At 40.8% G+C, this 72089-nt stretch overlaps 1 long non-coding RNA gene across 2 annotated transcripts; it reads left to right on the forward strand.

Moving 5' to 3' along the window:
- Positions 1-4612: 4612 nt before the first annotated feature.
- On the forward strand, positions 4613-46993 carry LOC123377736. Of its 2 annotated transcripts, XR_006582297.1 has the most exons (4): positions 4663-4721; positions 16149-16784; positions 36901-37078; positions 45446-46993. It is a non-coding gene; the product is annotated as an uncharacterized LOC123377736 (long non-coding RNA). The 2 variants fall into 2 exon arrangements; XR_006582298.1 differs by lacking the exon at positions 16149-16784 and having other exon boundaries at positions 4613-4721.
- The last annotated feature ends 25096 nt before the right edge of the window (positions 46994-72089 follow it).

Here is a 72089-nt window from a genome sequence, read left to right on the forward strand (position 1 = left end):
ATACTTAAACCGTTACTCATTGGTAGAGTGTAAGTCTTACTCACTGAGGGGCCAAAAAGTTAAAGCAAGCCATTTAGTAGTCTCTGTTCTATTTATTTCCTAGATGTATCAAAAATGATCAGATTATCCATTAATCCCTGGTATTTTAGTCAGCCACAATAATGGACATCATATCATGTTTCAGGATTTTGATGCCTCCTTGATATGCAGGGAGAGCAGCTGGGTTTGAGATATTGTGGGCAGAGAGGGATGGGAGGAAATTATTTCTCCCATCGACATCGTGTAGTGTGGACCCTGCAAACAGACCTAAGCTATGTCGATTTGAGTTACGCTATTCACATAACTCAAATTGCATAGCTTAGATCGACTTTTCCCATTAGTATAGACAAAGCCTCAGGGTCTGAATCTCAGCTGGTGTAAATCAGAGTTACTCCTATTTCAAAAATCTACAAAATATATGTTTCTGCTTTTAGCATAAATTATATATTCCCACCATGCTACTGATGACTCTTCCTTTCCAATCTCACTTCCAAAAAACTTCCAGCCTCTGAGGTTCATGTTTCTGTAGTGAACTGTCTGATTATTAATTATTAGTGGTAGTACCACCATAGAGCCTAGGAGTCCTAGTCATGGACCAGGACCCCAAATGCAGAACAAAAAGACAGTCCCTAACCCAAAGATCTTATAATTTACGTATAAAACAAAAGACAACAGATGGACACTGACAGATGGGGGAGTACAAGGAAACAGAGAGAGACAATACTAGCTAGCACCACAGGCCATGTCTGCACTAGTGAGCTTACAGCAGCATAGCTGTACCGATGCAGCTGCGTCACTGTAAGATTGCTTGTGTAGCTGCCCCATGCCAATGGGAGAGAACTCTCCCATCAACATAATAAAGCCACATCCCCAAGCAGCGGTAGCTATGTCGGCAGGAGAAGTTCTCCCACCAACATAGCGCTGTGCACACTACCACTTATGCCAGTGAAACTTAGGCTCAGGGGAGTGTTTTTTATCAGACCTTGAGCAACATCTGTTTGGCTGACATAAGTGGATGTTTATAGGATGTATCTGCCTGGCATGAAGGGCACCATGGGAGAAAGAACAAAGGTGCTTGCTTGAAAATTTAACATGCGGGCAATGGAGGCTGGCATCATTGACCAAATGGAGGTGGGAGTCAACATTTCGGCTAGGTCTACACTAGGGCAGGGAGTTGACCTAAGATACGCAACTTCAGCTACACGAATAGTGCAGCTGAAGTCGGCATATCTTAGGTCGATTTACCTGGCCGTGAGGATGGCGGTGAGTCGACTGCTGCTGCTCCCCCATTGACTCCGCTTCCACCTCTCAGCGCGGTGGAGTTCCAGAGTCGACGGAAGAAGAATGCCCAGTCCTTTCCTCAGTAGGAAACTCCTGCTCAGGGAACGTGAACATGCCATAGTAGAGAAGGAATGCCTGGCAGCAAGTGGTCCATTGAAAGCCTTCGCTACTACTACTCGGACAGAGGTTTACCCTCATCAGGGACCATGCCCCTCAGAAGTGGATGCACCAAAACAAAGAAAGAAACGCAAGAGTAACAAGGTGGTTCCTGTCCTCCTTCCACTTCAGAGTACAACATAGGTCCGGAATCAAGCATGGCAATGTGGATGGCCTGTCAAGGGTGCACTGTTTGCCAACCCAAGTAGCCCAACCCTGTAGTGTTGAGCTGGAGGGTGAGGGGGTATGTGATAAACTCAGGACAGACAGCTGCAGGGGAGGGGGAGGAAAACAGTCCCAGAATGTTAAAAGGCCCTCCTCCCTATCAACTGAGGGGGTAACTACAGGTCAATTAGGATCAGCTGAGAGGGAGTTACCTGAGGTCAGTTAGGGTCAGCTGATTCCAACTAAGGGCTGCCTGAGACCTTTTTAAACCCTCCCCTGCTGGGAGAAGAGGGGGAAGACAGAGAAGGAGTCATACCGCCAGTAGGTTAGGAGCAGTGAGACAGCGAGCCTCACCAGGAGGGGAGGCTGCATTCCCTCCTATAAGGGAGAAAACCAAGACCAAAAGACTGGTGGAGAGAAGGAACAGATTTCCTCTGTGCAACCAAGAGGGACTGTTTTACCCAGCCCTATCTCACCAAGGCTAAAAGCAGTGAAGGCTGGTGAGACTGAGAAGGTGCCTTGCCACAAGAGTTAATACAAAGCTTTAAAATAAACTACGGAGGGGTATATTCTGACTTTGCTTACACCGATATAATCCCCATGACATCAGTGAGAATTACATAGCTGTAACTGAGGGAAGAATTTTACCCTAAATTATTTAATATATTGTAGGTGGGATTTTCAAAACCAATTAGTGTTGATCCAATACTGTTTCCGTTGAAGCCAAAGAGAGTTTTACCATTGCCTCAATGAAAGCAAAGTTAGGCTATCATTGAGTGCTTTGAAAAGACCACCCTACATATATTCAGGGAGAAAAAGCCTTAAGTACTGATTTAACACTAGCAATAGCATCTACTAGACAAATCTCTTTGAGGAGTCATTCCTATCAATCAATCAATAAAAATAAAAAGAGGTAGGTGAGAAGAAGCCTGATAGTTTAAGTGAATGAATAGCTGATAGAGAGGGACAAACAGCAATTCTGGAGTCAAATGTAAAGACTATACTTCACAATGTACATAAATCGGCCCCAAAGATTTTAAGTCTCATTCTTACTTACAGTGGATGCCTTGGAAAGTAAGTGGAGAATACTGAGGACGATGGAAAATTAACTAAGCAGAATAATTAGAACACCTAGGATCATTTTATCACCAACTCCTTGGCTTTAACAACTCGGCCACATGGTGCATATCCCTAATTAACATTAATGGAGAAATTCAATGTGATAAAAAAATTCCAGCCTCTTTTTTTAACCCGCAATGGAGATTTCCACTGTCTACCAATTAGAAGCATCTTAATCCACTTACATGCCTCCTAGAAGGCTTAGCATGTGGCAAGTGCGTATTGCCGCCCTTGCTCTTCTACTTCATTGCTTTGACTTTTATTTATTTATTAACTTTTTCTGTTTTATAATCTTTTGGGCCTAGATATTAACTTGCTTTGCCCAATGAGCAGTAGGGTAGGAGGGGAGGGGTTAGTGGTTTCCTACAACCCTACAGTTAGAGTGACCGTATTTCCTAAAAGGGAAAATGGGACACCGCATAGGGCTGGTCTGAGCCACTCACCTAAGTCCTGCCCTGCCCTGCACCTGGGGCTGGCTCTTTCCCTACCCCTCTACCCCCCGCAAATGGGGCTGGCCCATACCCTGCCCCGTTCTCCCCCACCCCTCCATGCATGGGGCTGAACTGAGTTGCCTTCCCTATATGCAGAGCTCTCAGCCAAGCCCAACCTGCTCCCCACGTGGGGTTGGTGTCACTCCTCACCCGAGCCATGCTGCCCCTGCCCCCCCCCCCACACACAGATGGAGCTGGCATTACTGCTCACCCAAGCCATGCCTGCCCTCCACCTCCACCCTGGCATCACCGCTCGCTGGAGTCCTGTTCTGCCTCCCTGCACCTCTCATCGCCACTTCCCCCCCCATTCCTCTGTGCCCCACTAGGGGTGCACGCCCCACCTTTTTGGCAAAAGTTGGCAGTTGTCCCATTTGCTCTTGCCAACTGACCATCAGTGGACAAATGCACACTTTTGCCAAAAAAAAAGTCAGGACGGCCAGAACAGGGCTTAAAAAAGGGACGGTCCCAGTTGAAACAGAACATTTGGTCACCCTACCCTCCATGTAGCCTTTGCCCAATGTACAGTAGAACTATATTTCTTCCAGTTTGAGGTTAGCCAGGCATGTCATTTTTAAGATATGGAATTTTTAAAAAGCAAAAACAAATCCATTTTCTAAATTGCGCAATATTTGTCAATTCAACACAAAACAGCTTATTAGAGAGACTGCAGATTTCTCATAGGGAGAGTTTCTCAGTAAGAACTAATGCAAAGGACCATTTTTAATTATTTAGGGTCAAATAATAAAGTTTTCAAATATATTGTAAGTTCCATGAGAAGTTTTACAGATGTTATAAATAGTGTGAAGTGTGGCTGTAGAACTTGTAATTTCCTTGACTTCTGTAAGAACAATTCATGGACTTTACAAGTCTTGTGGCATGGTGAGTGGAGCTTGTAGCATGTTCTTTGAAGTAAATGTGATTCATGTGATCAACAATTTTAACTGTTGGAACCACCGTGAAGCCCCCTGTAAAGGTTACAAATGTCTCCACTGCTTAGCAAACCTGGATTCTAGCCCCAGTTCTGTCACAAGCTCATTATGCGACTAAGAAAGTCACTTATTGTCTCTGGGTGGGAATTTCAAAAGCACTTCAGGGAGTTGGGAGCATAAGTCTCACTGAAAATAAAATGCACTTGTGTTCCTAACTCCCTGAGGCCCTTTTTTTGGAAACTTTGCCCTCTGTGCCTCAGTTTTCCCCAGTGTAAAATACTGATGACATTCAATGATGGTTAATTACAATGGAGAGCAAAGTTTGACCAATACTGAGCACTTTTGGAAATCCAATCCTCAATGTTCACTGCAGATCTTCCACAAATTACAATAGTGTAATCTGAGCTGGCTCTTGCTGAGGACAAGAAACTTCTGCTAACAGCTGTTCCTACTCACAGAGTTATTCCCAAAACTGAATCCAAGTGAAAGGAAAACCTGGTCTTTGCTCTGCGGATATCTTATCCTAGATCCCTATTAAAAGGTAAGAAATCTTCTTATTGAAAATGCCATAATGTGATAAGATGTGAATTTTTTTTAATTACTTCCAGCCGCATCACTCCTTTGGTGACATGGGAGATAAATTGCTGTATTTCCTGAAAACATGGGCTTCCAAATAGCTTGGCCGCTTGCTGTGGCCACTTGCAACCTATTTTGGGATATAAGTGTGAAATGTGTTCTGTAACTCTACATACAGTCCACACAATCAGAAAGTCTATTCATGTACTCTGCCTCACTCACATACAGATGAGAAATGAAGGAGCACTTCAGAAATAAAGCACAGCTGGCATCAGCTTCTTGCTGACCTTCCCTTCTCTGTAAAGTGAGGGCCACGGTGAATATATGACCAATCTTGGTCTTTTTTATTAAACTAATATTAGTCATTTTAGGGCTGAAGACCTGCCTTTTTGCTTGAGGAGGCCCATCCCTGCTGAGAGTGACTCTCTGTGTCAGCAGCAGGAGGCAGGGCTAGAAGCAGCCTCCTGAAAAGAGAATACAACAAGCTATTATTGCTTCATACAGGTACATCCACAGCCTCAGGTTGTGCAAAGGCAGAAGGAACACTTGTTTCTCCCTTCCCAATTTTCCTCCTCCAACCTATCTATTTAAGATACTTACATGGTCCCCATCACTGTAGTATCTGAGCACCTCATAATCTTTAATGTATTTATCCTCACAACATGAAGTGGGGAAATGCTATTATTCCATTTTACAGATGTGAAACTACTAAGAGACTTGCTCAAGAGCACACAGTGAGATGGTGGCAGAGCAGAAAAGCAAATCCAGGTCTTTCAAGTTCTAGGCGACCCCCCTTAAACACTGAACCGTTCTTCCTTTCCCATCCAATCTCCAAATAATTTGGTGGTCACAACAGGGTAGAAGGACTCAGGGAGAAACACTCTCTCTTTCCCATGCAGGCAGGCTAGCTGCAGAGAGGCATTTGTGCCCCTACCCTGAGATAGTTGGAAAGCTAGGCTGGAGAGCAGAAGTACCAGAGCCAGTGTCCTGGCATTCAGGCAAGCAGAGAAATTTGCCTTGAATGGTGAGCTCCTTCCCACACCCCCTTTAAAGTTCTTGTCTAGATTCAGTTGAACTGCCACAAGGCGGAAGAAGACCTACTTTGAGGGTCACTTCCTACACACATACTGTCAATGGTGGGAATTCAGCAGCCTTGCCCAGAGAGTGAGACGGGGCTGGGGGGAAGAGATTGACAAGTGATCCCTGCCTCCTAGAGACAAATGAGAATACAGCTCAACCTGGAATACAGCTCAAGTCCCCAAAGCTGTATGTTCATGTGCATCCGGCGAAGTGGGTATTCACCCACGAAAGCTCATGCTCCAATACGTTTGTTAGTCTATAAAGTGCCACAGAACTCTTTGCATGTTCATCTATTTGCCAAGATGATCATCATTTTTCAGAAAAGTCAGGTCAACAGGTCCAGCCACCAGCCATTTAAGAAGAGAAAAATGTCAGTCATGTTTTGCAAACTCTCCAATTAGCAGGGCCCACTAAAGCATGGCACTTACTGTGCAATGAAGGATAGAGTCTCATAAGTTTCTTCTGATGCACCAAGTTCTGCCCTTATTTAAAATCCTGTGCAGCCCCTATTGACCTCAGTGGAGCTACATCATCCTCAATTCAAGAGAGATGTTGATAAATTGGAGAGGGTTCAGAGAAGAGCCAAGCAAATAATTAAAGGATTAGAAAACATGGCTCTGTGATAAAGTCAAGAAACTCAATCTATTTAGATTAACAAGGAGAAGGTTAAAGGGTGACTTGCTTACAGTCTATAAGTACCTACACATGGGTTACAAATATTTGATAATGGGCTCTTCGGTCTAGAAGACAAAAGCATAACAATAGCTAGAAGTTGAAGTTAGACAAATTCAGACTGGAAATAAGGTACACTTTTAACAGTGAGGGTAATTACTCATTGGAACAATTTACCAAGGGTTGTGGTGGATTCTTCATCAACATGGATGGATGTTTTTTCTAAAAGATCTGCTCTGAGAATTATTGGGGGGGGCGTGGTCCTATGGCCTGTGTTAAACAGGAAGTCAGACTAGATTACCACAATGGTCTCTTTTGGCCATGGAATCTATACTTCTGAATTCTACTTCATTCTGAAGGGGGCATCACTCATTTTAGTTTGAAAGTTACCTTCATGAATTTGGTCTACTCCCTTTTATTGTTGATTAGAAACAAAGAATCATGACTGTGTGATTATAGGAAGAGTTATTTACACTGACAGGACATATCTCACAGCATTTTTGGTTTCCTGCATGAATATTTTATTTTTGTGTCTCCTTGGCTTAGGTCTTTATCGCATCTTGTGTCCCACATCTGGCCCTTGACAGGTTTATATGAACTGCATGGGGAGTGATTTTTTTAAAAGAGCTCCAGAGGCAATCTTGGCAATTATAGTAAGCCTAATTTTAATACCAGGCAAATTGGTTGAAAATATTGCAAAGAATGGAATGATCAGACACATAGATAAACACAATATGTTGGGGAAGAGTCAATATGACTTTTGTAAAGGAAAATGTTGCCTCACAATTCTATTTGAATTCATTGACGGGGTCAACAAACTTGTGGACAAGAGTGATCCAGCACCCAAACTTGGACTTTCAGGGTAGGTATACACAGCAAAGAAAAACCCGCATCTGGTCCAGACCAGCTGACTCAGGCTCAGGCTGTCGGGTGTTTCACTGCTGTGTAGACTTCCAGGCTCAGGCTGGAGCCCGGGCTCTATGACCCTAATTTTATGCCTTTGGTTATGTAGTTACTGTATATAGATGTAATTACATGTGACCTGTAATTATTAAAATGTAAAATGCAATTAAATAATTAGTTAATGTACATAAATAGGGCCATATTGTGTCATTGGTTTTAAATAGGAACCCCCATTAACTCAAATGGGGAGTTCTGTTTAATAACTTATGGCAAAATATAGCTCATAATACAGAACCACATAAGTTTGTGACATAAAATCTGCTTTTTTGAATATTAGCCTGAATTACTAGCAATGAGCCTATCACTGTCTAGTATTTAAACTTGGTAAAGAGCAACAACAGTATTTTCAGATTATGACAGTACTTATTTGATTGGTGCCATGTACTTAAACAGAACAGAAGGGTTAGACCAAAAATAGACTAAATAGACCATTTTCCACACCAATACTGAAACAGCAAAAATAATGCCCAGAAATATCCTTCCACTTCCTGATGACCTACGTCAAATGATCAAACCAAAATACCAGACAATCTCTAAGTTTCAACAACAAAATATGGGTTTCCAGAGTTTAATTTAGCAAGCCAGTAAAATAAAGACCAGAGCCTTTATAATCAGAAGAAAATACCGGTAAGTAGGGAACATAGATTGTAGAGGAATTTGTAAAAAGTTTTCTTTTTTAAAGAGATCACAAGAACTTTAAGGCAAAAAGTATACAAATTATGATTTTGTAATGAAAATAGCTGTGCATCCTTTTTGTTAATTTTTGAGATTTTTTTGATCACTCCTTCCTAGTACAGATATTTATGTTTGTTGGCTGTACTGAAAAAAAATTGTTTTAGATTGATCCCAAAAGAAATGTTTCAAAAAACCAAAAAGTTGAAGAAAAAATTCATTTTGGGTTGACTAAATGTTTCATTAAATCAAAATGAATGTTAGTTTTGAGTTTTAATCTTTCTTAAAAAATGGAGTTAAAGTAAATTTCAAAACAAAATTGAAATGGTTTATTTAAAAAATGTCAGTTTCTATTTTTTCAGAATTTATTTTAATTTTTTTTTACTAAAACAATTAAAACAACTTCAATACAAATTTGCAAACTGGAAGTGGCAGCCATTACATCATTCTAGCTGCTCCCACTGCTTTAGACTTGTAGCTAGATTGTAAGCTCTTTGAGAAGGGGCCAACTTTTTGTTCTGTTTGTACAAATCCTAGAAAAATGGAGTTCTTGTTCAGGGTTCCTATGTACTATGGTAATACAAATAGCAAACAACAACTAGTAAATAAATAATAATAGTTGGGCACTGTAGCAAGGTGCTGCAGAGCCCTCTTGGCTCCTGACCCTGCTGTGCTGACAGTGTCTCTCAGGCTACGTCTATACTACCCGCCCGGGTCGGCAGGTAGCGTTCGACTTCTCGGACTTTGATATATCGCGTCTCATCTAGATGCGATATATCGAACTCCGAACACGCTCCCGTCGACTCCGGAACTCCACCACCGCGAACGGCAGTGGCGGAGTCGACGGGGGAGCCACGGACTTCGATCCCGTGGCGTCTGGACGGGTGAGTAGTTTGAACTAAGGTAGTTCCGGAGCTAGTTTGAACTAAGGTAGTTCCTGTTCGCGTAGCTGAACTTGCGTACCTTAGTTCGAACCCGCCCCCACAGTGTAGACCAGGCCTCAGAGACCCTGGAGTTCAGTAACCATTGGTGCTGTTTATTTACAGGTTGTGCTCCCACCAACTTCTAAGCATACACAACTTGGATTCTAGTGTCTGCACCTACGAGGAAGGCAATATCCCTCTCCCTGCCCCTGCTCCTGCCCCTGCCCCTTCCGGTTTCTTTCCTCCCAGCTCTTATGTAGCCTTAGGTTAATTGGCCGGGCAGCTGTCTCCCATTCACCAATTAGGCGCAGGTTTTCACTAGCCAGCTACAATTTACTTCCCTTAACAGGAGCTGGCATGACAGAAGGCTGAGTCAGCAGTTCTTGCCCAACACCCTATCACAGGCACTAAATGTTGTAGTTTCATAAAGTAAAAAACTCGGTAGTTTAGAGCAATTATGCATCAGTCAAGAAACAAAGAAAAAATTGTGCCCAGATAATTGTCACTTGAGATCTTTAAAGAGTAATAAAAACAAAATGTCCAATGCCTGATTCTTCTCTCATTTACACAAGTGTAAATTGGGAGTAACCCATTTAAATCAATGGGGTTACGTCAATATAAGTGAGAGTAGAATCAGCTATTCATTTATTATACATCAGAATTATTCTCAGATATCAGAATAGCATTAAAGATCTGAGTCAAAAATGAGTGGGTTCAGTCTGATGCTAATGGGCATCTTTAACTTGAAAGATTAATATCCAGTAATTCTGGTTCTATTATTCACCTGAAAGATATTTGGATTCATTCCAAATTCAGAATCTTAAATGTGATTTAGTGACAAAAAACTGTCTCACTGCCCAGTTTTGGTTTAACAAATAAATATTCTGTAACCAGGGCTGGCTCTAGACCCCAGCGCGCCAAGTGCGCGCTTGGGGCGGCATGCTGCCGGGAGGGCGGCATGCGGCTCCGGTGGACCTCCCGCAGGCATGCCTGCGGAGGGTCCGGTCATCCAGCGCCTCCGGTGGACCTGCCGCAGGCATGCCTGCGGAGGGTCCGCTGGTCCCGCGGCTCGGGTGGACCTCCCACAGGCATGCCTGCGGATGCTCCACCGGAGCCGCGGGACCAGCGGACCCTCCGCAGGCACGTCTGCAGGAGGTCCACCGGAGCCGTGGGACTGCGCGCCCCCCGCAGCGTGCCGCCCTACTTGGGGCGGCGCAATTACTAGAGCCGCCCCTGTCTGTAACCAAAATTCAGTTACAGAAACTGGTATTTTGCAGTTGTGTACAATGTTCTCAAGTAATGTTATTTACATTGCTAAGTTTTTAAGAACAGGAATGAAAACCTATTGTTATACTCAAGACAATTCCCATTGGACTGGAATCAAATCTTTAATTAATTGAACTTGATGAGTATGTTAAACATTTGGAATGAACTAATGCCAGTTCACCATAACCACCCAGCCACTCAAAAAAACAATCCTGAAGTATACCAAGTGTTCAGTAACACAGCTCTGAGCAGTAGTAATATGGGTAGCAGTAGAAAATTGATGTGTATAATTAGTATTTTATGAAATCCAAAGCTATTCTCCACTGGCTGGTATCGTGTATAGTCAGTTACACCTGTGTAATTTTAATGCAACCTGAGATTAAAAGGCTGATTCAGAATTCCAGCATCATCCTTCAAAAGCAAACATGCTCAGGAGATCAGAGTTTAATTCCTGGTTCTACCACAGCTTTCCTGTGCAATCTTGGAAAAAATAATCTAATCTCTCTTTGCCCCAGTTCCTAGTCTGGGAAATCGTGACAGTAATAGTTTCCATCTCCCACCCTTTGTCTGTCTTGTCTTCAGAATGATAATTCACAGATTTTAAGGCCAGAAGGGAAAATTATGATCAGCTTGTCTGAGCTTCTACATAACATGTGCCAGAGATTTCACTCTATGACTGCAGCATCAGGCCATAACTTGTAACTGAGCTAAAGCAAACCTTTTAGAAAGACATGCATGCAATCTTGATTTAAAAACATCACGTGGCAGAGAATCCATCACATCCAATGTTCCAAAACTGTTCCAATGGTGAATCACCCATGCTGTTAATAATTTGTGCCTAATTTTTCATCTGCATTTGTCTATCTTCAGTTTCCAGCCATTGGATCTTGGTAAGCATTTACAGCCATCTACTATCAGAAATCTTATCCCTATGTAGGTACTTCTAGATTGTAATGAAATCTTCCCTCAACCTTCTCCTGGTAAACTAAATAGATTGAGCTTCTTCAGCCTTGTATTGTAAAGGCAGGCTTTCTGAAACATGGAATCATTTTTGTAGCTCTTTTCAGAACCCTTTCCAATTGGTCAGCCTCCTTTCTAAACACTGACACCAGAACAGGAATCAGCATTCCAGTGAGCTTTCTTACTATGATGTTGTACAGTGCTTAGCCCAATGGAACCCTGATCTTGGTTGGCACTCTAGGCATAACTGCAGTACAAATAGAATCATAGAATCATAGAATCATAGAACTTAAGATCAGAAGGGACCATTATGATCATCTAGTCTGACCTCCCGCAAAATGCAGGCCACAAAAGCTGACCCACCCACTCCTGGAATAATTCTCTCCCTAGACTCAGCTGTTGCAGTCCCCAAATCCTGGTTCAAAGACTTCAAGTAGCAGGTAATCCTCCAGCAAGCGACCCCTGCCCCATGCTGCGGAGGAAGGCGAAAAACCTCCAGGGCCACTGCCAATCTACCCTGGAGGAAAATTCCTTCCCGAACCCAAATATGGCGATCAGCTGAACCCCGAGCATGCGGGCAAGACTCTCCAGCCAGACACTCGGGAAAAAGACTTTCAATATCCCAACATTGACCCTCAGTACTAATTACCAGTGGCGGCACGTTATTGACCTATTGACTAAATAGTGTTATCCTATCAAACCATTCCCTCCATAAACTTATCAAGCTTAAACTTAAAGCCAGAGAGGTCCTTCGCCCCCACTGTTTCCCTTGGTAGGCTGTTCCAGAATTTCACTCCCCTGATGGTTAGAAACCTTCGTCTAATTTCAAGCCTAAACTTCCCGACTGCCAATTTATATCCATTTGTTCTCGTGTCCACATTAGTACTGAGCTGAAATAATTCCTCTCCCTCCCTGGTATTTATCCCTCTGATATATTTAAAGAGAGCAATCATATCTCCTCTCAACCTTCTTTTGGTTAAGGAAAAGAAACCGAGCTCCTCAAGTCTCTTTTCATACGACAGGCTTTCCATTCCTCGGATCATTCTAGTGGCCCTTCTTTGTACCCGTTCCAGTTTGAATTCATCCTTCTTAAACATGGGAGACCAAAACTGCACACAGTACTCCAAATGAGGTCTCACCAACGCCTTGTATAACGGGACTAGCACCTCCTTATCTCTACTAGAAATACCTCGCCTAATGCATCCCAAGACCGCATTAGCTTTTTTAACGGCCACATCACATTGCCGACTCATAGTCATCCTGCGATCAACCAGGACTCCGAGGTCCTTCTCTTCTTCCGTTACTTCCAACTGGTGCGTCCCCAGCTTATAACTAAAATTCCTGTTAGTCATCCCTAAATGCATAACCTTACACTTCTCACTATTGAATTTCATCCTATTACTAATACTCCAGTTTACAAGGTCATCCAAATCTCCCTGGAGGATATCCCGATCCTTCTCCGAATTGGCAATACCTCCCAACTTCGTGTCATCCGCAAACTTTATCAGCCCACTCCTACTTTTGGTTCCGAGGTCAGTGATAAATAGATTGAATAAGATCGGACCCAAAACCGAACCTTGAGGAACTCCACTGGTAACCTCCCTCCAACCCGACCGATCACCTTTCAATATGACCCGCTGCAGTCTCCCCTTTAACCAGTTCCTTATCCACCTCTGGATTTTCATTTCAATCCCCATCTTTTCCAATTTAACCAGTAATTCTTCATGCGGTACCATATCAAATGCCTTACTGAAATCAAGATATATTAGATCCACCGCATTTCCCTTGTCTAAAAAGTCTGTTACTTTCTCAAAGAAGGAGATCAGGTTGGTTTGGCACGATCTACCTTTCGTAAAACCATGTTGTAATTTGTCCCAATTGCCATTGACCTCTAGGTCCGTAACTACTCTCTCCTTTAATATTTTTTCCATGACTTTGCATACTGCAGATGTTAAACTAACAGGCCTGTAGTTACCCGGGTCACTTTTTTTCCCCTTCTTGAAAATAGGAACTATATTAGCTAATCTCCAGTCAAACGGTACAACCCCCGAGTTCAGAGATTCATTAAAAATTATCGCTAACGGGCTTGCAATTTCACTCGCCAATTCCTTTAATATTCTAGGATGAAGATTATCCGGGCCGCCTGATTTACTACCGTTAAGCTGTTCAAGTTTGGCTTCTACCTCGGATACTGTAATTTCCAACCCCGTACCTTCATTCCCATCAGTCACTCTGCCACTATTCCTAAGCCCTTCATTATCCTTATTAAAGACCGAGGCAAAATATTCGTTTAGATATTGTGCCATGCCTAGTTTATCCTTGATCTCCACTCCGTTTACAGTTTTAAGCGGTCCCACTTCTTCTTTCTTAGTTTTCTTCCTATTTATATGGCTAAAAAACCTTTTACTGTTGGTATTAATTCCCTTCGCAAGGTCCATCTCTACCCGGCTTTTGGCTTTTCTCACTGCATCCCTACACCCCCTGACCTCAATAAGGTAGGTTTCTTTGCTGATCCCTCCTATCTTCCACTCCCTGTATGCTTTCTGTTTTTTCTTAATCACCCCTCTGAGATGCTTGCTCATCCAGCTCGGTCTAAAACTGCTACCTACGAACCGTTTTCCCTTTCTCGGGATACAGGCCTCTCCCACCACTTGACTATTGAAGACTCGGTAATTGATCTCCGCTACCTTAGAAACATTGTCCTGTAGCACTGCTGAGCAAAATAGCTAGGCTGGAAGGGGAAAATGGGCATCTCCCTTTGAAGTGCCACCACTAGCACTCCTCTATTGGCAAGATTTCAAAGAGAAACAACTGCTTCCTTCTGCAGCCCAGTCACAGTGTCCAGCAGCAATTTAGAGGACTCAGGCCTACTCTGAAGTCATATCAAGCTGAACTGTGAGGTGTTTTAAAGAAGGAGAGTGTGGGTATTATCCCTGTATTCATTGTATTAAGTAGGCTTTAATACTCCTGGGGGAATTCTGCACCACTGAACCTGTGCAGAATTTATGTCTCCCCGCAGAAAAATGACTTTCTGATGGGGAAGCAAAGGGAAACCACAAGAGCAGTCACGCGATCCTCCCCAGCAGTATGTTTCAGATGCCCAGGGCAGCCAGCAGAGAGGTAAATCACTGCAGGGCAGCAGGTGGGACTGCGGAAGACCTGGCTGGTGGCTTCTACCCTGCCTGGGCTCAGCTTCTAGTTCCGGCTGGGCTGAAGAAGATGGGACTTCCTCTTCCCCAGCATGGCATCCAGGCCATGTCAGACCCACCCCCTGATTTGTTCCCCAGCTGCAGAAAGCTCTGCAAACTCTGTCCCGCCCCCGTGCTTCCTGCACCCATCGCTCCTCAGCTACAGGGGGAGGGATCACTGTACAGAAAGCTGATCCCGCATCCGCCCAACCTCTGTGCATTCAGACCCCCTCATATCCAGACCCTCTCACTGAGCCTCACCCCCCCACACCCAGAACCCCCCCAATGAGCCCCACTCCCTCTGGCCCTGGACCACCCCAAGGAGCCACCCACACCTGGATCCCCACCCTACCGAGCCCAAACCAGCTGCACTTGGAACCCTACCCCCCTGAGTCCCACTCTCCCAGCATCTGAAAACCCCCACCACTAAACTGCCCACACCTAGACCCCCTCCTGTTGAGCCCCAACCACCTTCACCTGGACCCCCCTGCAGAGTCCCATTACTGTTGCACCCAGAACCCCCCAGCAAGCCCCTGTGCATCCAGATCCCCCCCCCGCACCCAGATTCCCCACTAAGCCGCCCACACCCAGATTGCCCCACTCAAAAGCCTCTCAACCCACACCTGGACCCCCACACTAAGCCCCTCCACATTTGGAACCTGCCTTGCTGAGCCTGCCTGCCCACACCTGGTGCACCTGGCATAAGGGAGGCAGGGCCCAGGGGTGTTTCTGTGGCAGGCCCAGTCCTTCCACCATGTCAGGGTTGGGTGCAGCCTCACCACTGAATCTGTGTCCCGGGAGCAGCAGGAGCTGCACAGTGATCTCCCACCTCTGTGCAGCCAGTGGCCTGTGCACCCCAATGCCATGCTGGAGATTCCACATTTATTTGACAAATAAAATTTGCAGAATTTTAAAATATTGTGTGCAGAATTTTTAATTTTTTTGGCACAGAATGCTGTCAGGAGTAAAGGCTTTAAGAAGGAAAATGGAATAGGGAAGAAGATACTAAAGTTTTTTCCCTCTTTCCAATTTTGTGTGCATGTGTGTTAACCCATCTAGTGGCTGTAGATACTTTCCTCTGGGAAATGGTCCTCAGCTGTGACATCAAAGGAGGTCCAACTGGCCAGTGTCCAGAGTCAGACCCTAATATTCTGTCATCCTGCCTAATGCTGCTGTGATACCAATTAACCACTGGACATATGACAAGCCTGAAACTTATTAACTGTTATAATGATTGAGACATATGATTTCTGTGCTGTGGGAAAGTCCAGCGCTGGACTGAAATAACGTATGGTATGCTTGGCTAACTGCCTGAAGTGAAGAAATCGTAACACATTGTGGGATACTGATTAAAAAGTTTATATGTTTTCTAACAAGGAGTGGTTTGACCAAGAACTAGATGTCAATGGTTCTGTATGGTTGGTTGGTTTTTTAAAAGTCAGAACAGTCCAACCAGGATAAGATGGTGGAATAATTGCTCCGTGTACTACAGACAATATACAGAATTTGTGATGATCTGACTAGTGCAAAAAAACCCAGAACAGATGTTTGCAGTCTGGATTTAAAAAATAATTGCTGATGTATATTTCCTAAGCTATATTCATTTTAACAGCATCTTCTTCATTTCATCTGGACTGAATTTCAGACCCTTGCTATTGTTTTTGCCAGGCAGGGTGACAGCACAATCTGTACAGCTTTGTATTGTCCACAACACTAAAGACACTGCAGGCCAAACCGTCTCATTATCTCCCCTTCTCCCCTGCTGCCTCACAACCATGATGAGCAAGAGGAGTGACAAAAGAATGTAGGACTCCACATGACACAACCTTCAGGGAAGATAAGCAATTGCCCAACACCACCCTCCAGGATCCATCTAAGAGGAAAGAACAGAACCTCTGTAGTGTGATTCCATCTACGCCTGCCAGGATTCATGGGCAACTCATTAAAACCTCATGGTCAGTGATATCAAAGGCTGCTGACAGCTCTAAAAGACCCAGCATGTATGGATGATAGTCTGTCGTGAGGATGATATCAACTATCAGTCAGATTAGCCAGTCTCTGTCTGTTTCCCAAATAGTCTTTCTTCATTGTTACAAGGTAAAATTACCTATGCACTGAACAACACAGATACAGCAGGTTTCTCAGCCACTGGTAAAATGATCTCAGCTACTTTTAGAACTGTTCACCAGAACTTGGTGGAGCGGAGGGGAGAGAGACACACTTTTGTATATTTTAAAATTTGACATCAGCATCAAGATATATTCAATTAAGGTGTCATGTCTCATCTCAAGTGGAAAAACAAAGGTAAAAAGCCAAGTGGTACAATAGCATTTAACAGCTGATAATAGTGTTTCTGCTTGATTTGGTGTAATTACACAGATTGAACATGCTCTGTGTTACAGGCAACCATTAATTATCTGTTCTCTAATCTAAGTATATATTTTCTTCAGATTTTTTTTATGGTTAAGGTCCAAATAAAAGTATTGCACATAGAAGTTAAAAAACTACTCCTCCCCACACCCAGCAACTTTTTATTGTTGCTTCCTTTACTGCATTCAGTTTCAATACTGATATATTTGACAGTTCCTATGTGACATCTAACGCAAGACCTAAGTGAAAATACCAAATACTTATCACAATATTTCATAAGAAAATATTTAAAATTACATACTGAGCCATTTCATGCCCCCTCCTAAATGCTCCTTTTTTGCATTGAAACACACAAAATTTTGATATATCAAGCTTTTCAAGGAGAGAATTGATGATCATAAAAAATAAATTCCTAACCTTGAAAGGTTCACTAGAGACAAGAATAATTTTTCAAAAAATAGTGTGGTTTTGAGGTCTTTGGATTTCACTGAGAATATTTCATACAGTACTCTCACACCTTTATACAGGTCAACAAACAAACAAACAAACAACATTCACCTTTAATCACATTTGTTATATATTTTGACCCTTCAGACGACTTTGATTCCGTGCCTTTGAAATGTATGTTTATGTTTATACATAATGGGGACATATAAATGATTATCACAGTTATGTGTAATAGTTATCTACTGAAGTAGACCTTTGCAAGGGATGCACTCAAGGGTGCTGATTGGACTTATACAAATACTAATCCTTATAATATATGTGAAAATATACTGGGGAATTCTAAGAATAAAAGATGTTTAGATATGAATGTACAATCCTTTGAAGTGAAGGAACATTTTGGACCTCATTTACTTGACTGAGTAGCCGTGATGAAGTAAACAGTTATTGTTAGGCAGCAGAGATAATACAGTGTAAAATAATCCTGAAAATCTATTAACAAAAGTTTACACACTCAGTTACTCAGAATAAAGAGTATAAAGTCAAACTATAAAGTCAAACAAAGGAGAACCATGGGGATTTTTGCTTTAAAACCCTTATCTGGTGTAGCCCCGAGGCTTTACTTGTTTAGAAACACACTTTAGAGACTATGTCCTTGATACCACAATACAGAGGCAGGCTATCTACCGCATCTGTACAGAGGTCCTTTAAAGTAAATTGGGCTTTGCATAGGCACATCTGTCCATTTGATACAGAATCACAGCCTATGTCGTTCCTGGGAATGAGGTTGCCTGCTCTTTTTAAAGTTGAGACATGCCAGAATTAAAATATTTGCTGTTGATACTTAATGGTAATCCAAAAATAACCACATATTTGTGAACACTGTTGTGTGATCATATCATGACAGTAAGTACGGTAACACCTCTAGAGTGGCACCTAAATCTGAGGTGCTGAGGGTGTTAGAAATGCCAAAGATATAAATAGAGTGGTACTACCTTCACTATAATCTCAGCCTATCAGTAATTCCAGTGCCGACCTCCTTTGAAGAACACTGCTTAAGGAAACGGTCCTCATGGAAATAAATGTTTTGGCAATCATAAATACAGTCATGATCTGGCCACAACAATTTTTGTAAGCGTCCTGGAACACAACTATGTTAATTTATTTTGAAAAGCCAGTGCATGAGTCTGACACCGTCCCCACTGCTTCTAACCGTGCATGTGTGTGCAATGTGGTATCTGTTGTTCAAATCATTACACAGAGAAGCCAGTTCCTCTTGTTGTTTCTTTTTACATATCAACTGCTCTCTTCATTCTAATTGTTATTTTGTGTGTGCATATGCCTGTTACAAACACATGTATTCAAAGTGAACACTTTGAGGAGAAACAGCTCCAGTCCCCAGCCTATGAAATCTATGTGCCTGCCTATGGATACAATTCCTACTGTGCTGTTATTTATACTCAGTAAAACACAATAACAAATTCCCATCAACATTCTTGGGCAATGTAGCCTCTAGAGGCTTTCTGTGTCATTGTGCTCCGCTTAGCTCTAAATCTGTATTCCCATATAGATTTAACATGAGAGCCAGGAAGATTTCAAAGTCTCAGTCACAGTGATATTTAAGTACTCCACTGGGTACAAAAGTATTGCTGATCCGTTTATTGCTTTGTAATGACCTACCACAAAAAGATGTTCCTTGGGGAAACAACTCCCTCCCCCCACTTCCATTTCAAAATGTGAAAAATCCTACTTCTTTTCCCACTAGACAGATAGTAACTGCCACAGTAGTAAATATTGCACTAAACTCTTATACTAGTCAGAATATACACTTCCGTTTATTTTAATTTTTCTTTTAAAAATTACACAAACTCAAATAATGGTTTCTTTACTCTTATATTGTAAATCATGCGCCAGAGCCTCATCTAATTTAGGCTGGTCTATCTCCATAGTAGCTACACCGTAGTCAGTGGGTCTGATTCCACACTACTTAGCACTTTCATAGATTCAGAGAGTTTAAGGCCGGAAGGGACCATTAGATTATATATCACAGGCCATTGCATTTCACCCAGTTACCTCTATACTGAAGCCAATAACTTATGTTTGGCTGAAGCACACTTTCCAGAAAGGCATCCAGTCTTGATCTGAAGACCTCAAGAGTTGGAGATTCCCCCACTTCCCTTGGTAGTTTTGTTCAAATGGTTAATCACCCTCACTTTTAAAAATTTGTGTCTGTTTCTAATTTGAATTTGTCTGGCTTCAGCTTCCAGCAACTGGTTCTTGTTTTGCCTTTTCCTACCAGATTAAAGAGCCTTTTAGTTCCTGGAGTTTTCTCCCAGTGAAGGTCCTTATACATGGTCACCTCTCAACCTCCTTTTTTAACAGTTAAACAAATTGAGCTCTTTAAGTCTCTCACCATACGGCATTTTCTCCAGCCCTTGAATCATTTTGTAGCTCTTTTCTGCACCCTCTCCAGTTTTTCAATATCCATTTTAAAATGTGGATTCCAGAACTCGACACAGTATTCCAGTATTGGTCTCACCAGTGTCCTATACAGAGGTAAAATCACCTCCTTACTCCTGCTCCCCTGTTTATACATCTTTGTATATTAACTTACATGTGTGCAAAACAGAGTGCAACAGAAGTGTAAAGTTTTTAATCAGTGTCAGATTCATGGCTGCATTTGTCCTAAGGCCACTGCAAGGACAGAGGAAAGGCAGCACATATGTCCCCCATTCCAGGGCTGTTTACCTATCCTCCCCCCACTGCAGACTTAGGCTTTGTCTACATTAGCACTTTTGTTGGTAAAACGTTTGTCAGTCAGGGGTGTGAAAAAACACATTCCTGGCCAACATAAATTTCACCGACAAAAGCTCCAGTGCAGACAGTGCTACGTCGGTGGGAGACACTCTCCTGCCAACATAGCTACCACAGCTCATTGGGGGTGCTTTAAATATGCTAGGAGGAGAGCTGTTGTGATTAATTTGAACAAGAATGTTGTCAAGCTTAAAAAGAACAATAGTATTGTCAGTATTAGGCCTAAAACTTCCGGAAGCTTCACAAAGCGAGCCTTGTAGAATTAGCTTTAAGAAGCAAGCTTTGCAAGAAGAAACAGACTTGTGGTCAAAACACTCTGCTACCAGTTACCACATTATGCTAACTCCTATATAGTGAGATAAGTTGTACCCTCCCCACCCCCCGGCACAGCTTGTCTAGCCCACATTGACCACATTTACAACATTTGGCTATTAGACAAACCACAGTCAAGACAATGGGCTATACGGGCATAAGTTATCTCCTTGTGTGTAACTTATAAAACTAAAACGACAATTGGCTACAAGAAAATAAGTAAGCATGAATTATACAGCCAAAGCGACAACTCTAATCACATTAAAGATTTGGCCTAACCTGATTGGTTGACCTGCTTCAAAACATGGCGGGCAGATGAGATTCAATGTGTAGAGCCTCAGGTGGGCGCGTGTGTGCGTCTTGGTCTAGGATGTTGTTCTCTTTGACCATCTGACCCACACTCCCTGATCCAAGGAAACCTGAATCACACCGAATATCTGTACCTGGCCAGTGCAAAGAGCGGTCGACTAAAGGGTAACATATTCTTGGCAGGGTAAGGTTTTAAAGTAAAATAGTCTGGCTGCATGCAAAATAAAGTAACAGAGTAAAGAAGTCTTAGTTGCCCTAGCTGTTTTGATCTCAAGTTGTACTGACACTATAGTATTAAGAATGGTAGTGTTGGAATAATTTGATCTCAAATTATATTAATGCTGCAGTATTAAAAATAGTAGTAAAAGTTTACTTGTACTTGTGCTTGTCTTCCGTGTTGCATTTATAGCTGCAAGTCATTAAAAGCCTTTCTTGAAGAATAATCAGTAGTTTTAATTTCTTTATATGGACACCACTTAACCTGATTACATCTGTGTTGGGTGGTGGGAAGTAGTGATCAACCAGAGCCCCATTTGGGCCCTGATGTGTGTCCCCTTCTTCCTATATCTCCGCAACTGTAAGGCAGGGATCGGCAACCTTTGGCACGCGGCCCATCACAGAAATCTGCTGGCTGGCCGGGACGGTTTGTTTACCTGCAGTGTCTGCAGGTTCGGCCGATTGCGGCTCCCACTGGCTGCAGTTCACTGTTCCAGGCCAATGGGGGCTGTAGGAAGCAGTGGCCAGCACATCCCTCAGCCCGCGCCACTTCCTGCAGAGGTGTCCCTAGCCTCTGTTTGTCAGAGGGTGGTGATGGACAGCAGGAGAGAGATCACTTGATCATTACCTATTAGGTTCACTCCCTCTGGGGCACCTGGCATTGGCCACTGTCAGTAGACAGGATACTAGGCTGGATGAACCTTTGGTCCGACCCAGTACGTCCGTTCTTATGTTCTTCTGTGTCTCTAATAATTTATTATGTCAGTATGACTGCACAGTATAATTAACCCATTCATTTTTCTTACATATCAAAGTCCACCATTCCCCAATCATGTCTGGACATGCCCTAGGCTATTATTTTGTATTATTGTTTTTAGTGCTTTTATTTTACTAAAGAGCTCACTATCACTCCACTTTTCATGTGGCCTGCTCACAGAATTGGTGTCATACATCTGGAGCTCTCCAATGCAGGAAATATTGTGCCTCAGTCTGAAACATCTTCCTAATTTCCAACACATAAAGCTTCAAGCTCAACACTAGACACTAAGACTATGACAAAAGGGACACTTCTTTATATCCAAATTTGAAGTATATCAGCTGGGCTTCCCATACAGATTAAAGTAGATCACAGTGTATCCATTTTAACATATGATGTAACAGAGTTGTAGAGTCTGGATATGGATCCAATCTTCTTCAAATTTCAGGGTGTTCACATGCAGAGTTTTGGTTCCAGGACTATTTTTAATATTAATACCTGTTATACATGTACATGCATACAGATACTAAGCATGTGCAATAAAAGCAATCCAAATATCTACCTGTTTTTTCTAATAATGCATGTAATGAATAACTAGTATAGTTTGTTTATTAATTTTTAAGCATGATTCCACACAGGAACTATGAATGTGAGATTGTATTAGTAGGTTTGTTCTAAGCTTAGGTGATAGTAGACTGTGCAGTTCTGGTTGTGGTTGCAAGCGGTTTCATCAGCCCATCTCAGCTGTGCACTACAAGTGAACAGTAACCTATATTTTATTGCTCAGTTTGCTTCCTAATGCATCATTCTGTCCTGGGAGAGGGCAGGGATTCTTTCTTGATTCTAGAAGGCAATTATCTCTATACCCTGAAGCCAAAAGAAAGTTACAAAAATAAAAATCATGACAGATACTTGCTCTGAATTTAAGTAGTGACATAGAACAGATCCCAAATTAATTTTATCCAAAATGTTAGTTCTCCAAAAGTTTTTTTTAAAAAACAACCCTTTATTTTGGGTTGTCCAGCAAACATCACTAGAGAGAGAGAGAAAATATCTACGAAGTGCACAAATGCACTCTCCAAAGAGTCATCCGAGCCAGAACTGGACACACACACACACACACGAGTCCCATAAATTTAATACCGCTAGATTAATATCCCCAGATGCACAGCAAAGTACATAACTCAAAACAGAGAAGCAGATAAACAAAAAAAATTGCAGTAAATATTCAGGTTTAGTAATGGCCAGTGACCAAGAATGATGAAGGTCACTGCATCTCTCTCAACAGCAACAAAAGTCTGTCCTGCATCCCAGTGTCAGGCCCTAAGAATTCTGTAAATCAGAGGGGCCCCACCCTAGAATCATTGACTTCAGTGAGAGTTTTGACTTCAACAAGAGAAGCAGTGGGCCTTTGGAGTCCTTGATTCACATGCCCATTGAAAACAAGAAGGGGATGATATTGCAATATATGATCTTACTCAACATTTTATTAGAACAAACTGCTTGTCAGATAATTTTTATCCATCCTAAACTAATTATCAGGAAACTTTAAAATAAAAATCCATTTTGGCCTTAAAATATCATGGAAGTGCCAAATTAGGTTAAGCTGGAAGCAGTAGGACTGGACACTCAGTCCCCAAACTTCACTTTAACTCTGTTCTCTGTACAAATATGTTTACTACACTTCTTTTTTGGCTTTTTCCACTTGTCTCAGGGTGAAAACACTTGCAATACTAAAATATGCCAAAGGGCTAAGCAGTTTGTACAGATATGAAACATTTGTTACATACACACAGGGCCGTTCCTAGACATTTTGGTGCCCTACGCCGCCCCCCAGCCCATGGGGAAGGAGGCTGGCCCCAGGCCTCCGTGGGGTGGAGAGGCATCCCCAGGCCTCTGCAGGAGAGGGGGGCTGCACCCAAGGTCTGTGGGGGGGCAGGAGGGAAACCACCTCCTCAGCACAAGCTGGCAGAGCAGAGCGGGTTGGGGCCGGGTCGCTCCACTTCCTGCCACCCGGTGATTGCAGGGCGGGCCTGACCCCTCACTCACAGGGTGGCGGGAAGTGGAGTGACCCAGCCCCAGCCTGCTCTGCTCCCCTGGCTCCCAGCCTTTGGACTTGGGGGGCAGGGGGAAACCTGGGAGTGGCGTGCCTGGGAGCCAGTGGAGTGGAGCAGGCTGGGGCTGGGTCGCTCAACTTCCCACCGCCCGGTGACTGCAGGGCGTGCCTGACCCTTGCTGCAGTCCCCCAGGACATAGCTAAGGGGAAGGGGTGGAGTGGGGGCGGAGCTGGGGCGGAGCAGGGGTGGGGGCTTTGGGGAAGGGGTAGAGTGGGGGCGGGGCTGGGGCAGAGCAGGGGTGGGAAGAGGCGGGGTGGGGGCAGCTTTCCTGGCCAGCTCAGTTGGCTGAGGGATCGGGCTGGCTGCTGGAGTAGCATGCAGCTGCGTAGGGCAGCAGGAAATTTGGGGCAATTTGGTGCCCCAAAATTTCCTGGTGCCCTACGCAGCTGCGTACTTTGCATATGAGTAAGGACAGCCCTGCATACACATTTGGGCCTGATGTTTGAATTTTGCTTGCTATATACCTCCCATCTCAGTCAGTGTAAACCCTTTCACAGTTCTCCTAACACTTTCCTTCCTTGTTATGTGCAATCCTTCCCTGAGTATGAGAGGCAGCGAAGGGTCGTGTGCAGCTAGAGCTATCTCCATGGAAATGGTGGGGTGGGGTAGGTTGTGTGTTCTGGTTTTGACGAGCCCTAGGTGTCTGATGTGCTCAGTCATTTAGCTTTCATACTGGCGAATCAAATAGAGAAGCTATTTTGCTCCATTTCAGAACTGATTGGCATTTTAATTATTCTACAGCTGCAAGTGTTAATCACGCTACAGAACAAGGTGATAATTCATAGCTAGTAAAAACTTCCCACGGTGGCTTTACAAGCACCAATGTGCACACCGTTTACTTCATTTGTAAAAAAAAATCCTTAATGTTTTAAAATTCTTTTGCAAACAAAATTGGCAGCCAGGAATCCATTCATAACACTGCAAAGAGTCCTGTGGCACCTTATAGACTAACAGACATATTGGAGCATGAGCTTTCGTGGGTGAATATGACGAAGTGGATATTCACCCATTGACTTTCCAAAGTTCCCTTAAGTATTTGTGAGATTTTACCCATAATCTCTTTGGCCCAGATTCCCAAATGTATTTAGGCACCTAACTCCCATTGAAATCTGTGCAAGTTAGGCACCGACCTCACAGGGATGTTTGTGAGTATTAAAGATTGTGAAAAGAACAGGAGTACTTGTGGCACCTTAAAGACTAACAAATTTATTTTAGCATGAGCTTTCGTGAGCTACAGCTGTAAAGCTTATAAGAGCTTAGATAGATATCACTCCACTATACTTAAATTTAAGACAAGCTTTCACTTATGCAGCTCATTCTTCTAACAGATAGCTAGAATGGAGAATCAAGTCCCTTATCTCAGTAGCAGCACATTAAAAAAAAAATAACCAGCCATTGTTTTTAACTATTTCAAAAAACCTAAATCCTTCACAAAAACATTTTAAAGCATGGGTTGGTTTGTTTGTTTCTGGAGTGCACGTGTGCAAAATGATTTATCCTCTACACACCCAGCCAACTGACTGCCTAGGGAGCCTGCAGGGAGGAAAACACATTAAAATTGAGTGGCAAACTAGATTCCTGTATTTTCTGAGAATTGCTGTCTAAACCCTTAAGAGATCTGTGGGTGTGGTGGCTGTCTGGCAGTTCTATGTGGGCCCAGATTTGGTTGGCTATACCATTGCACCATCTGTATTGTATGGACAGATTTTTTTCCATTTAAATACTAGATGCAGTTATTCTAAAAATAAAAATCACATATCCTAATTAGGGCTGTCAATTAATCGCAGTTCACTCACGCCATTAACTCAAAAAAATTAATCATGATTCGTCACAGTTTTAATCGCACTGTTAAACAATAGAATACCAATTGAAATTTATTAAATATTTTGAACGTTTTTCTACATTTTCATATATATTGTATTCTGTGTTGTAATTGAAATCAAAGTGTATATTATTTTTATTACAAATATTTGCACTGTAAAAATGATAAACAAAAGAAATAGTATTTTTCACCTCATACAAGTACAGTAGTGCAATCTCTTTGTCCTGAAAGTGCAACTTACAAATGTAGATTTTTTTTGTTACATAACTGCACTCAAAAACAAAACAATGTAAAACTTCAGAGCCTACAAGTTCACTCAGTCCTACTTCTTGTTCAGCCAATTGCTAAAACAAACAAGTTTGTTTACATTGACAGGAGATAATGCTGCCCTCTTCTTATTTACAATGTCACCAGAAACTAAGAACAGGCATTTTCCTGGCACTTTTGTAGCCAGCATTGCAAGGTATTTACGTGTCAGATATGCTAAACATTCGTATGCCCCTTCATGCTTCAGCCACCATTCCAAAGGACATGCTTCCATGCTGATGACTCATTAAAAAAAATGTGTTAATTAAATTTGTGACCGAACTCCTTGGGGGAGAATTGTATGTCGCCTGCTCTGTTTCTGTCATATATTTCATGTTATAGCAGTCTTGGATGATGACCCAGCACAAGTTGTTCATTTTAAGAACACTTTCACTGCAGATTTAACAAAATGCAAAGAAGGGACCAATGTGAGGTTTCTAAAGATAGCTTCAGCACTCGACCCAAGGTTTAAGAATCTGAAGTGCCTTCCAAAATCTGAGAGGGACAAGGTGTGGAGCATGCTTTAAGAAGTCTTAAAAGAGCAACACTCTGATGTGGAAACTACAGAACCACTAAAACCACCAAAAAAGAAAATCAACCTTCTGCTGGTGGCATCTCACTCATATAATGAAAAGGAACATGTGTCAGTCCGCACTGCTTTGGATTGTTATCGAGCAGAATCCGTCATCAGCATGGATTCATGTCCCCTGGAATGGTGGTGGAAACATGAAGGGACATATGAATCTTTAGCGCATCTGGCACGTAAATATCTTGCACCGCGGCTACAACAGTGCCATCCATGAGAACACCTGTTCTCACTTTCAGGTGACATTGTAAACAAGAAGCAGGCAGCATTATCTCCTGTAAATGTAAACAAACTTGTTTGTCTAAGTGACTGGCTGAACAAGAAGTAGGACTGAGGTGGACTTGCAGACTCTAAAATTTTACATTGTTTTATTTTTTAATACAGTTTTTTGTACAAAATTCTACATTTGTAAATTCAACTCTCATGATAAAGAGATTGCACTACAGTACTTCTATCAGGAGAATTGAAAAATACTATTTCTTTTGTTTTTTTACAGTACAAATACCTGGAAGCAAAAATAAATATGAAGTGAGCACTGTACACTGTGTATTCTGTGTTGTAATTAAAGTTAATATATTTGAAAATGTAGAAAACATTCAAAAATATTTAAATAAATGGTATTCTATCATTTTTAACAGTGCAATTAATTGAGCAATTAATCTTTTTTTTTTAAATCGCTTGACAGCCCTAATCCTAACCCTTAATCCATGTCTGTATTATCATACAGAAACATTATGGCTGGGTGCATTTCTACAACTTAGACAGACACCTTTAAGTGCCTATATCTAACTTCATTTGATCACTAGACAAGAGTCCCATCTCCTCACTCTTGCATTAAACATATTCACGGGATGCAAATATCATTGAGCATTTCTTTATAAAATCTTTTTGTTTGTAAGTGTGGGTAAAGCCAGGCTTTAGTCGACTTTTATGGCATTTCTTATTAGAAGCTCAACAGGGAAGGTGATAGCCTAGCTCAGTCAGTCAGTCATTCTTGTATATGAGTTGAGCACATGGGAAGTACAGTATCTTTTGGAATCCATGCAGAATTTTCCCATACATTGTGCTTAATTCCAAAAATATATGGATATCATTAACAAAAACCCCAAGAAAGCTCTGCACCAGGGTGTGAATTTCTGAGGGAAACTGGGGGCACAATTTTAAGGGTTGTATCTTTCCCCAGATGTCTAGAATCTTTTATCCTTGGTTTCTATTGCATATTGATCCTGAACATAGCTGACCCATTAACCTTTGAATCATTTAAACAATGGTCAATAATATCTCATGATCTCATGATCTCAAGGAATCACTGTAATTGTAATATCATTTGAATGCGTGTTTTATGTCTCATTGGACATCCTGCTCCACATATCTTAACCAGAGCCTCCTTAAATTTTCTAATCTAATGAAATTCAAAATCACAAATAAGCTGATGGTCAAATCATGTACTGATCAGAACATCAATTTCTTAGTGCACCTGACTTCTGTTGTCACACAGAAGTGGATATATGATAATGAAGAGGTCACTTTCAAAAGCACTTCCAGGTATTGCTTGAAAACGTTCAGCTTAAATATGAAAACAGGGAAAGAATAGCTGTGGATTGGGTCCATATGGCGCTTCATATTCCATGTACAATGTGGAGCTTGGTGCCAGGAACATTCCTTGAATGGGGAGTTGGGCACAGGCCTTATGGAAGTGATAGTGTGTGGCCACAACTAGATCTGCAGTTATGTAGATCCAGTGGTCACAAACATTTAGGCAAGGAGTGCATAGGGACTGCAGCCAGTATTCTTGCCAAAAGGCTGGAACAATTACATTGAAAGGGCTATATAAAACTGCTGCATTGCTCCATTCAGGCAAGGGCATGGCTTCCATGCACAAACCCCTTTTGTTAGTGTTGGTACAAGTGGGTGAAGCTAGATATGAATTTCACTTATGCCATTTCACTCCCGGTGAAACCAGGAATGACTGAACACCTCACAAGAAATCTCATTCAGAGAGCTTCCCGCCTAATTTATCCATCCAGTAAGGCTCTTAATGAGCTTCTGGAAATTCAGCTTCCATTTATTTTACAACATTGGGGATTTTCTTAGTGTTTTTTCAGAATATTAGTTAGTCTATCAGAGATCAGAGGAAAATTCATTTAAATACTTAGTTGATGGAGTCGGGAGGGCCATCTCCTCAGTATAGCTCTAGTTCAATGGAGCCAGCTGTTTAACACCAGCTGATGATTTGGCCCTAAATTCTTGAGAATAAAAGATGAAGGAGCAAACCCCAGGCCACCTCTTCCATCCTCACTGAAGAAACAGGCAGGGACCAGGGAAAAGTAAAAGATATAATGCTTGCACCCTACTTCCAGCTCCACCGAAACTCATGCAGGTCACGCTCCACAGGTTTTCTGGATCCAGAGCTGTTCCAGGATGATCAAGGGTTAGGAAGGTATGGTAAGCATGTAAGCATCCTGACTCAGCAATGCCGTGTTTTGTTCAGATAATTGAGTGTCCAGAGCAGTGGCATGGATTGGGTCCAACATTCATTGTGCTTTCAAGTCACCATTCACCGTTGATTGGTTTATGGATAAGCTTGAAGAGGCAGCAGTTGGTGGCATTAAGCTGAACACCATTCTGTCTCAAAATCTTGAGTACACTGACAGCAATGTCTTGTTGGCTCAGTTTGGTGAATTGCTGCAGCTAATGGCCCACCTAGTTGGGCAAGAAGCAACACACACTGGTCTGGATATTGATCCAGATAAAACTAAATACCTGGCCATTACCATCAAACAGCCTCCAGCTCCAGATTATAACCAGCTCAATATTAACCTGTCCAGACAAGATATCAAGCAGGTGGCAGCTGTCAAATATTTGGGCAGAGTCATAGACAGTGCTGGAGGATGCTCAAAAAATGTGGTTGCTCGTATAGCAGCAGCTGTTGCCATGTTTTGGTTCCTTCAGCACACTTTTTCAGTGCATCATGACATCAGACTTGGTACAAAGCTCTGGATCTATACAGCCACAACTATAACCACTCTGTTGTATGGAAGCGAAACACGTGCACTGAGGAAGGCTGAAGAACACCTGATTGATGGTTTCAGTTCTCATTGTCTCCAACAACAGCTTCACAACAAGTGGCAGAACAAAATCAGAAACAAAGATATTTGAAGCCAAACCCAGCAACTGCCTCCATCAGCACCAGTTCAGTTTTGGTAGCTTTCTCAGTATGGACATATCAGAATGGAAGAGCAACAAATTCTGAAGACTGTAACCATGGAATGCTGCTATGCAGCTGACGAGCACATGGGTGCCAAAAGTTTTGGTGATCTGACATGTTTGCCAATGATGGACATAAAGTGAACATACAATTAATATTACCTTAGGAATCTTGCCAGATATTAATCTCAGTGGCACTTAGTTTGTAATGAGGTCATATCTCTATGGTATTTTCCATGGTGGTGATGAGGATGAATTCTGTTCAATCAGCACTGCTGTCTGCCCATTTCCAACCTGGAATTGTAGGAATTCATCCACAAAATACAACATGCTATTTTTAAAAGAAATGTCTCTGTTTTGGAAGAGACAGAAATTATCCTAATTTCATGCATAGAAATGCTTAATTTAATCAAAAGAATCAATGAATAAAACCAGAACCTAACCAACAAATGTATTGGAATGAGCATAGAAAGAGAGAGAGAATGAGGAGCCTAAGAGAGGCTGAGGAGGACAAAAATAATAGATAATTCAACACATGAGGAAGTCTCCAAAGAAGTACCAGTTGTATCTTCCATCAAATAGGGAATTTTATCTGGTCTTACCTTGAAAATTAGGTGAAGGTTTTGTAGCCTACAGGGATAGGTATTTGCTCGGTGTGGCCGGTAAGACAATTGCTTAGCTAAACCATTCAAAGCATAAGGCCTAAAAAGCCTTAGCACAAGCAGCTAAGCAGGAGTAACCCTAGATCATAAGGTAGCATGTATAACGAGTGTAAGTAAACTGCTGACAGGTAACCACAAGATGCCAGCTGATATCAGCTTTTGATATTTTAAGTTAGGACATCCACAGATGTCTGACCACAAGAATGCTATGGTAACTAATTGACCTACATGCTAATGAGCTTGAGGTAAAAGGCTTAGTAACCTGTGGGAGAATGGCACCCCAACATTAGTAGAGTGGGGAACTACAGATAAGGAAAGATAAGGCACTGATATGCATTAGACAGAGTGGTCATCAGCATAACACATTATAAAAGCTTTATCCGGGCCTGCTGCCGTAGGAGATGCCAGGATGAGGACCTCTAGTAATGATGATGAGGTGAGGATGAAGATGACTAACACTTTGTTTTTTTTCCACAAGGGATGGTGTGAGTATACAAATGATCTGGATGCCTAATATCTTGACCATTCTGTATTGTTTCTATCTACTTTGCTGGATTGGAGTGTTTGTGATTTTGCTAATTGTACTAATAAAACTATTGCAAATTCAAAAGAACTTTCCTAAGTGTGAGTCTCTCCTGTGCACAGGGTTTTCAACTGATGATAACTCTAACAACTCTGTGTCTGATCTTGAGACAGCAGCCTGCCAAACCACAAAGTTAAATTGGGGAATTCTAATCAATCGATCAGGCAACGCTTCTCATCAGAAACATGGCTTATGTGTCCAGCATTTGTTTTTGCAATTCCCAGTTCAGTGTGGAAAGTGATGTTGCCAGCAGTATTTGCAATACAGCAAAGAAAGAACTATGTAACAGGCTTTTTTTTTATTAAAAATAAATTACTCAACTGATTTCTCAACATATGTTTTCAAACAACTAAGATAAATTCACCATTTGGAAACACTAGCAGATGTTAATCATCCAGTCATTGTAGGCCTATTCTCCACTATCCTGCATGCTGAGCAAGATCCTCCATCCCAATAATGCCCTTTACATGATTGCAAAGGGTCCAAATAGTTGTCCTAACCTGTGGCAGCATCTACATGAATGCGAGATCAAAAAGAATCTGTCTTTACTTAAAGAAAAGGCAGATTTAAAAGGAAAAAGAAAACCACTACTTACATATCATTACACACAATTATATATAAAATTTGGGAAAATTAATGTCTAGGGTTCCAGCCAAACAAAGACTTAGCCCACCAGCTTAGACAAATGCATAACTCACCAGTCCAGGAAACAACAAGTGCCCCATGCCTGTTTCCAGCTCTTTCTTCAGTGCACATCTATTATTCCAACACAAAAACAATTCAGTTCCCTGACCAATGCAGACTGCAGCTCAGAGATGTTTTCTTAAATCACCTGCTGGGTCATGTGACAGGTAGGGAGCCCTTAACCCTTTCCTGAATATTTTATCTAGTCACAACATGCTGACTTTTATGTACTATGAGTAGCTCCATTGACTTAATAGGATTATGTATTAATGTGTTTAACTTTACACACTACAAGTTTTTGAAAGACTAGGGCCTAATTGGATAAGAGAACCATCTTTTAAACCTTTGTCATTTTTCTTATTCTGCTATACAAGTTATAGAAGTTATAGGAAAACATTTCAAATTGTGAAAGATGGATACTATACTGTAGCAAAGTGTGTAATTTTAGTGTTTCTGGATTATTGGATATCTGTGTTCATAGTTGTCAAAAACATATGGCTGGCACAATAGAAATATGGAATTAGCTGCCTAAATTTAGGCACCCATGTCTGAAAATGCTAGCCTAAATTTTTCTCTTTTCTTTAACAATTGCATCCAGTCTTCTCCTAAAGCTCAAAAAGACTAAAATTATACACCTGTTTCCTAAGTAAACAAAATATTTCCAGCTATAAAAGACAAACTTTTTCAAACCAATGTTAAGAATTTAAGGATAAAAATGTTTGCTTATGCCTCTTAGTCTTATCAATATTTTGCCATTATATTTTATTTTAAATTTTTACTGGATCTTTGTCTATCTTTCTGAAAAAAGGTACATTAAATATTTGGATAAGAGCCCTTCATTTTGGGCACTGTCAGAATTACCTAAGCCACTAACCTATTGTACCCAGCAATGACTTATCTTTTGCATTATTTTAGCAAAGACAATATGCCTAGTCTCACATTTTTGATTTAGTGCATTCAATAGGTCTTGATCTGAACTGAGGAAAGATAAGCTGTTTATACATTTGTGACAGAATTAGAAATCCTAAATCTCAACTCTCCCTTGATAATACTAATTTCCACTGAAGTGAATTGGGCTTAGTGTAACCAGATAGCAAATGTGAAAAATCAGGGTGTGTGGGGGGGGAGGGTAGGATGGGGGGTAAATAGGAGCCTATATAAGAAAAAGACCCAAAAATCAGGACTGTTCCTATAAAATCAGGACATCTGGACATCCTAATTGGGCTTTTGTCCCTCTAATTTCATTTTTGTTTAAATAAGAATGTCATATCCACTACTGCAAGACTACTTGCCTTACTCACTCAAGTCAATGGAACTGCTCACATGAGTAAGATAATGAGAATTTGCAAGTCTCTCCAATGACCACAAGGGGGGTTATATCATGCACTTTTTTTCAATGTCATTGTTTGCAGAGTTTCTGAACTTTTCCAAATGTCTACCTTTATTTATTGGTAATAAAACTTTAAAGATAAAGAATAGATTTGAAATTGCAGCAAAGCTCAAACAAACAGCACACTGCATATAAACAAACTATTTTTCTTAATGGTGAAAAACTTAATCCACTCTGAAGACTGTCACTGAACTACCAATTTGAAAACATTATAATAAGCCATTTCTTCTCCTCCAGAACATCACAACATATGTAAATAATTTTAAAAGTGACCATGTCCAGTTACAGATCATATCATTTACTTATTTTGCATACATTACTAAATTTTACTCAGCCTATTAAAATGTAATGGGCCTAATCATGATATGCTGCTTGTGTGAATAAGTAAACAAATAGAAGGCAGCCATGTACGTGGAACTAAAACAACACATCATACAAATAGTTTCTGTAGTTAAAGAATGACAGGGGAAGCCAGTTTAGAAGACAAAGTTACAGCGAAAATAAATAAATAATGGAAAATTAGGAGACTTAATGAGTTGGATATTATTGTTTTCTTAGAGAGAGCGAGAGAGACAATGTTTGGAGTAGCGTGCCATGGAGAAAAAGTTAACTCCAAGATGAGATCTGAGTGAGCAAAGGAGAAGACTGTAGACAGCATAGGAGAACAAAAAACAAGAACACAGAGAGATCATGGGGCCATACAACAAGATGACATAAGATGACTGAGGGACGGCCCGGGGAAAGTTTAAAGGTTAGGATACAGATTTAAACTACAGTGTGTGATACAAGCATAATAAAGGGCAGACCAAAAGGGTTACGGTGATTGTTCTGGAGGTCTTGCATGGGCAAAGGGGAAAATTACCTTGTGCCCAAGGCTTTTTTTTGGTGATGAAAGCCAGAGTGGAGGTTGGACAGGAATTGGTCAAGGAAAAATTAAGAAAAGGTTTGTGAGAAAGTCCTATGGGAATCGGCAAAGATGCCTATAAAGAGGGAATGCTTGGTTGCTTATATATATTTAACCCATCTTAGCCATCTAGGGGAAGGGGGAAAAAGTCACTACTGATAAAAGTCACAAAAGTATGGCGGGGGTCTACACAAGAAGAGATGCACTGCTTTGCTTTAGCCCTTTGCAGTGGGGGCGCATAGGCAGAGCAGCAGCAGAGTGGGGCTTTTGTATCCCGCAGGAGTTCCCAAATAGACTGGGATGAAGGGAGCCACGGGAGCAGCCTAGGAGGTCTGGTGTCTTATGCTTATAGAGAACCAAGGCTCCAAAAACCCATGTCAAGACACTTAAGGACAGTATCATAGGCTGTAACAGTGGTAACAGGGACCTGCACTGCAGCCCCAAAGCCTGCCTATGAAACAGAGGGTTGGATCCCTGGAGCACACCCACATAAATCCCAAATTACTGTGATTTTTGTGTGAGGAATGGATTTCCCTCTTCAAGCATCGGGACTTGCATAACAAGTTTTAGCAATATTTTCACCCAAATGATATTAAGACTCCAAACTGCAAGTTTATTATAGCAAAGCATGAGCCAAATTCACCATTTACCTTCATCTTGTGTTGGCATTTACACCAGTGCAAAATGAGCACAAAGTGAGTATAAAATGGTACAGTTCTGATTTGGAGGCATTGTACCCCAGCTCTGCACTGGCATAAATAACAACACAAATTACAGGGCAATGGTGGATCAAGTCCATTATCAGCACTACTGCTGTGGGTATAGAGGCTTAAACAAAAATGGAAACATTCTGGGGAAGTAGTTTTTACATTTTTTTTAAATGGATTTAAGCCAGCACTGACCGCATGGCAACAGTTAGATGCAATCTCAGCAACAGCTCTCTCAAATAAATCAGCAGTGCTTCAGAGGCACAGGGGAAACTCTCTGAAATTCTGTAGTGCTGTGCTTACTAGACAATATGCCACCTGTGGAACAGTTACTTTAATGCTAACCAGATTTATACACTGGGGGTGAATGCCAGGGACCATCCTCTCCACATTCCAGAAGAGCACATTGATTGTTCCAAAGTACAGACAGCTTCAGAAGGAGCCTTTCCATATTTTCTCAAGACAGTGGCTGCTGGGAAGACTTTGAGGCCGTAATACTGCTCTCACTTATACCAGACACCCAAACATCTCAGAGTCTACTCTTGAGTATCACGTGATTCATTCCTGGAAACTTAAAACAGCTCTCCTGGCTTCCTAGGCTAAAAAAATCCAATAAAAAAGGATGAGATTATGTGTAATTGAAAAGGAGGGGAGCGTAGCAAGATAAAAAGGTGTTCAGGTGCTTCAAGGAAGATCAGAGCTGCAATTAAAATCAAACAGAATGAGAAGTGTAGAAAATAGTTAAAGATTTGTCAGTGTTTGTCTAGGATGCTTGGACCCTCTGTTTTCTCAGCATTAGAGGTTTGACTTGATTTGTCAGTTTGGAACTGGCTACTGGATTTCATATGTTATGTGCGGGGAGAGATAAGGGAGAGAAGATTAGTGCTGTAGGGGCTGACTTGACCTTTAGTGAAGTACAAAACATGAATAGCACTCCAGCATTGAAATTGGCACACTCAAGAATATCATTCATCCCTTCATCCCAAAAGACAACAGTTGAGGGAAGTTAGTCATTATTCCTTCTCCAGTGTTGGTCCAGCAAATATTGGAGACGGAGACAAAATTTCACACCAGTAATAAATAACTAGTCACTAATCACAAAAGGAAAAACAATAGAACAACAAGTGGCTGTAGAGCTAGTAGGGTTTTTTCAAGTAACAAAAATCAAAGATGGCACAATGTACAAAAGATGAACAAGAAAAGCAAAATAATAAAGAAAACATACAGTTCTCTATGAAGGGGAGCAGTGAAATGGAACCTTTAAAATAATAAATAGTGAAAAGGACACCAGTGAAAGCATTAGGAACTTCAGGGACTCTGAAGCAAAAGAATTAAAACAAAAAGAGAACTTCCAAAATTTTAGAGTGTAAAAGTAAACATAAAAAGGTGCTGAATTTTTCTAGTAGCCATCTATTAGCCCTGGTCTTTTTGCCACGACTTTGAAACCTCCAGAGTTAGTTATCATAGGCAACAGATTACAGAGGCAGAGTTTCAAAATCTACAGGCTGTTAGACATTATAATAAATAGTCTTAAATATACATTAGAACGTTTTTGCCTTTAAAGGGTCAATAATATAAAAATGATGTACATCAATTAAATTCATATACAGTATGTGAGATTCTGTACTCAGTGTTTGTGTGTATTTGAATGAGGGAAAGAAAAGTATACACTATGCTCAATAATTCTTAAAATGATAACTAACGCTGAATTACTTCACAACTACAGTTTATTGCCTGTTTGTTTGTTTGTTTTTTGTTCACTCTAGCCCAAACAGAGAGTGAAACAGAGAGTGAAATTCTGCAAGTTGTAATTCAGGAAATTAAAATAGTAATTCAAACAATTCATGTAATTCTTCAGACAAATAATTCTTGCCCTGCAGACTGATGGTGAATTATTCATTTTGAATATATGCGAATTGAAATTTTGTGTTGTCTTAGATGGTTAAATAAGTCATGTGGTATTATTTCTGTTCCCTGGTTGGATAGCTTTGTAAATAATATAATGTGAATTCTGAATTTAGAGTTTTTACAGTAGATTATGCAAAGTAAAGTTTGCTTTTGGCAAAAATTCAAGCTACTAATTGACTTTCCACAAATATTTGTGATAATAAAATTTGAGCACTGTAATTAATAAAAAAAATGAAAGGGTAATAACCATGATCAAACTAAAATTCACCATTGTGATCTCAGAAATGTACTTTTCTGTTTGTTTCTGATGCTTAATGTACAGAAAGAAAAATGGTTCAAATTATCTTAAAGGAATAAAAAGTGATATCATGCGACATAAATGGAGAATCCAGAAATCCAGCATTGCAGCACAGACCTGACAAATGTTCCAGCATTTCATCTGAGTTCTTCTCCGAGTTCAATTCAGTGTCTTGGCCGGATACTAAGCAGCAGAGCTTCAGGTACAGATAATTCTTAATAATTTAATTTTGATCCCTCTGCCATTAGAACAAATACAGGTCAGCCTCATACCATGTTGGGAACACAGCAGAACTCAAAACTGAGGAAGGGAAATGAGACCTTTGGTGTAGCTATTAAGCCAATTACTTAACTTTATAGAAGAGGAGAGAAAGGAAGAGCGGTTCCCTTTAGTAAATGTTTACCATGTGTGTCCTAGGACCCAACAAGTTAAGTGAGATGTTCACATACAATCAACCCAAGGCAATAAAAGAAAGTTGTGTGCTGACAACACTTGAGGAAGTATCCAATAAGAAAATAATCCGCCTATCTCATCACTAGTGATCAATCTCTGCTCTTCCTCATCTTATTTTATGGCTCCAGCTGCTTGAAATTTATCTGCTAAGCATCTCAAATCCAGAGCACCTGAGTACTATCTCCAGAAACTGCTGAACAAGAGTTTCTGGGTTGAATTTAATTTCCTTCATTTAATAAATCCCAGGAAGAGCAAGATACAAGAGTATGTCACAGTGTTCCTACAAAATTAGGGTTGCCTGGCGTCTGGTTTTCGACCAGACCACCCGGTCGAAAAGGGACCCTGGAGGTTCCAGTCAGCACTGTTGAACGGGCTGCTAAAAGTCTGGCCGGCAGCACAGCGAGGCAAAGGCAGACTCCCTGCCTATCCTGGTTCTGAGCAGCTCCCAGAAGCAGCTGGCATATCCAACTCCTAGCCATAGGGGCGGCCACAGAGACTCCGTGCACTGCCCCTGCACAGAGTGCTGGCTCCTCAGCTCCTATTTGCCAAGAACCACCTTAACTCCCGCCCAGAGCCTGAATCCCTCACCCCCTCCCACACTCCAACCCCCTGCTCCAGCCCTGAGACTCTTCCTGTATCCCAAACCCTTCATCCCTGGCCCCACCCCAGAGCCCACATCCCAGCTGGAGCCTGCACCCCCTCCCACACCCCAACTCCCTGCCCCAGCCCAATGAAAGTGAGTGAGGGCGGGGGAGAGTGAGCAACGGAGGTGGGGGGATGGAGTGAGTGGGGGATGGTGCCTCAGAGAAGGGGCAGGGCAGGGACAGAGTCAGAGTCTCAGGGAAGGGGCTGGGTGGCGGGAGCAAGGGTCTTCAGTTTTGTGAAGTTAGAAAGTTGGCAACCCTATACAAAATGTAATTTATTGTGGTGATAAGCATTAAAGTGAGTCAGTTTACCAATTTCGAATTCACATTAATTTCCAAAACAAACTCCAATGGAAATGGAAAAAATTAACAACTGTGGAAGGACTTGCCTTTTCAAAACAGAGCTAATGAGAAACGGAGTATAAAAACAAAATCAATACAATAAAAATAGCTTTCATAAACCCTACATCACAAACTAAAGGGCTAAATGACATTCACATAAGTGCAATTAGGCATTTTCTTGGGTGACGTTCTGTTCTCAGTTATTGTGGTATGAATCCAGAAATAACTGTGTTGTGTACAATGGATTTATTCCAGATTTCTCTCTGTGTAACTGACAGCAGGATTTGATCCCTTAACTGTAATGCACCAGGTCAGAATTTAGTGCTGTAGAAAGGTCTGAACAGCCTGTGCTCAGCGCAGGAGCAGACACAGTCAGGGACAGAGGCAGCCTTTCCTATACCCACCACTGCAAATGGGCAGATGGATGTATGCCGAGAATAGAGACTATGGGGCAGATCCTCAGTTGAGAATCTGGCCTTATACTTAAAAATAAAATTCCAGAACCATGTAGTCTGATCAGTCATTTCCCATCAATCACAAAATATTAACTATGTGGCCAGATGTAGCTATGCTGATTTACACCGCTGAGGATCTGGCTATAGTGGACATCTGTTTAGGAACAGAGTCTCCATTAAAGACGAGAAAAGTAAATACACAGGCTCATGACCTGAAGTTCATTGACTATCCTATTAGCTATCTCGTTATTTATAAAACTCTTAACATTCCAAGAGATAACTCTGGCCAACTGTGTATAGAATAATTTAACACTGACATTGTTTTAGATGTTTCAAGGCAGCAGTTATGAATCTATAATGAAATATACCTTTAAGTAAATACAAACATTTTAATGATGACAAAAGACAATTACCATCATTATAGTCTGACCCCAATACAATTTAGTCTATTACTATACTACAGCAACCAGAGCTTCTTGAAAGTTGAAAAAATGTGGGGAAAAAATGAAAGTTCCAAGTTGTTCTCATTTTCAAAAGGGGTTTGGGGTTTTTTTGGGCAGAAATATTCATTTTTTTAAATCATCTTCCCCGCTCCCTCTCCCCCCCCCCCGCCCCCACACACACACTTGTAATAAAATGTAGTCCAGGTTTTCTTTTCAGAATTTCTCCAAGAAAAAGTGAAAAACTTACAAAGTAGCAAAATGAAAATTGAAGAAAGGACAACAAAAACCCTACACATCATTTGTCTATTGCATTCAGTGGCAAAAAAAATAGTAAGGGGGGGAGGAAAAAAGAGGGAGAAAGGGAAGAAAGAAAACCCCCAAATTTGGATATTTTAAAATTTCAAGTGAAAACTGGATGCCATTTGTAAAAATGAAAGCTTCTCGCAGAAGTGATCAGGTTTTCTTAAAGGCCATTTTTATATTAAAAAAAAGTTTCAAATGAACAGTTTCTCCCAGTTCCAATAGCACCTGACCCTCTTGTAAACACTCAAGTTTAAGGAGCTGGAGACAAAGACTCCATTTCTCTTTTTGTTTGATTGTTGGTTTGTTTTGATTTTAGAAAAGAATGATGTTCTCTAATGGCACAGAGAAAGTGTGGTCTTGTGCTCACAAGGAATTAAATCTTTACATCTGCCCCTATACCGTATGTAATAAAAATGTCCTAACCAAATTGAACCGTTGCTAAACACCACAACCTGGATTACAAACATGACTCCTCTTCCAAAGACACTTATGGCAAACATCTGTGGGCTCTAGTCTCTGATTCTTCAACCATTGTAAATAAATAACTAAACAAGATCTTGCATAGATAACTATTTATATTTTAATTATGAAAAATATTTCTGCAGGTGAAAAAATAATTAACAAATCCGAATCTAATTTGCTATATGTCTGATCTTATTCATAAACACTTGCATTGAAAAACAATGTTTCAGCAGGAGAAAAAAAAATTATCTACTTAAAAAGAGCAAGTACAGCCCTGGGTGTAAATATAATAATCAGAACCATTTGCCCTTCTTGAAGGAATTGCTGTTCCTGCTTTGCTTATTAAAATGTGAATAACTAGCTCTTGTAATTTTCTGTCATGTGCTGAGTTTCAGCCTCTGATGATAGCTGGATCATCCCACTGCATTACATGACTAGCTTGAAATTTATCACAGAACTGGAATATTATACTTCTGTAATATGTCAGGAAACTCTAAGTGTCCAACAGCCCTATCATTTCTCTGACAGGCTGTATAATAGACCTACTGTTAAAAATATATCAAATTAACATGGGGTCACTGGACAGAGCAGAAGGATATTTACATTGGCTCCTTAGCATCATTTTTCTAATTTTAATTAGAGAAAGGAGGAAAACAAAATAGCAGTGCTCCATCCTACCTTACACTGTGGTATTATAACTTCCTATATGGCATGTTTACAAAAGACATAGTCAAAGTAATTCAGATCCTATGTTTTCTCTAAAATTCGAGTCTCCTAAGATTAAATAAAGGAGAGCAAAGCGCAGACACGTCATTTACAGAACATTTAACACAAGGTTGAAGATTCTTAAATCAATGGAACTACTACAATTTACAACAGCTCAGCATTTTTGCCCTCAGGAGAACAAATCTATTATAACTCAAAGTGGTAACTGTGGTTGTCAATAGTGTTTATATATGTTATATACACACACAAATAGTGAGACAAATATGTCTAAACTTGTATTTAAAAATAAGAAGAATAACACTCTTACTTCAATGCTCACCTTTGTTTGAAATATTTTCAGACTTTTCAGACACCAGTTTTACCCTCTGGATGGTTTATATTAGTGTAGCAGGGTGAACACTCGCTCCTGCTCAGAGGGGCTTAAAACAGCCCTAGGAAAGGGCTGTGGCAGGAGAAAACAGCCACTGGGCTGATTGGGGGAAAGCAGGCAGAGCTGCGGCCATGCCCCAAACAGACCCCTGCTGGCCCCTATATAAGAGGCTGGGAGCCAGGAGCTTAGCAGTCTCTCTCTAGCTGTAGAGGGAGATGGGCCTGGCTGTAGGGAGCTAGAGACTGGGTACCTGAGTGGAGCAGGGCTGGGGAAAGGCGGAGGAGCCGGGGAGCTCCAGCCTGGAAAGCCCCAGGCTGCGGCCTAGCATAAGGCTAATAGGTACTGGGGGTTGCAGAGGGCAGCCCAAGGGTAGGCAGAGGCAGCGGCAGCAGGTCCAAACACCCCTTGCCAGTGATGAGTGGCATATGCTGCAGTCTGCCCCAGGGAATGGGGGCTAGTACACTGAGGCAAGGTGGGGATAGGGGGTGGGGGTTCTTCTGGGTGGGGAGACCCAAAAACTGTGGGGTACTGTTGGGGGCAGCACCCCAGAGAAAAGGGCACTGGGGTCCTGGGAGGGACACGGGGGGCCAGCGGTAAGGCAGATCACTGGTCTGCAGAGGGTGCTCTGGAAGCTGGATAAACTAATTCCTTGGGAGACCAGCAGGAGGTGCTGCAGGGGTGAGTCCACACACACTTACAATTGGCAATAAAAAGGTTAATCTAGTCATCAGAAATCTCATCTCTTTAGACCTTAGTACATTAGACAAGAACAGAGCTCTATGGAACATTATCCATATGGAGACACAAGCTTTTCATACAATTCTATTTTTGTCTTCACACAATAATACACAAAAAGGTTCACTCTACACTTACATTGCAATCATAGTAGTACATGTTAATTTGTCAAACTCTTAGCTTGTTGGAGCTGATATAGAAGCATCACCAATATTTTCTAAAACAGAACCTAAAACCAAAACGTTTCAATATAAATATATTTAGGCTTAATTCTATGATAACCCATTTGCTCCCCCTTTGTAATAGATTTTTAAGACCAAAATTTGGAGCATTGATATTGCAGGTAACACTGGAAGCTATATTATATAAAGGAGCATGTGTACTATAATGTTGGGGGGTGCATTAACAACATGGTCTGCACGGTCTAAAATTATGAGTTTCTGACATGGCATTAATGATAGTGAAACATGCTTTGTAGTATACTGTAACCTGCCCCAAACTAATCCAGAAATACAGGTAAAAACAGAAGTTTGAACAACTTTTTTTTATTATTACTTTACACCTACTGCCTGTGACACATTTGTGTATTGCCCTGCTGCCAGTCATTGGCAAGGTTTGAGCTCAGCACTGACCACCACCACATGAGCAAAAGGAGCAATTCCATTAGTGACCAGTTTCTACAGACTGCTTCTCTCTGTTACCCAATGGAGGGGCCTCTACACACCCTTTATTATCATATTACATTTGTACTCTGTGGTCCAGATTGTGAGCCTGCCTTATGCACCCACACAGAGGTTAAAAGGTGGTGTTATATCCGCCCACTTCCCTGGGCATCTTCCCCACATCTCTACTGCAGGTGAGAACAGAGTCTGTATGCTCAATAATTTTCCTCCTTCCTTGCCCCTCAAAAGTGGGCAGGAGTGAGTGAAAATGGATGTGGAATGGGTGGAGTCTTGGCTCTGTTGCCCCCATAATGAATCAGTCAGCGCAGATGCGGAGGTAATCTGCATCTGGTAAGGGGCACTGGTTCATTCCTTATCCTTGGGATGAGGCAGGAGCAGGGTTGTAATTGTGCCTTAGTGAGCCACGTCGCTTCCATGGGATCTTCCTAGGAGAGTGCAGCCACAAGTCATCTGTTACATAGGGCTGTGTCTAAAAGCACTATCTTGCCCTATGTGGGGATGCACTTTAGCCATTCTATATGTTTAAGAATTATGTCACGATCAAATATCAAAAAGCAAAAATGTTCTAGATTATAAGGAAATATCTTTGTTTTCCTGGCCTTAAATTTAAAACCAAAGCATTGAAGACATTCAGTTTCCAAGTCAGATGACACAAAGGTACATAACGATCAGCACATACCTCTGTTTCTGTAACTATGAGAAAAGAAAAATGGCATGCATTAAAGCTTCATCCTGATGACAGTACATAGGAAATATGAGCTCACAGTAATGCCAAAGATGAAGAAATAGGGAAGTCTATCAAGGGTCATATCTGGATTACAAGAATTAGTAACAAAGTTGAGAAATAATCTTTCCAATTTAGCCTCTAATAGGCCTATTCTCACAATGGATTTTACAATGAACTATCACACAAGAAATACATTTTCAGTCTGTTGCAACAATGAGCTTTACTTTTGTGACTATGTGTGGCCCTAAGAATCCCTCAATGCCCACAGGCAAACGGTTCATTGTTGTGTAACAGCTACCACTAACAGGCCTGACATACATGCTACACTTAACATGCCACTTTCATGGTATTTATCTATAAATGATATCATGTGAGGTCTCTAATAAAAGCTGATGTCATAATGATCCTCATATCATGGCAAGATCTATATACAGATTGTTTAAGGAGGTGTGTGTGTATGTATGTACTAAAAATATGTTTAATGTCTGTCACCAACCAAAAGAGAAAAAATCCAAGTTTCTTCCAGATAGGAGGTAAGATGTGTATCTCTTGGAAAATGCAAATTAACCATTGAAAGCCAACACAACGGAAGCCCTGTTTACATTTGGAGTCTACTGGAAAGGAGCACAAAGGAAAAAACAAGGGACAGTGGTAGTACTATCTCTGAGGAAAGACAATGAACTTTGGGGATATAAGTGGAAGGCACGGAGGCACCCCTTTGTCCTGCACCTGAGGAATAAGCAGGACACGGACAGAGCATTTACATTCATGACAACAGGATCTCAGCCAGGCTTGGATGAAATGCTGCAAAAAGACATTTGGTATGAAATAAGCTTCTATAGACAGCTGGTTGAAGTTTAATCTCTAGGAATTGTGTTATGAGTTTGCTTTATATGTAAACTTTCCATTCACATTGTCCTTACTCACTATCTCTTAAATCTAAATCTTTAATACACTTATGACTGTTTTCACTATAACTCTCTCTCCGAAGCTGATCGTGACAAGCTGGTGTGTACACTGTTCCTGTGGGGACAACTGACCTGGTAATTCTGTGAGTGTGCAGTGGATACGTGTCTAGACACTACAGAGGGATGTTTCAAAGCGGCTCAGGGCCTGGGATGTGTCTATTGTTAGCCTGAAAGGTAAAGCAAGGGCTGGCATCGCCCAGGGGAGAGTGCATGGGTGGCTAACAGGCTGGTGGTGTCAAGAAGCTGACACACAGTTAAACACAAGCAAGTCTGCTTCTCGTGGGAAGCAAGGGGTAACAAAGTGACTCACAGTCCGGGGCACCCTGAGAACTGTCACAATCTGAGTCTCTTCTCCATTGACTTCAGTAGGATTATTCCTGATTTACACCAGGAAAAGTGATATCTGAATCTGGCCCTGTATCTCTGCAATAAGCTTAAAGTCATCACTAGCAGTCTAACAAGAGTTAGCTGTAAAGGGGTAAAACTCTATCTCCTGCACCAAACCTAGGAATCCCGCCTTGGCAATGGTAAAGTTTTGTTGTCCTCCCCCAGCCTGCAGAGAAGTGGGCATTGGCGGGTAGGTATACTCAATGGATATATATGTTGCAGGAATATACTTCTGTGACATATCAGAGACACAATCCAGACCAATGAGTAGCTGTGTCACCCCTTCCCTGTAACCTGCAGTGCCCTTTATAAAACCTAGCTGCTGTAGCCTCCTACCTGGGCTGCTCACAAACAGCCTCCAGCATGTAAGTCACTCCCAGTTATGTCTGCATGTGTTGCAGTCAGCCAGCCACACCTTGGCTCTTACCATCCTTAAAGATTACCACAGGGTGACCCCAATAAACCCCCAGATGCAGATTTCCCCCCAGAAACATATCTCCTGTACTGCCTTGCCCTCTCCTGGACAGTATAAATACATTGTCTGTTATTCCTTCATGGGGATAATATGCACACAACTTGTTGCCCCCAAGTTACCCAGATGCTTCAACTTGAACACACTGGATTAGATAAAAGCATAAAACACGATTAACTACAAAGAGAGAGCTTTTAAGTGAGTATATGTAGTGAGGCATAAAAGTCAGAAATGGTTACAAGAAAAATAAGAGATAAAACACTTACTGGTATCTACAAAATAAATTATTTTAGTTGCAAAGCAAACTTTCGCACCACATGCTCCAGCAAATTAGTGACCAAACTCAAAGGTCAGGACCCCTCCACCAGAGTCAAACAACTGCTTTCTTTGTCTTTTCAGATGCAGAGAATGCAATGGGCAGAGAAAGGCGTGTCTGCCCCTTCTTTTTACAGGCCTGCTCCCTTTTGAGAAGCATTTCCAGCTGGGACCAAGGCAACAGGCAGTCTGCCTGGAAGGAAACTCCATGTTGTTTCTTTACTAAATGTAGAATATTTTTTGACCCTGCTCTCTTTCCTGCCAAAACAAAGAATGGCCACCTAGCAGGTAACAGTCAATCAGCCTTGTTAATACCTGGCTGAGGCATCAGCTTGCCCTTTGTCTCTGAGGAAATGGTCTGGCTAGTCTCCAGATTTACCTGAAAAACACACTTTTAGTCATGAGCTCGTCTTATGTTTATAACTTCACATATAACTCTGCTATGTGCATTTTGCCATGATATTACTGATCAGCTAATTATGGGTTTTTAAATGATATCTCACAAGGCATACCTGGTATAAACATTGTTAGAACAGCGTGTAGGATGTGAACACAGGGATATATTATGACACAAGTTCCCAAGGAAATGTATAAAAGATCTCCTTGACAAAGTATTAATCTGACTACAAGTCCATGCCTCTGCAAATTTAGGGCCTGAGACAAAGTGCATTGAAGTCCTTGGAAAGACTCCCATTGGCTTCGTTAGGCTTTGGATCAAAAGGATCTCGGAGAACTTACAAAAAGGTTGACTGTAAAATGCAGCATTTGGTTGTAAAACCTATCCAGTATTTTTCTATATCAAGCTGAAAAGGATGGCTTCATATTCTAAGCATCAGGTTTGTAATACCCAGACTCCCCTATAACCATAGCTATAAATCCATACGGTGCCGACTCTAACTTTCATCCTTCAGAGGCAGACAAATTGAATATGATGCTGTTTCCTCTATGTGAGTTTTCCAGAAACCACCTTATAATGGAGAACATATTGTATCTGCTCTACGTGGATCTAAAAGATGCCACTGCACAAGAATTACGGTACACATACTACAGCAATATTGTATACACTTTTCAAGCTACTGCAGTGTCATTTCTGCCACCATTCTTTAATTGTATATCATTGATTCCTTTGCTGGGCAAGTAAAATAAAATATTCAGGACTAGTCAAATTAAAACAAAATTTAAAAAAATCAATCACAAATTTACCTTGGTAGTATTCACTAACCCTTGAGGGAGCAAAATTTTCTTTGCAAGGAGAGTTGGCTGAGAAAGTGTTGTGATTTCTCTTGTAAATAGTACTCAGAGAGGTCTATTTCCTCATTAAATGGATTGATTTCCCCCAAGAATGGGTAAGCATGTTTTTCACTTTCCTTCCTATTAAAATGGAGAAACTGGTTTGCTCAGACTTTTCAAACAAACTCACCTCTAGAAAAAAAAAAACAGCCCAAAAGGTGATTTAAGAAAGTTAAAAGCAACAAGACAGGAACTAGAATGAAAACAGCTACCTAATGCAACCATAACTCTTTCTACCACTCCTGCTTTAATGCAAAACATCAGGTTTTAGAACACTAATCTTATGAGGTTTTAGAATAGTAATCTTATGTGAATGCTATTCCTGGCTTTGCGAGTTGATACCTTCCCTTTAAAAAATAAAGAAACCTTGTGAGAAATGTGTTTTATGATCTTTTTTTTGCCCTGGTATCTCATGAGACTTCGTTTTCCAGAATGATCAGGTTATGTGGTGAGGGAAAGTCCTTTATTTTCATGATGAGTACATGCATGATAGCTTATTTTTATATATCATTATAGTAGGGAACATGGAGTTCTGCAAAGAGACAGGCAGTTCTGGATGGCATCTTTCTGTGAAAAGAAAAATAGCATTTCACTGGGAGCTAACCTAATAAGAGAATACACTAGCACCTCACCTTTAAGCATGCTATTATTCAAGTATCTGTGCTACAATTCACTGAGGGGAAATTCACACCTTTGCAGAGAGCCAGCACAAGATTGATGCACCACTTAAATCCCTTGGAAAAGCCAGAGTATTTGGGGCTCGGTTCACAAAAGGGACTTAGCAGTTGCTTAGGGCCCAAATCACAAAGATACTTAGGCAGCTAACTACCAGGAGTTGCCTCCTTCAATCAGGATTCTGAGCTGTGACTCCTCTGCAGGAGTTAGGTGCCTATGCCAGGTCAGTTCTTTCTCTCTCAAAAAAAAATATATAAAATAAAAATAGATATATAGGTTCAAATCCCCACTCTACCTGATTTAGAGCAGGAGCTTGAACCAGGTCTCCCATGAAAGTGCTCTAACCACCAGGCTATTGGTTATTGTTGGAGATCTCTGTTTCTTAATTCAATATTCATTGGGCCAGAGAGAAAGAGAGATTGACTGTACATCACAGTGGTTAGGATACTTCAAGTCCCTGCTTCAAGAAATAAGTATTTGTGCTTAATGTTATTGGTGCTTAATGCACACTAGTTTGCATAAATGGTGCAAGTAATGCATATTATTAATACAATATATATTTATATGCTGGCTAGCATATATTATTCAACAGACTCTCGCTTGTCACCTTGATGACTGTTGTAGACAAGGCCAGATTAACATATGAATTAGTGGTGAGGGCCTTTATATGTGATTATAGTGTTTTAACAAACTGCGTAAATGGCAATACATAAATTAACACAGCTAAAACTAATACACGTTGTAACACAAGAAAAGCCTTAGATGCAAATTTTACCAAGTGTGGGAAATCAGTATTTTAAGATCCCCACCATGGATAAAGTCATTCAAGATTTGTTTTGCCTTGTGCAAGTCATTGCTAATCAGAATACTAATAGTATGTGTGTTTTCTTTGTTTAGCAATGGTTTTAAAATGTCAAGTGATTAACATGCATGTTAAAACCGGTAGGTAAGTTTTAACTTCATTCTGGTATTGGAGCTCACTTTGGACAATAGATTCATTTTGAAAAACTGGGATAAGCGTTATTATAGTATGGCCCACAGTGCTTCATACATGAGGAGAAACTGAAATTTGTAGTAGTGACTCTATAAGTGAGGCCTCCATATATACATTTATTGTAATTAGTTACTGCATACTGCTGTCCATTTATATTGTAGGTTACCCTTACTGCTGTTGGTTGCCATTTGGTGAGCTGTACAAGCAGGAGACAGAAGCGGCTAGATTCTCTATCTTATTGTTCTGAGCTGAGCCATTGTGACCACACACGGGAGTGGCAATGTCAAAAATATCACTTCTGATATCCCTTAATGGAACAAGCTGCATGTGGTTCCCTCCAGGTTTGTGTTCCTGTGTGGAACACCAATAGTTGCAGAAGATCCAATTGTTCCTTGTAGATGCAGCTTTCCTGATAACCTACTTCTTATCCAATTTATCAAATATCAGCGTGTCAGGATCCAATATTGGTAGTGATACCATCAAAGAAATGTATATGGAACCCGACACTGAGCAAGATTGTTTTGAATAACATGTGCCTCTATTAGGAGGAGGTGCCACTGACCCCAGATTAGGACTGTTACTTAAAGGGAATTTGTTTACATGCTTTAATACACTACCAGTTAGCCTTAGTTTTATTATACACTGAGATCAATACCAGTTAGCTAACCGTTCTCTTTTAATAAGTTTAGGCAATTTTCCTTTTTCAATGTGCCCTAATGAGTTGGTTATGGTAGTTACTATTTAATTCCCATAAGCCGTTCAATTAATTTCTCTGCCAACCTGGTTTTCCCTTACCTTCATATTAGTTGTTCCAGTTTGTTAATTTTTACTTGTTTACTGCTGAGCACTCTGTTTTAGCAAAAGAGTTAGCAATGGAATTTTTAGCCAAGCTTTTTAGAGTTAATTTGTTTGTGATAGCAATTAAACCTTTGTTAAATATTTGAAAGTACAAGCTTTAATAACCAATAATTTAACATAACACCAAAGAAAATAGTGAAAAATTAAACCGAAATGAATTTTAAATCAGGTTTATGCAAATACTTCGAGAGTATTAAATTTTCTTGACACTAGATTGTTCTCAGTAGACAAAGGTAGAAACTTGTTGAAATTGTTTGGTTAGCTAAAGATTTGCAACATAATCAGACAATATATACTGTTATATTTTTAGACATTTTGCTATATTTTTATAATACAATTTTTGTGTTTAGTGTTACTGGTGCTTAATGCACACTAATATATATTATATATATTTATATGCTAGCCAGCACATAATAGTTAACACTTATTTTTAGAGGATACTGAGAAGTGTTATGTCCAACAATATACAAGTTTTCAAAACAGCACCTGGCTCTGCAAAGACAGCAGGAGCTGAAAATATGAAATTGATCTGAGTGTTGGCAGAGGTGAAGCAGCAAAGGTGAAGGATTTTTTCAGGTGTCAGACAATTGGACAGGTAGGGTGAAGTGCTTCTCCAAATACTTTATGAAATTTGTTTGGACTGTGGTTTGAGTAAGTTGTTGTTTTCCACATCTCTAATGATCACTTAACTCACTTAGCCTGAGCCAACAGAGAGCTGGAACTTAGCACCAGAGCTAAAAGAGAGCTTAAGCTAGCTCGTTAGTTAACTTGGTTAAAATAGCAGTGACTAGGTGACAACTTGGCTTTTAACTCGGTTTAGCCGCTTTAAAGCCGGGAGGGGATCCTAGATGGAGTTAAGCTGCTAACCCAAGTTAAAAGGCAAGTTGTCATGTCATCACTGCTATTTTAACCTGTTAGCTAACTCCTGATTAGAACATGACCACCTTTCGCGGGGTGGGGCATTGAAGAAATACCCTGGGACAACTCTGGTATCAGCTTTTTTTGTCCCTCTGTTTATAATTCTCAGGTTTTTCTCTTAAATAATGCATAAATAGAGGCAGATCAGGTTGAAATAAAAGATAGACTGAACAGCCACACCATTTTTCTCTGTTTGAGCTCAGTTTACTTACTTTTGCATACACTCTCCTCTTTACAAAGAAGAAAGTTTTGTATTGCTCCTTTCAATTACACACATAATACTCAAGCATTAGTTTCACATCTTTTGGTTACTAGTTCACCTTATATTCAAACATCTATCAGAATAAAATCTACAATACAATTTTGTATGGATCCCCACCTCATTGACACATTTTTAACCTCAATATGGTTCACACTTCAGATTCACAAAGGAACTGGCTTGGTAACACTATTGCTAGGAGTCTTTAGTTCCTATAAAATCACAACAGCCTTCACATCTTTAACTCAAACTTCTTTCAAGTGACATTCTCTCATTGCCACCTACTTCTTTCCTCTCTATCTCGGAATAATTTTATGACCAGCTGCTTTAATTCAGTAGTTTTACAAACTTTGTTATAGTGAGAATCACATCTGCCTGATGAGCTACTTTCCCTCCCATTTGTTATCGCACAGACCACTTCCCCTCCCATTCATGGTCATATAATACCGATGAGAAGTTACAGCTATGGCTTACAATGAAAAATGATATTACCTGTCTTAATTGTCTTTCATGTCAGAATTGCTTTACTCTCTTGGAAAAAAATTAGTCCCTCTCCTGTTGCTCCAGATGTCATTCTCCCCTCCCTCCCACTCCCCATCTCTGTTCTGTTCCTCCCTCCCATCATGTTCACATCTCTCCACTGCCTGGTTCCACTTCTCCCACGCATTGCCTAGACTTTTGGTTTTCTGTTCCCATCTACACTTCCCTGCTCCCATAGTCACACCTCTCCCTCTCGAGGTTGATGCTGACTGGCTGCTCCCCTCATCTTTGTGGCTTCAACCCTCCATCTCCTGTTTTTCAATGTAGCAGCAGCTGTAAACTGGATCTTCTCCCTTGTTTTCTTCTTTCAACAGAACTTTATGGTAGTATATATACAATTATGGCAGAAGCCATGAATGGCTGTGGTAACTCTGAAGTATTATCAAGTTATTTAGGGTAATCCCCTGACTAGGTTTGAGAATAATGGCCAACACTATCCGATTCTTATTTAGGTACCTAATTTAGTGACATAATTTGTGAAAGTGCTGAGCCACTTCAGAGTCTTCTGATGTCAGCTGGAGCTGGCGTTGCTCAGAGCCTATGAACATCCCTTTAGTTATCAAGTTTGAAAATGTTGGCCATAACGGTAATATTTTTGGTGGTTGAATTGAACATTACATTTGAAATTTACAATTCTAGTCTTAACGAAGATCAATAAAGTCCTTGCCCTTGACTATGGTGCTTAAATATTTGAAAAACCAAGCTGTTAACAACTTAGCATCTTTATTGATTTTTATGACTAAGATCTGCACTTTTTAAATTAGGAGAAATCACTGATTAACATTGAAGACACATGAAGAATTCTGTCACCCAAAATAAGTCTATATTAAAAAAAAACAAAACATTCCCAATAGGGAATTCTATTATGAGAATCCACAAACCATAGAAAAAAGTAACAAAAACTCATGAGAGTATTGAGTACATACCATCATATTTGACATATAAATGTAGTAACCCAGTCAATAGTTTACAATGTATAGTATATTTATGAATTCACATGTTAGAAAAGTGCACAGTGATGTGAGAGAAACAAGAGGTACTTGTTTGCAAACAAGTTCATAACTACCTAGCAGAATAAATCTACACCAGTTCATTTGAGCAGAGTACACTCAAATTGCTGATAAGTACATAACATCAGACCTGTAAATCTCCTATGCCTATAGGGTGTTTGATATTTATACTAAATTTAGTGATCTACTGTAGTTCAAATGACTAACTATTGTAGCTGAAATTAGAAAATGTTGCACTTTACATTTAGCATAATGAGGAAGGATGATCATTTAGTTAAAGTACATGACTGGAAGTCAGGAGATCTGGATTTCATTTCTAGCTCCACCACAGATATCCAATGTGATCTTGGGCAATCATTTATCCTGTCTGTCCATCTGTTTTCCCCATCTGTGAAATGGCTATTTCACAGGGGTTTTGTGAGGCTATATTCAATAGTGTGTATAAAAGGTCTTTCAGATTTAACAGGATGATGCCCGTGTATGGATCATTTGCATCACCCTTACCATTCTAGAGAGGCATAATCAACCCATTCTCCAATCATCTGGTATCCTAGCTTGATCCCAGCAAACACATTAGTAATCTATGAAACCACTTCACTGTCTCCAACTGCCTTGATCATATCAACAGTTCTCATCTTTACCAGCTGCTTTACCATTCATCTTATTCAGTGCTTCTTCTACATTCTCTACAGAGGTTGATACCTTTGAGGTTTCCCTCACAACTCTTCTTTCTATGTTTCAGTTCCTCGACTGTAAAATAGGGATAATACTTTCTTTCTTCTGTTCTCTGTTCTTCTTGTCTATTAAGGTTCAAATCCTGAAATGTTGACACACGTCTCTGAGGATCCCCACTGACTTCAATGTGGTTCTGTATAGCTGCAAGTCCACCCATCAGTATCACATCAGAGGATGGAGACCTCAGACTGGAAATTGTTCAGGACAGGAAGCATTGGAGTGGAGGGATAGCTCAGTGGTTTGAGCATTGGCCTGCTAAACCAAGGGTTGTGAGTTCAATCCCTTGAAGGGGCTGATTGGGGTTAAAATCAGTACTTGGTCCTGCTAGTGAAGGCAGGGGGCTGGACTTGATGACCCTTCAGGGTTCCTTCCAGTTCTATGAGATAGATAGGTACAGTATATTGCACAATGGGGCTCCAGTTTTGATCAGTGTCCCTAAGCATTGCTGTAATATAAATACAGGTACAAGAATATAAATAAGAATAATAAAAAGGATCAACAAGCTGAACAAATGAGAAGGCTCTGTACATTAAAGATGTCTGATCAGAAGTTATTCCCAGAATCCTAGCCATAGATACAGAGGAAACTGTTTAAGAATTAGTCTCCAAAAATAGAAAACTGGGAAATCACTTCCAAATATCCAAGGTCTGGCCAACTAACCAACCAAACACTGATTTTAATCTTATTCAAGCTTAGCTTTAAAAATTAAGTTGATTCCATTATGGCATCAGCCAAACATATGAGACTTATCCAATAAAAACTGGGAAGATGATGAATTTGCGTCATCAGCATGAAAATGCCGCAAACCCATGCAAATGAATTAGTTCTCCATATACATAAAAAGAAAATAGCAATGTTCCAAAAACAGAAACTTCAAAAGAATGCTGACTGATAAGACATAGGAATGGGAAAAATGTCCATTAAGATGTGACACAAACTACTGTGACTGATGGCTTTCTGCAAAGCAGAGGATAGTTGATTAAGAAGAAAGTTAGTCAGTTTTATCAAAAACTGGAGTTTAAATCAAACAGAATTAAAATAAAAGGTAAGCAGCAAGACAAGTAGTCAAGTAATGGAAAAGACCTTGAGCCATGCAGTTTCATACAATGCCTTATTTTAACACCACACCGACAAGCGCCAAACATTATAGCCACAAAAGAAATGCATAACAGGAACACACAGTAGGAACTGCCATATTGAATCAGAGCAGTGGTCCATCTACACCAGTATCCTGTCACTGACTGAGACTTCAGATGTTTCACAGATGGGTGCAGAAATCTCCACAGACAATTGGAGAACACCTTCACCATAGAGGAAGTTCTTCCTAAATCCCTATCACAGTTAGTTGGCTTATGCCCTGGACAATGAGATTTGCATTTCTCATATTTTTTATTCTACTTGATGTAACTTTAGATGGTTCTCATTATCTACATAAGGGTCTGCCACAGGCTAGCCCTTGTAGAGGAACTGGGCTCAGTCTCACCTGTAACAGATCAGCTACCTCCAACTGACCCTGATCAACTGGGGATCAGGTGGCCCCCAGTTCAAATATCATACCCATTGGGGAAAAGTTGGATGATTTCCATGAAGGGCTGGGAGACCTCAGTTGGGGAGAAGAGCTACATGAGGTAGGTGGCAGTTTCTGATGGGAAAGGGCATAAGGAGAGGAGGCAGCTCCTGTGGCAGCCTGGGAAAAGACTAATCCAGAGGCAGATCGCCTAGAGACAGATAGAGAATAAGGCTTCAGCCTGGGGAGAATGAGGCTGGGGGAAGGACTCCAGGGAAGAAGTCCAGAGAGTCAGGAGCTTAAGGAGGATCCAATCCTCCAGCAAGAAGGTCCAGAGAGTCAGCAGTCTTTGAGTGAGTGGGGTAGCAGGGTAAGCCAGGAGGGGCAGAAAACCTTTGGGTTTTAATGGTTTTTGGACTAGAGAGTGCTACTTGACAGAGCCTCCCTTGAGGAACATAGGCCTGTTACAAGACTATTTTGGGGACTAAGAGGGAAAAAATGCCACTTTGCACCACAGTGGGCCACGAGGGGGTGCAGTAAGATATCCTGCCACTGTCATCTTCTTTAAACTTGCTAAATTCTTGGACTCTGACATCTTGTAGCAGTTAATCAACATGTGTTGTGTTTAAAATAGGTCCCTCTGCACTACTGAGAGAGGGTAAATAGAAGCATCTGCTTTATCTTTAGAACATCAGAACATAAGAACGGCCTCTGACAGTGGCCAATGGCAGGTGCCCCAAAAGGAATGAACGGACAGGTTATCATCAAGTGATTCATTCCCTGTCACCCAATCCCAGCTTCTGGCAAACAGAGGTTAGGGTCACCATTCCTGCCCATCCTGACTAATAGCCACTGATGGACCTATTTCCATGAATCTATCTAGCTCCCTTTTGAACCCCATTATAGTATTGGCCTTCACAACACCCTCTGCCAAGGAGTTCCAGAGGTTGACAGTGTGTTGCATGAAAAAATACTTTCTTGTGTTTGTTTTAAACCTGCTGCCTATTAATTTCATTTGGTGACCTCTAGTTCTTGTGTTCTGAGAAGGAGTAAATAACACTTCCTTATTTATTTTCTCCACATCTATCATGATTTTATAGACCTCAATCATGTCCCCACTTAGTCATCTCTTTTCCAAGCTGAAAAGTCCCAGTCTTATTAATTTCTCCTCATACGGAAGCTGTTCCATACCCCTAATCATTTTTGTTGCCCTTTTATGAACCTTTTCCAATTCCAATATATCTCTTTTGAGATGGGGCAACCACATTTGCATACAGTATTCAAGGTGTGGGCGTACAACAGATTTATATTGAGGCAATATGATATTTCCTGTCTTATTATCTATCACTTTCTTGATGATTCCCAACATTCTGTTCACTTTTTTGACTGCCGCTGCACATTGAGTGGATGATTTCAGAGAACTATCCACAATGACTCCAAGATCTCTTTCTTATGTTATACAAAATAATGACTCTCTCTTATGTAGCCACTAATTCATCTCTATACTAAACAGTATTAATCTTTTCAATCTAATATTTTTATCGCCCATCTCTAAACCCCCTCTAGTTCTAATATTTGAGATGTGTGGTCAGTGTGGAGCACATTATTCCAAGTCAGGGCACATCATGGATTTATATAATTATGTTATTTTCAGTTTTGTTTTCTATCCCATTATCTGAAAATCACAGCACACTGAGATGTTTTCAACATACACACAGCCAGACTAATGATAGAACTGTAAACATGGTTACATGCAGGGCAGACAAGATTTTCCATGAACATTGCTGGCTTTGCACTGTTTACATTTTTCATGAGATGTTAATGTGCTTTGTTTCAAAGTGATTAATGATGACATGACAAATCTGCTGCCACCTTGCTCTGTCATGGACTGTTGCTTCCCAGTTGCTGGGGTCAAACTTGAAAGCACGTCAGGCTGTCGTCAGTGTCTTATATCATTGGACTGGCAATAAGAACAGGTACCTTGCTTAGCTGACCATAAAATCTGGTCTTAGGGTGATCAGACATCCTGATTTTATCAGGACTGTCCTGATATTTACTTGTTTATCCCGTGTCTCGACCGAATTGTCCTGATATTTTGCCCTCCAGCACACAGGCGGAGGGGGCTTGCGCCCCCCCACCCAACTCCACCCCGCCCTGCCCCGACTCTGCCCCTCCCTCCCCCATTGGATCCCTCCCCAAATCCCAGACCTGACCCCGCCCCCAACCCTGCCCCCTCAGTGCCCTATTGGATCCCTCCCCAAATCCCCACCTTGGTCCCACCTCTTCCCCAAGTACATCACATTCCTCCTCCTCACCCCTCCCTCCCAGGCTTGCACTAATCAGCTGTATGGTGGCGCAAGCGCTGGAGGGAGGGGGGAGAAACAGGTTGCAGCAGCCAGCTCAAGGGAGGTGGAGGCAGAGTGAAGGCGAGCTGGTGCAGGGGGGCAGGGCGTGGAGCTGCCGGTGGGTGCTCAGCCCCCAACAATTTTTCCCATGCTCCGGCGGTTCGGGGCGGGGGGCAGGGTTGTTTGTTTTGTTTTTGTTTTTTCCCTCCACCGCCAGCTCTTGGGTTTTTGTTTTTTGTTTTGCTTTGCTGGCACACCCACACTCACCCCCGCATCCTGATATTTCACGTCTCTAATCTGGTCACCCTATATGGTCTTGGGTACTCTTGAGTCAGCCATATGAATAAGATGCGCAGATCAACACAGCTGAGCTTTTATGAGCATTCTTTGAAAGCCAGACATCCAACAGCAATGAAGAACTTAGATACTGGGAATCTTATACCACCTTTGACCCCACAAACAAACTGAGGACAACACATATGGAACTAATCAAGTTTCCTAAGGTGGCCACATGTTTCCATATCTCACAATCATATAGAAGCATTGTAAGTAGGACTTCCTGATAGACATTTAGCGAAGTGCTTATTTTGACTCCTCTATCACGCCATAGGCAGCATGACAACATTCCAAAGGCAGAGCTGGCCTTGGCTATGCGAGGGGTAATCTCAATCAACTGTGGCATTCTGTGACTGCGTACACTGTAGGAGGATTTGAGGAGCACTCTTGATCTTGCTAATTGGATAGACATTAGCATCCCCCAGCACAGGTAGGTACAATACTTCAGTTTTCTTTAGGCTGATTGTGATTTAACTGCATGAGCAAAGTGATCACTTATAAAGTGAATGTCAATCAAGTGAGCAACCAGTTCACAGTCATCAGAAAATAAAAGCTCCTGACTCAGTAAGTCTGACACTTCTGTGTGAGCATGGAAGCACTGCAGATTAAATAACTTCTCCATCTGTGTGGAAACTGGATATTCTCTGTTAAAGTCATGATATGCATCCATAAGTATAGCAAAAAAAAAAAATAATGGAGAAGTGTGTGAGAGCCAGCACACAACCTTGTTTGTTTGGATGGGTGACCAGAAAAGGGTCAGATATCTGTCCTTTTTCCAGCACTGTGGCCATCCTCCCTTCATCGAAGAACCAGATAACAGAAATGACAAGGCATCCAAAGATGAACAAAAGTTTCCTGAGTCCCTTATTATTTACTGAGTCAAAAGTTTTAGTTAAGTCTTTGAACACCATATAAGGACCATAACAGCAATCAAGTAAATGTCGCAGGAAAAGCACCAGGACCAGATGGCATTCCAGCAGAGGTCTATAAGCAGGATGGCTACCACATTACAAGGCATCTCACATGGCTTTTCCTACTTATCTGGCAGAAAGAGTCAGTGCCACAGGATTTCAAGGTTACCAACATTGCCCACCTCTATAAACATAAGGGTGATAAGGCAAACAGTGAGAATCCTGCAGCATTTCCCTACTCTCTGTTGCTGGGAAAAATTTTGCTCATGTCATATTGACTAGACAAAATGTCTATCTTGTCTCAATGTGGATTTCAATCTGGATGGGGCACTATAGATGTGCTCTTCAAAGCCCATCAGCTTCAGGAAGCATGCTAGAAGCAAAGTAATGGTCTTTATACAGTGTGCGTCAACCTAGCTAAAGCTTGTGACTTGACTTATAGAAACAACCAACGTGAGCTATTTGGGGCATGACCCGTTCCTTCTTTTTTGTTTTGAAAGCATCTAGCACACTGCAGGTCTACTAAAAACAGAGACAAAGATATGTCCTTTATTCCACCGACACGGCATATGGTCTCTGTGGCATGTTAATCCTAGAAGATCATTTAAGCCACCTGTGGCCTGAGCTGATGTGTTATGGGGAAAGCTGACCTCAGTGCACTGATGGGATGAAAAAAATAAATGCCACCAAGTACCTGAGGTTGTGAATTCCTGTTAGTAATGGGATCCTCCCCCTCAACAATATATTGAAAATATTTTATTTGGTGCAATTTGGTTCACTCTAAAGCAAATAATCTGCTATTCAGAAGCATTTTTGAGAGCTCTAGATAGATAATTTCCCTTTTCAAGAAATTCTCTGGGTGCTACTTAAAGTGTGTACTCAGTCAAAGGCTACCTTCAATTCAGTTCAGTGGTGAAATCTCAATGGTATCTCATTTATGCAACATATACTGTCTCTAGGGTTTTCCTGACAATAAACCATGGGGGACAAACTGGACCCAGGCAGGTTCCTGCTCACTGAGAGTCACACATGTGCATCTAAACAAGTTTTCCCTATGCAGGTATGGAAGAATGATTTTGCCTGGTTGTAAACACAGAAAATAACAAACTTGTAGTGTACATATATAAGTGTAATGCTTATTCTAAATCTACAAAACAACCACAAAAGAAAGCATGAGGTATTAGGTTACACCTTAGTTTAGAGTACTTAGTTTAGAGGCCAGATCCTCAGATGACATAGGACAACATAGCTCACTGACTTCAGTCAAGCCCAGAATTTTTATGCATTTTCCTTCCATAGGACTGACATTTGACTCTTACGCACTCATCAGGAATTTTCATAAGTAAAGTTTCACCTCTCAAATACTTGTTCCAGTCATATTTTGTAACTTAGGCAGCTGGCCTTAGCAATATTAAAACAGCTTAAAAACTGTCCTTTTTCATTTCTTTTTCAAGCTACTGAAGCTTGAAAGCAGGGCCGGCTCTAGACCCCAGCGCGCCAAGCGCGCGCTTGGGGCGGCATGCCGCCGGGAGGGCGGCAGGCGGCTCCGGTGGACCTACCACAGGCATGCCTGCGGAGGGTCCAGTCGTCGCTGGTCCCGCGGCTCAGGTGGACCTCCCACAGGCATGCCTGTGGATGCTCCACCGGAGCCGCGTGACCAGCGGACCCTCCACAGGCACGTCTGCAGGAGGTCCACCGGAGCCGCGGGACAGGCGACCGCCAGAGCGCCCCCCGCGGCGTGCCGCCGTGCTTGGGGCGGCACAATTGCTAGAGCCGCCCCTGCTTGAAAGCATCACCTAATAGCAGAAACAGTACTATGAATACAAACCTCTTTTCAAAACTGTTTTGAGTATTTTAAGGGCCAGAGGTATACATAAGAAATTGTACTGGCCACATCCCTAGGAATGTTGGACATAAAAATGTGGAATATATTTTGTTCCACGTAAGAAATGTGTTGATGCATTTCACTGAACTCCATTTACTCTGTGTATAGGGGAATTTTGAGCTAATATTTCATATCTCATTCATATTTTTTGCTATGCAGATCAAGAGCACCCTTCTCCAAAAGGACTTAAGCAAGCAGGAAATTAGCATTCTGACCACAATCTTTAGATCTGTATTTTTAAAGAGAATTTAATTGTCTGTACTGGGGTTAATTAAATGAGGAATCTGCTATTTACAGGGTCTGAGCAAAAGTGTCTGCTGCAGTAAATAGTTCAACATCTCATCTATAGGCTGCCTATACTTTTTTTTTAATAGAAGAACATTTGGGAAGCTGTCTGATCCTGATAACTTCTGACTTTATATAGATGTTACTGCTTGGTCTCTAAGTTCTGTGCTAGATTCAAGAGCAAAAAATCAAGACACCTCTAATGAATTCTATATAGTGGCAAGATATAGACGATTTTGGCAGCGCATTTGAAATCCTGAGTTATAACTTTGGTTCTGAAGTTTGTTGCCTATTATCTTCAATTTGGGATATAAGGTGTGAAGCTTCTTTCTGACTTATTACACAATGCAAAACACAGACATTTTGTATCCCCATTCATATCATGTTTTGCTTTTTACTTAAAGAAGAGTGGTAGCTAATAAAATGGTTTCAGCTCTGGCATTCACTACTTTATCATCATCCAAAGACCTATGTGAGACCAAGTCATGCTTTTCTACCACCAATAATATTATTTATCTCTTATATAGAATGTTTCTTCTGTACATCTCAGAGTGCTTTTCAAAGGCAAGGCAAGTATCATTATCCCCATTTTACAGATGGAGAAACTGAAGCACAGAGGTGAAGAGACTTGCTCAGAGTCACACAGCAGATCAACAGCAAAGCCAAGAACAAGACTCAAGATTCCAGACCCATTCTCGCACTCTGCCTCAACATATGGAATCAATTTTCTATATGGTGCTTTTAATCCGGACAATGGCTTGGCCAAATATAGCCTTTGTAAAGGCTTCCCATCTATTCTGGGATAGCAGTTTGACTGTGTTGAAAGTGTTTTTTATTTTAACTCTTGTGCTTATTTATAAGGGGCCTGCCTTCCTCTGAAGGTGAAAATGCTGAACTCCAGAGATGGGGAGGAAAGGTACTGCAAGAGAAGTAATTGATAAAGAACAAATAAGGAGATATTTGGAACATTTAAATATATACAAGTCTACTCCTTCTTTTAACTCATTTGGATATATATTGCCTAAGTTGGCCAACCAACTCTCCACTTTAATAAACAAGTTTTGAAAATCAGAGAACTGGAAAAAGGCAAGAAAAGAGTGGTAAAAATCTTCAGAAAAAAGCAGTAAAGTCAGAAATTGCTGCATGGCGAGTCTAACTTTGATTCCTAGAAAAACTAATGTGAACAAGTAGTAAAACAAGTCATTAAAAATGAGTTTGCACGGCAATTTTAGAGATAAGGTAAGTGCTATGTAAATGTTAAGTAGAACTGTTACAAATAAAACATCTAGAAGATAACATACCCGTGAGCAATGAGCCACATGGATTTATAGAGAACAAATCTGTCAGACAAGCTTGATGATTTTAGTAGAGTTACAAAGTTAGTGGAACAAAGAAAAACAGTTGATGTAATATATCTGGATTTTATTAAAGCAGTTGATAGTCTCATGATATCTTAGGCCTTAAGTATACTAGGAATATTTTACTTAAAAGTTTCCCACCACTGCTACCACTTCATCTCCATCAGTGGCAGCCATTGAAGGAATGCAATTGTAGACAAGGTGCCAGTCTGTTGTGTAGACAGATCTTTCTGAGTGCCAAGTTACATAGACGCACTCTATAGTATTAGATTACAGTGTTTCAAAGCCCAAAGGCCCTCTGAGTGCCCTTCGCTTTGCTCCCACTGTAAAAATGGTGGGAATTTTGGAGCCAAAAACCCTAATACAGACATGCCTCCATTTCTGAAAATTAATTCAGAGTGGGATGGATAAAACAGTCATGTGGATTGAAAAGTAGATGAAAGACCATAAACAAGTAGTAATGACGAACAGTATTGTATCAGCTTTCAGCGTCCTGGACAAGAAGAATATCCAAGCAAGCTTCTCTGAGATCCTTCCTGTCCCATGAGCAAAGGGAGACACATGGCAGAAGACTAGAAGTGAACTGTTGGCTAGGTAAGTGGTATAGGGTGCAGGGCTTTGGTTTTGCAGAACACTGGTCCACCTTCTATAGGGAAAGGGGGCTGTATAGTTTGGATGGCTTCCACCTCAGGCGAAGGGATCCTGTCATCCTTGGTGACAGGATGGCTAGAATAGTCAGGAGGGTGTTAAACTAATAGCAAAAGGGGAGAGTAAAAAGAGGGAAAATATGAGCACTCAGCACAAAAATGGAGGTGTTGAGAACAGAATTATTCAACGAACCAAAGGACATGAAAACAAGAAATTCTTGAATTGCCTATACACCAATGCTAGGTGCCTGGGTAACAAACAAGAGAAATTGGAATTGCTCATTTACAAGTATACATTCAATCTAGCTGGAATTACTGAAACCTCGTGGGATGATTCACACCACTGGATTTAAAAAAAATGGTTATATAATCTATTTAGGAAGGATCGAGTGTGCAAAACGGGAAGGGAGTAGCACTCTGTCAAAAACAACATTACCTGTTTCTGAGTCACAGATAACTTAGAAGAAAATGAACTTGAATGCTTATGGATTAGTGTCCTAACAGTTAAAGCACAAGATGGCATACTAGATGATGCCTGCTACAGACCACCAGGTCCCACTGAGGAACAGGATAACTGCTTCCTTACACACTATTGACAATATGAGTGTGTTGGGAGGGGAGGGGGACACTTATCATGGGGGACTTCAATTTGAGTGACATATGCTAGAGCTCTCATGTTGCCATTACTAAACAAACATCCTTGGAATTTCTAAACATTATAGATGACAATTTCCTAACTCAAAAGTGTTGCAAACAACATAGGGTAGTTCTACATGAGACCTTGTACTAAAAGATGAAGATCACAAATTTAAAAACTAATGGTAGCTTAGGTACAAGTGTTCGTGACTTGATCACAAGTAGAATAAAGTCCAGCCCAGTAATATATACATGATGCTTTAATAGCATCAATTTCACACAGCTGAAAACAATTATGAACCAAATTAGCTGGGAGGAAGAATTTAATCAGAAAAGTGTAAATGATAATTGGGAATCATTTAAGAACACCATACTATTTACTTCAAAAGCCACAATTCCACCACTAAGGAAGAGGGCTGTGCTGGTTAAAAAATGAACCTGATTTAGGTATGAAATGAAGGCAGCTGTAAAAATAATATATAACAGATGGAAGAAAAGGTAAGTTGATAGAAAGGAATATAAATCAGGAAGTTAGGAATTGTAGAAAATTGATAAAGGAAGCCCAAGGGACACAAGGAGACATCTACAGCCAGCAGAGTTAAGGACAATAAAAGGGAGTTTTTTAAATACTAGGAACAAAAAGAATCCTGACAATGGTATTGGTCTATTGCTAGATGGATATGGTAAAATTATCAATAATAATGCAGAAGAGGCAGAGGTATTCAAAAATATTGGAGGGGGGGGGAAATCAGATGATGTAGTCTCATCATATGTGATAACACTTTCTAGTCCACTTGTATCTCTGGAGGATGTTAAATGGAAGCTACTGAATTAGACATTTTTAAATCAGCAGGACCAGAGAACTTGCATACAAGAGTTTTTAAAAAAGCTGGGAGAGGAGCTCACTGTACTATTAATATTGATTTTTAATAAGTCTTGGAGAACTGCAGATATCTGGAAGACCGTTAATGTTGTCCCAGTTTTTAAAAAGGGTAAACAGGATGACCCAGGTAATTATAGGCCTGTCAGCTTGACATCGATCCCGGGCAAGGTAGTGGAGCAGCTGATACAGGACTCAACTAATAAGGAAATAAAAGGAAAGTATATAATTAATGCAAATAAACATGGGTTTATGGAAAACAGACCTCATCAAGCTAGCTTGATATTTTTTTTATGAGATTACAAGTTTGGTTGATATAGGTAACAGCAAAGACATCATATACTTTGACATGGTGCCACAAGACATTTTGTTTAAAAAACTAGAATGATCTAAAATTAACATAGCACACATTAAACGGATTAAAAACTGGCTAACTGATAAGTCTCAAAGTAACTGTAAATGGGGTATTGTCTTCAAGCAAGTCTGTTTCCAGTGGCGTCCCACAGGAGTCCTTGGTCCTATGCTATTTAAAACCATTACCGATGACCTAGAAGAAAACAAAAACATAGAAAACATTTGCAGATGACACAAAAGTTGAGGGAGTGGTAAATAATGAAGAGTACAGGTCACTGACACAGGGCTATCTGGATTGCTTGGTAAACTGGATGCATGCAAACAATAGGTGTTTTAATACAGCTAATGTAAATGTATACATCTGAGCACAAAGAATGTTGGCCACGCTGACAGGATGGGGGGACTATCCTGGGAAACAGTAACTCTGAGTCATGTGGATAATCAGCTGAACATGAGTTCCTAGTGTGATGCTGTGGCCAAAAAGCTAATGCAATCCTGGGATCCACAAACGGGAACCTTGAGTAGGAACATGAGGCATGGGTCACTTGCCGATATGCACTAATAAATGGTAGATTCTCTGTAACTGGAAGTCTTCAGTGACTCAGAAAGAGGTTACGAGACTATTACAGGAGTGGGAGAGTGCGAATTTGTGGCCTGTAAATGTGCAGGAGGACAGACTAGATGATCACAATTGTCCCTTCTGGCTTTAAAGTCTATGAGGAGTAAAGAGGTTATTTTAAGTCTGTATACGGCACTGATGCAACCCCTGCTGGAATACTGTGTCCTGTTCTGGTGTCCACAATTCAAGAAGGATGTGGACAAACTGGAGAAGGTTCAGAGAAGAGCCATGAGAACGATTAAAAGATTAGAAACCATGCCTTACAGTGATGGGCTCCAGGTGCTCAATCTATTTAGCTTAACAAACGGAAAGTTAAGGAGTGATCTGATTACAGTTTAAGCACTTACATTGGAACAAATATTTAATAATGGGCTCTTCGATCTAGCAAAGAAAAGTATAACACAATCCAATGGCTAGATAAATTCAGACTGGAAACAAGACATAAGTTTAGATGAGAGAAACTAACCATTAGAACAATTTATAGTTATGGTGAATTCTCCATCACTGACAATTTTAAAAATCAATAATGCCTGTTTTTCTAAACAATATGCTCTACGGGTTACTTTGGGGAAGTTCTATGGCTTGTGCTATACAGGAGGTCAGACTAGATGACCACAGTGGTCTCTTCTGGCTTTAGAAACTATGAATCTATCAATCTAATTTGGGGAATGTCTCTCGTTAGTTTTTACAGAGATCAGTATTGCTTTAATAGTCTTTAGCAGCTTCTTTAGTGGTCTGAAAGAGGCAGCAAACAGAATATGAATGAACTTCACAAATGACAGACTGAGACTGGTTGTATATACCAGTAAGAGGCAAAAATGAATACAAAGGGCAAGCACTTTGCATACCTGGGGAGCTACCCAACTGTCTTTAGGCTTCTGCAAGTATTGGTGAATTGCATGAAGTTCAGAGAGTAGTAACCAGAAAAGTGGGGGAGTGAATAAAAGACATAATTGACAGATATTCCTTCACCACTTTCAACTCTTTCAAGAGTTGATCAAGAAACATATTTTGCTTCAACTTTCACTTGTGAAGATGTTTAATCAGTGTTTGATCTAACATGTACATTTCATCTATAGCATTTACAACTCGCAGCAAATTAGACACTTGTATACTGGGTGATTGGCAAACAAATGGTCAGATTTGCTGTAGTCACCATGGACACCAAAGTAAAACATCAATATAATTTCAAATGTCTGTTGTACTTAGATGTCGGTGCTCTGATATTGAATCAATTTTTGATCTTAAACTATAATTTTATACCAATTTTGATAACAAATCTGATCGGCAGCTATCTGGTTCTAGTTTAAATGTCTAATTGGTGCCTGGTATATTATATTACCTGAGTATATTCAGCTGAATGGTGTTCCAGTCAGCTCCAAGAAGCACAACATAAATGAACAGTGTTAGTTAATATACTATTAAGAATCTAGCAGCAAAGGGATTTTTGTGGCAGATAAAGAATTTAAATAGGTAATCCTTATGTCCCATCTAAATGGCATTTTTTACAGTATTTCCTATTATATTCTACAGGACCATAGGACAGACTCTCTCATTTGAAGGCCTAGCGTGACCAGACAGCAAATGTGAAAAATCGGGATGGGAGCAGGGGGGAATAGAGAATAGGAATATAAGAAAAAGACCCAAAATTCGGGACTGTCCCTATAAAATCAGGACATCTGGTCACCCTACGAAGACCCTCACCTGTGGAATTCATCCCTATTTGTAGTTTGACATGGTCTGCATTTAGGGCTGGATCCAAAGCATATTGAAGTCAATGGGAGTTGGTTCTTGGTGATTGCAACATTTGGCAATAACTTTTTTGTTTATAGTTGCTTTGTTTATATTTCTGCTTACAATTATAGGACTTCCTCTGCAGCTTATGCTATCCAAAATAGATACTGGACTAAACTCTGCCCTGAAGTATGTGTTTGCAATTTACACTGAAATAAATATGAGTTGTGTCTATCATAATTCATACAGCATGAATTTGACCCTTTGTATTTTCAACTTTGTACTGGAGCATTCCCTTATTAAGATTAGAAGCACATAAGTTAGTTATTAAATATTTAAATTTTGCTACGTGTACTACACCTGGAACTTTTTATGTATCATGTGTTGTATAAAGGTACTTGATGCATTTTGTATTTTGAAACCGGATTAACAGATGTTTTTCCCCCTACACAACTACATAACAAATCTATAACAGCTATCTGTAAATCTCTACTCATTCTGGCTGTCTGGAGAGGGTTCCCTTGAAATGGTCAACATGTTTTTCAATCAACACATTTTTTCCCATGTCAGAGCAACTGCCACAGAGAAAAATAGCAGAGATACTCAGTACAAGAAATTCCATTCATAAAAAAAACTTAGTAAAACAGAGCCAGATTCTGATCTCAGTTGGATTAGTGTAAATCTGAGCTAATCTTTAACATTTCAAGACATTTCCCTGGATTTATACTAGTGCAACTGAGAACAGAATTTGGCCTAGTAGGAGAGAGACTGTTCTTCGATTTTATAAACTATGTTGCAGTTACAAAATGAAGTGACACAGAATATTATGGGCTCTTCCTATTGCAGATGTGTACAATAGTTCAGCAGGTTATGAGTCAGTCTGGTCTAGTGGACAGTGCATGAGAGAGGAAATTCACATACTCCTAGTGTTCTAATCTTCATTTTGCCCAGATTATCTGTTGCCTTGTGCAAGCTGCTTCACTTCCGTGCCTCAGTTTCCCTCTCTGTACAAGGGAGATAATATTGAAGGGGTTTGTGATGAGGGTTACTTAGTTCAAGTTTATTCAGTATGTGAGTATGAGCATGTATGTAAAATGAACTGGTCACAGAGGAGAGGTGTCCACACATCACAAACCACACTATTTCAATTAGCAAAGTCAATCATTAGGTGCAGGCCATTTTCTGCTAGTGCAGGGGTTCTCAAACTTCATAGCACCATGACCCCCTTCTGACAACAAAAACCCCAGAGTGGGGACCGAAGCCTGAGCCTGCCTGAGCCCCACCACCCTGGGCAGGGAGGCCAAAGCCCAAGGGTTTCAGCTCCAGGTGGGGGGGCCTGTAACCTGAGCCCTACCACACAGGGCTGAAGCCGTCAGGCTTGGGCTTCAGGCTCAGGCTTGGGCCCTGGACCCCCAGCAAGTCTAATGCCAGCCCTGGCAACCTCACTGAAACAGGGTTATGGCCACTTTGGGGTCCCAAACCACAGCTGAAGAACCTCTATGCTAGTGTAATCCAGAGAAGGAAGCCCCTGGAATGGAATTCCAATGATTCAAGACACTTGCAACCTCTGTTCCACCAGATGCTGCACTGATTAACTGCACCACAAAAATGGTGGCATTGAATAGAAAGTGGAGGATGGGGATGTACTGATTCAGTCTTGTGCAGCTTCTGATAGTGGGGCTCTGACTTCAGTTGAAAGTAGGGGCAGCTCTAGACATTTCGCTGCCCCAAGCAGGGCGTCATGCCGCGGGAGGCGCTCTGCCGCTCGCCGATCCTGCGGCTCCGGTGGACCTCCCGCAGGCATGCCTGCGGAGGGTCCTCTGGTCCTGCGGCTTCGGTGGAGCCGCGGGACTAGCAGACCCTCCGCAGGCATGCCGCCCCAAGCACGAGCTTGGCGTGCTGGGGCCTGGAGCCGCCCCTGGTTGAAAGCTGCTCTCCCTCAGCGGAAGGAAGTGATGAATAAATAGACTGTCCTCCCCAAGGAGGAATTGCCAGCCAGTGGTAGGTGCATCTGATACCTCCCTAAGCCAAAGAAGACAGGGTTTGAACATGGACGTTTCCACTGACATTGCCCAGGATGTTCTTGTTGTGCAACACTGATTCTGTCAATGTCACACTATTCACAAGCACTAAAGTTCAATTTAAAGACAAATATTTAAGAAAGGAAGAAATTCTACATATTCTGTACTGCAGTCTGACAATTAAGTACTGTAACATATCTATAGGAATGTACAAAAGGGAATGAATTATTCAAAACTAAATCAAATGACTATGACACAGCACAGCATTCAGTACTCTGTAGCAGACAGTCAAGTATATATATTTTGAGCTACATTGATATTCACCAGGGATTGCAATGCTACAAAAGATATAAAATTAGAAGTAGCCAAGAGTGCTCTATTTAAATACTCCGACATTTGATATATCAGATGCAAAAATTAAACTGTTAATGCAATGTAAAAATTGCACAACGAAAAGTGTCAAGAACTCAAGAAATGGAACAGCTTTTTCAACCTGAACATTTACATCTACCACAATGCACCTATTAGCTGTCACTAGTGACAGGGCTCTTATCTGTGGGCCAGCATGATCTTAATAGTTAGCACTTACACAGCTCTTCACTTGCAGATTTTCAAAGACGTTTACAAAAGGAGGGTAAGTATCGTTTTACAGATGTGGAAAGGAAGGCACAAAGAGGCAAAATGACTTGTCAACTTCGCAGATCAAGTCAGTGACAGAGCTGAGGATATGGGCTATGTTTCCAGACAGAAATCCTGTGCTCTAACCACTGGACCAGCTGGTTCTCAAAAATTAAACATATTCACAAAGTCAGAGCATTACAGCAGTGTAGTCATAGAAAGAGAGACCTAACTCTCCTCACTCCACACCCACAACAGTAGTGTGGTTGGTATCAGCGGAAGTGAGAACAAGAAAGGGCAGAAAGGACTGAATGGTTGTCACAGGGAGGAGCTTGGGGGGAGGGGAGCAAAGATATGGGTAGAAAAGATGCTTTCAAAGAAAGAAAGAAAAATGAGCAAAATAAACAATGACACTCGTAATAGAAGTTAGCAGGAGGAAAAAAAACTTTTTGAAGTGATAATTAAGACGGCCCATAGAAGGTGTGAGGAGAACTTAACATAGGGAAATAGATTCAATTGGTGTAATGACCCAACCATTCCCAATCTTTGTTTAGAAGTTGGTTTTCCTCTGAACTACTTACTTCATCCACACCTACTGCTACACTCATCCTTAAAATATTTGCTTTACCATATAAAATGTCCTAATATTCCAGTATGGAGATCTAATTAGTCAGGATCTAATTATTTAAATCCAATGTGCATCTTGGAAGAAAGCTATTTCAGTCCCTGATTAATTTATTTGGTTCGTCTGATGAAGGTAAAAGCAGCACCCTACTATACATTTGTTTTTGGTTGTATGCCATTTTAGCTTTTATAATTAATGTACCCTTAAGTTGCTATAACCATTTCTACATTTCCAGATAATAAAAGCTGCTGATTGGATTACTGACAAATTATAGCCAACTTCAGTTGGCAACTAACACAATGAAAGGGCACATATAGTGCCACGCAGAAGGTGAAGCATCTAGCACCTCTGAATTTCAATTCCAATCAGGTGACACTTTGCAAAGTTTTGCTTCTTGGAAAATAGGTTAGGCAAAAAAAAAAAAAAGAAACCCAACACCTTCTGGGTATGAAGGATATCTACTGAAAAGTGAATGTGGGGCTTTTGTAAAAAAGCTCTAGTAAGGTGCTACTAATATGAAACATTAACATTAAAATGCAATTATTATTATTATTTTTTTACCGGAACATTTTGGTGAAGAGATTTTTTTATTTTCTGTTTTCAAATACAGAACATTAAATAGACATTGTCATCTCAGTAAGTCTACAGAGTAGGAGCTCAGTTTTGTATATAGATCTCAATATCACCATGCCCATACACACTTTCCACCATCCATACATCTATATTACCTAGAGTCAACATTCTAGGCTGTGGGCAGACCCAGTTTTGTTTTCATATTTCATTTGTGAATTGATGTTTGTCACTTGGCTCTAGCCCACTTTTCCTAACTTGTCAACCAAAGCTCCAGGTCACCATGAAACAACGTATACACTAACTGTAGGGATATTAAAGAAGGTTTATATTAAACATGGTTTATATGAGAAATGATTTATTGATTTATTGTTAATTAATACTTTATAACTTAAGGTTTATGTTAGAAGTAAATTTGTGATGATTTATTGATTTATTCTTAATTGATACTTTATAACTTAAGGTTTATGTTAGAAGTAAATTTGTGATTCCCAACATTTAGCCTCTAACTTGCAAGCCACCAGCTGTGTCTGTGTGAACCCTGCTCAAAGAGATACTTGGTATAAAACTTGTTAAGCTCAAAGAAATACTTTGTATAAAACTTGTTAAACATTAATTAACTCTAAGTAAGCCAAAACAGTAGCTGTTATAGTGTATAAATAGAGACCCCCACCCTCTGTAAGTTTTCATCTCACTTTATCTTTGATTGTTAAAAGACAGGGAGTCTCACATAAATTGGTAACACCCCAAAAAGTAAAGAAACAGTGAAATAGATGTGATTAAGATAGAGAATGTATGTGACTGAATGGTTAGGGAGTTACGAGTCTGAAGTATTCAGTGTTGGCTGAAGAAGGTGTCAAGTGGGATCAACCAGATGACCCACCACACCTCAAAGGAAGGAAAAACAAGCATCTGACAGAATGGAGCCAGCCATCTGCTGATTGATTTAGCAACAGCAGAATGAGGCAACTCCTATGAACTAACATAGGGAAAAATCCCTATAAAACTGGACTCTAAAGACTGAGGACTTTGAGTCTATGGTTCTGATACCAACCTCCAGGAGCATCAGATGCATCTGACACAGACTCGGCTCCATCCTCATGACCAAGGTACCTGGCCAGTAACTTGGCATGAGCAACATCTAGGCTGGTAACTATAACATCTATACAGAACCTGAATGAATGATTGTGTGGATGAATATGTGTGTGTATAAGGAATAAGTAGTAATGGAAACAAGTAGGAAAACATTGTCTTTTGTTTTGTTATGGTATTTACAATAAATGTGGCATCTTTGCCTTATCCCTCTTAATAAGATCCTGCTGGTTTTTATTATATTGGTACAACATAACAACGTAATAATGTGCTTCCCACTTAAACTAAAAACGTTTACTTTTACCTTCTGGAAATAAACGATTCTATAACTGCCCATCCTTCTCTGGGCATCCATATGAAATAACTTTGCCAACCTAAGTGCTCAGTCAGCAAGAGTAAGTCTTCTAATCTCCTCCCATATGTATGGCAGATAACTGATGACTGGGTACCTCCTATGACTTATAGGCATCATGTGAGCTGGGATGGGAGGGGATCCTCCTTTTCTTTGGACTAGTATATCCCATTGACTTTGATGGAGTAAATCCTGATTTATACTGGTTGAGTGACAAGCTAAAAACATGATAAAACAAGCAAACTCTGGGAACTATAACTATAAGAAGGAAGCATATCTTTCAAAGGAAGAGGCAAAATAAAGAGCGGCAGAATGATCACAGAGGATCGGCTTCAAGTGTATTTTTCTATTTGCCAGACAGCACAATTTAAAAAACTACATGCTTATTATACAGTAAATTTATACTCTTAAAATAACCAACAAGTCACCAGGATGACCTTACCCTAACCAACTCTGACATGAGAACAATCACATCCTTATCAGAGTTTCCTTAAACCTTGTTTCTATGAAGTGCGGCTTTTAAACACTAATGCCTTCTGATTGCACTCATTCTGGACTAGTAAGTGATGAACTCTTTAGCCTGTTCCAGTTCTCAATTAGCCAATGTAAGTCTTTACACTGAGTTTAACAGGAGTTGGACTGGATCCTTAGTGCCTAAGTACAGTACCAGAATT

The sequence above is a fragment of the Mauremys mutica genome, chromosome 9, assembly GCF_020497125.1.
Source record: "Mauremys mutica isolate MM-2020 ecotype Southern chromosome 9, ASM2049712v1, whole genome shotgun sequence".
NCBI classification, from domain to species: domain Eukaryota; kingdom Metazoa; phylum Chordata; order Testudines; family Geoemydidae; genus Mauremys; species Mauremys mutica.